This window comes from Argentina silus, assembly GCF_951799395.1.
Source record: "Argentina silus genome assembly, chromosome: 2".
Taxonomy (NCBI): Eukaryota; Metazoa; Chordata; class Actinopteri; order Argentiniformes; family Argentinidae; genus Argentina; species Argentina silus.
Genome location: NC_139656.1, coordinates 24,422,318 through 24,494,406, shown reverse-complemented (window position 1 = coordinate 24,494,406; position 72,089 = coordinate 24,422,318). Strand labels below are relative to the sequence as shown.

Here is a 72,089-nt window from a genome sequence, read left to right as displayed (position 1 = left end):
GAACAGGACTCATCGATTGTTGTCCCGAATGGATATGCCTTGTTTGCTGATTCTACTGCCTCTTTTAACAAGAAAAAAACTGAAAGTTATATTTTTGAGACTACAGTATGCTACAGTATGGTAAGCTGCAGTGAGATGATACAGTATACAGTACAGTATATCAGCAGACGAGGATATTTTTGAAAATTCAAAATGCATGAAAAAAAGCCAAAATGCAACAGATGGAAATTATTATTCACTGACTAAAAGCACTAGTCATCATAAAATTGGCAAGGAATCAAAGTCAGTTCGAGGCTGTGATAGCAGCAATGATAATCAAGTCAAGCTACTTGACTTCTTGAGAAGACGCGTCAACATTGGCATAACAATTTTTATGTCTCTCTAGGTATTGACCTGACATCGTCAGATGTCTGCAAGTCCTTGCAAGTAAGATTGAGATGCTAAAGAAAGTGATGGGCTGAGTAGGAACTGGATGGCAGGACTGGCCTTGATGGGGGCTAATAAGGACTTATCAGGGTCGAGCAACAGGGCTGTTGGCCTTTCATCAGCGTAGCTCACATGCTGCCTGGTGTGGGTTTTTTTGATGTGAACGCGACATAAGTAGAAAGGGAGAGCGGCACTGTCGCCAGTGCAGTTCTCAGTCTGACGATCACACAGTCCCTGATCCTGCAGAGAGAGCCATCGCCTGAGTTCTCCATGAGCACCAATTAGCATGCTCTCCTACTCAGCCGCCATGAATCATATACAGGATCATGATCTCTTAATGGGGACGTTGAGTGACTGTCAGATCAGAGTCGGCTGTATCATGTTCATGTCATGCTTCATTCAGTGATGTAAGAAATAGGCTGAAATGATCAACATTGGTTGAATTTTTTTATTGATGTGATGTTTGATACCATTCCTCCTTCCATTCCATGCATTACAATGAGCCCGTCCTCTGATTTCTGTCTCCACCAGCCTCCCCTGATACACGCATTGTACTGTATGTAGACTCAGGGTTTGATTTCTGGCATATTACGGGAGAAAAGCTGGTGTACATTTTCATAGCCTCACAGGGGTTATCATGCTGTATCTACTTGTTAGATAGATGGGGGATACTCTGTGGTCTGTTCTACAGTGCACTGTACAGTAGGACAAACATCCAGAAAGATCTGCCACTGTTGCCTGAGAAAATAATGCATATGGTGCTAGTCCTGTGATTTTTCATCGGTATGGGAGCATGCCAGGTCCTCACAACAGCTGTGACCTGTCAAGCAACATTTTGCATGTCAAATCTGTCTTTTCGATGCATTACGTAAAGTATTGTAGGTTTTCATGCACCTCTCAACTTCTATTTCAATGCTGCTTAATAATGTAATTTCTAAAGATTTAGCTTGTACGTCAGAGATAAAAATCAATCTTATGAATCAATTGAGGTGTGTTCACAGAGAAGGGTTGCGTTTCTCTCCTCTTGATGTGTGAGTGTGTGGCGTATGTATGCAGACATGCAGTACACCCAGATGAGGTGGAGTGATTGTTTTCCTGTGTGATGTGTTGTGATTGTGTTGTGCGTGGAGTGTCTCCAGCCCTGTGCGTTCTGTGGGGAGCAGATCAGCCTGGAGCTGCCTTGACGAGCTCATCCATCAGCGCAGCGTGCTCAAGTCCCCGTCAGAGTGGCTGTGTGCTGCTCTGTACAGCGGGGGAGGAGAGGTGTCACTCTTAAACAGGATATATGGCCTCTCACTGAGACACAAATTACAGAGTAAATACATTACAGTGGAGCAAGTCTCCTCCAAAGCAACATCTCTGTACTGCCTCTGTGCCAGAATCAACACGGCATACCAAGTTACATTAGGAGAGCCTGCCGACATCGCATACACATTCATATTGCATTACCCAGCACCCCATTCACAATCACATTAGAATAGCCTATAAACATGCTCAAATGCATTAGAATAGCCTATCTGTTATTGCAGCCTCTTCCTTACATGCAATCACATTAGTCTAGCCAACACCTGATATACAATTATGTCCACATACCCATTAACGTTTAAGCACAAATCCCATTAGAGAATACATCAAATCCTTACCCTAGAAACACCATCATAATTCCATTAGAAAGGGAATTAATTTACTTTCTGTGTTATTGTATCATTTCATCAATATAATGTCCATCAGCAGTTAGCAAGCTATTTGCAATTAAACTTATTCATTAAGAAGGGTCAACCATCTGTTTCCCCATTTAGGTCACACACATACCACCAGCATTCCAACAAAACAATGAACTGATCATCTTCATAATCGAATACAGCCCATGCCTTTCCCACAATTAGCTAGAGCCCTGCCGAAAACAACAAAGACTAATAAGCACAATGATAACCACCACCAACACCAATCCAAGGATCACCTTGACCGCACCCTTCCTACATACACAAAACTCCCACTCTTTCCACAAAGACCACATTGGACAAAAATCACACACAGTGTTCACAATTAAATTTGCACTTGCAGTGCCCTCTCTACGGACTACACACGTATTCCTTCACAATCAGTACCCAATTCCCCATCCATAAAATATACTGTTTAACTTGGGAGAGCTGTGACATGAGTAATGGGCCGTTTGTTTGAAGCACAGCTATAATTTTCCTAACTACTCTCACAGATAATAAAGTGCCATGAAAGGCTGTCTGTCACCATGCTGGAAGACACAGACAGATGGCATCTCTCCTGCTCTGCTTCCAGATGTATTCTCCCACTGCCTGCCCCTCTGGCTGCTCAACACAACACCGAAAAACAATAACCCACCCCAGATGTGTCTTTTTCCGCACACATACAGCAATGAGAAATAAGGTCACAGGACATTTGGTGGAGTATTATGTAAGCATAAACATATCTTATCCAGAAACCTATTGATACCATGATATAGAAAGGCTGGTTTCCATGAGCTAATTATTCCATGGTGTGAATGTGTTGTAAATAAAACCGGAGGATCGGCCTTAAAACCATTGAGGATACAGTGAATGGATGAATAATCACATCAACCTCATAGGTCTAAAAATTATAAGGAAAGATAGCAAGGTCTATCCGACAGATCTTATCATTGGAAAGGCAATAAAATGATAAAATGGTCACACCTACACATCCATTGTATAACTTATTATGTGTTTCCCTCTCAGAATTACCTCTTTAAAATGTTTTTTGGAGTGGACTTTTTGGTACTGGGCTGGCTTTTGTCTTGCTCTCTGGAAAGAGTGTTCGCTCATGATATGAATCTCATTTTGGCGGGACGGAAGCATTGCTTTGCATGAGCGGCTGTATCGCTCTACTCTCACACCGCCGCAGGCATGCAGTTGATTTGTCACCAGCATCCAGCGACTCATCGAAACACTGCAAAGACCCTCTGAGTAAACGTTCCTTATCTGTACGCTTCGTCACCACGGGAACGGGCTATGCCACAACAGGGCATTAAAGTCACCTCACCATGAAGGAAGATTAGAGCACACAGAAAAATGAGAAGAAAATCATGTGAAGAGAACTCTCCACAGTAGAGTCATGCTGGCCAATGCATCATTACTTTATGATAACAATACTGTCAAAACATCCATTCAAATTCTTCCTGAAGGGAAAAATGAAGTAAACAGCCAACACTTAAGTAATTGGCTTTAGATGTTATAGCTTTATTCATTTTCATTTCCAGGCTGTATCAGAGGAACCTGACCGCGCCTGTCAGATCTTCTTCACTCTAGCTGTGATGAGAGAGGAGAGAGCTAAAACGTCCTCCATCTCACAAGAGCTGGGAGAAAATACAAGTTTAGTCAAGTGTGAAGGAACAACTCATTATAAAAGTGAAACATGTCAGTTCGGTGGCGGCGGCACAAAAAAAAACGATAATTTAAAAAAGAATTTTGCTTCACATATTCTCTAACAATAGAGCACTTTGTGGATAAATGATTAGAGTTACAGAGAAAAAAGGAATTCATCCTCGAACTCTTAAACTCCTTATAGTATGCAGACAACTCATACCCATGAGAGTACTTTTCCATTCCTCTAGGAAGCTACTGAGAGAGAGTCAGGAGGTTATCAGGGCCTTTTCTCTTTCACTTCCATAAATGTTACAATTTCTCTCCCGTGGCTGAACCCAGAAAAAATTACCGTGCTGTACCGAACAACTGTAATACAACATCGTCTGTGAAGCTATACCATATATATAACCAGCTCCCAGGTTTTAAAATGCCTCCCCAATTCCCATTTCTACTGAAAACATATTTTCATCAAAAAATCGCACAGCCTGTGAAATATAATGGTACTGAAGGAAATACGCCCTAATACCCAATTGGATTTTACGGTGCATTTTTTAAGGAGCATACAGCAAAGAAATAATGGGGTGGGTAGGTGTGATGTTTGTGCCTCCCTAGTTGAACAGACTAAGGCAAGGCCCAAACTGAGCCCACAAAGAGAAACCTCCCGAAAGGGAGCCAAAAGCACCAGCAGTGATACAGAAATCAGATGAGGCGCAGGGAGAGACACAGCGCAACCATTTATGAAAGGAAAAACACCAATTCCGAAAAGGCTTTTTGGAGTTTCAGGGGATAAAGAAGAAAGCAAACAAACAAGGCTGGCTTAGATTGGTTGGGTGGTAAGAGGAGCGATGTATTGTTAGGCCACTGAGAACCCTCAAAGCCCAAGGAGGGAGACAATGATCTTCAATTACCAACAGCTCTCTGTCTAATTTAGTGCAGACACAAACAGAGAGAAAGAGAGAGGAAAGTGAGTGTTATTCAGTTAGGAGCTTCAGGGACAGGAAGAGAGTGATACCTTTTCTTGGAGTAGGAGATGGACACACAGGGGGAGATGAAGAATGAGAGACTTTTAATTAGACAAGATCGACAGAGAGAGAACGTGTGAGGTCTAATTAGATCTGATAGACACCATGAAAGAGAGTTTCGTTCTGAGAATGAGACCACTTGGCTGAGAGAGAGAGAGAGAGAGAGGGAGAGAGAGAGAGAGGAGAGAGAGAGAGAGAGAGAGAGAGAGAGAGAGAGAGAGAGAGAGACACAGAGAGATAGAGAGATAGAGAGAGAGAGAGACAGAGAGAGAGAGAGACAGAGAGACAGAGAGAGAGAGAGAGAGAGAGAGAGACTTGATTAGAGCAGAAAGTCAGCAGAGAAAGTGAGAAAGAGAAACCATTTTTCATCACTGCAACAGGAGGTTTTGGGGATTCTTGTTCATCGCTGACAGCTGACATCAGGGGGTAAACCTGTCATAACACTGTATGAGGAAATTATTGTATTGTTTTATTCATAGGAACATATGTTGGGACTTTACATTTCCATAAAAGACAGATTTGTGTGTTCCAAAAAGATAATTTCTTCCTGAGAAGAAAGTTTTTCCTTGGGAAATCAGGGCACTGTTGCTCACTTGAATTGAGCAAGCAAGCGCTCATGAAGTAAAAAGAGTTGTCTAACTTGTTACAAGTTCCCCAACTTCACAATCAAGTATATCAAGCACCAGTAAGGGGGGGTGGGGCCTGTAGAGAGTTCCAATTACAGCTGCCTACTAGCTCAGGTACGTAGTTTATCAGAAGTGCCACTCCTTTGGATTTCAAATTGGACAGAAGGAGCAGGTCCTCTGGGAGCTTCCCTGTCAGCATTCATCTTATAAATGAGAATCCCTTCTTCACTCCATCATGTAGGCTGTGTATCCTTCTCCAGGAGCTGCCAATTTGTCTTTCTCTGGCACTTACAGCATCCTTAAACCTAACGCAGTATTCTCCATCTGTATCCCAACAAACGTCTTTACAAACCCATCAACCAGGCGCAGCTTCGCTGTTTGAACTCCCCACCTGTCTCCATGCACATAAAGCTAAGAGCTTACACGTTGTTCTCCTCGCTGTCTGTGCAAACACCTCAACAAAGGATGATTCTGTCCAACTGTACCCTTATCCATTCTGGAGTCCAAAGACTACACACACCACTTAACCATCACACTGGGTTCCAGGTAGGAACCTGTCTATACAGTACGTTCACATCAACAAAACACAGTGCTTGTCTTCAATAGCAGAGCCTCCACTTATATGAATTTACAGAACACACTCCTATTATTCCTGCCTAGTCCTCAAGCCAGCAGCAGCAGAACACATTGCTACTCTTTCTTTTACTATGCTGTAGGTAACACAGATCAACTCTCTCTGTTCTAACACATGGTATAGCACGGTACTGTACAGTCCTCCCCCCATTTCTCTCTCTCTCTCTCTCTCTCTCTCTCTCTCTCTCTCTCTCTCTCTCGCTCTCTCTCTTCTGAGCACCTGTTTTCTCACATTTATGCCGGATGCTATTCAGTGCCACTGGGGAGCCACTTCTCACAGAAACACCATGTTTTCAGTGCATTAAATAAGTCCCCTGACGATTATTAAAAGCAACCAGAAAAACGTTTGGCATCGAGATATATTGCACACCACAGGTAGCAGCACAAGCCTCAGTCATGGTCCACAAGACCAGCCTAAAACGACTGACCACAATGCCGGAAATAAATGACTGACTATGAGACCAGAAATAAACGACTGTCCACAGAACCGAAAATAAGCGACTGACCATGAGACCAGAAGTAAGTGATTGGCCACAGAGCTGGAAGTAAACCGTTGACCACAGGAGAGGGAATAGATGACCGACTATCAAGTCAGGAACGGGCACAGCTCTGAGGGCTTGACAGCCATAGGCCCTGCATGCACTCCTTCACAGCGCTCATCTCCTCACTGGCGCTCTGTGAGGACATGATCACTCTGAACTCCTAGTCCAAGCTGGCTGTCCCTGAGGATGTGGGTCAGTCACTCCTAAAGGTTAGAGCCTGTCACTCCAGAGGAGCTAGGTCAGCTGCTTGGAGAGATCACAATCAGTCAGTGCGGAGGTGTAGAGTCTGTGTTGTGTGTGTGAGTGAGAAGAGGTTGTAGGATGTAGCTGTGATGGACGGTGAATCTGTCAGGAGCTATGAACACATGCCACAGGGCTTGGCAATGGCATTATCATGTGAGTCCATATGGCCAAGATAAGATCTAAGGCTCTTTGAAGAGCTCTTAGCTAGAGCATGTGATGGGAGCTCAGTGATGGTACTGTAGATTTTCTCCATGAGTGTACAGTATGAGGATAAGTAGATTGTAAGAGGTGGTGAATAAATAGCACATGAGATGCAGTGACAGTCCGGTATCTCCTGGGCCTCTGTGAGTTACTGGATGCAATACTATTAGACATTGTGAGTGTACAGTGTAAGCCTCTAATGGCAATGAGAGTATGAGGAAGGGGGTGGGGGGGTTAATGCTAATGCAGTTTAGACATCTACATATCAGACATCAAAGGAAAAGGCAAACTGTGTTAATTCCATTTGGACTTGTAGTTGTTGCTAATTAGATTACTGTGGTAAGTGTCATGTTTCTCAGGTTTAGAGATGTAAATGGAGAGCTTTAAGTGTATCCTGCAAGGCGACCGGCAAGGAAGTGGTAAGCGAGCTATCCCTGCTGACACGGAGATCCCGTAGTGTTGAACATGCCTTATGGCTGACTTAATCCCATACGGAGAGCTGCTGGGCCTGCAGGACTTACTGTATATAATACCAAACCTGTAGGACTGTGGAGCCTGATAAAAAAATACATGGTGTAAACATCCTTCATAGACCTCATAATAGGATTTACAGTGCACCATCAGTGTCTGAATCATGGGTTATTGATAGTGTCCAATCAAACACAATAGTTGTATATGTACAGTACTTGTGCTCTATGTATTGTATGTATGTTATGCATACCTTGGGAATTTAACATAGAGGGAGAATGCCTTCAATGCATAATTCACATATGGATTATCTTCTGTTATATACTGGAGGGGCTTAAGTTAGCATTTAACTTGTTAATGAAATGCAGTGGGAAAAACACTTCAAGTGATGGTTTTTTAGATTCTGCACTGCATGTGTGATTATTGAAGGCGACATTCAGTCAATTAAATGGTACAATAACTATGGCTACTTACTTACTTACTAACTTACTAGGGTTTCAGTGAAGTTACAGTCTATTTTTATACACTAAACAGCCATGTAGCTATGACAGATCGTGACTATGGTACTCACAAGGTGATGTTCTCTAATGTGATGTTCTCTGCACAGTAGGACATGTTCGCAATGTCCAGTAATAATAATAGCAATTAATTGCAAATGAGTGTACGGGAAACATGGATCTCAGCTAGCCCCTCCTACATGCACTATTTGCCTGATCCTTTAACGATTAAGCAATACAGACAGAGGTTAAATTGTGGGGAAACAGAGTGGAACAGAGGGGAGACAGCACAGAGTAGGAACTGTGTAGACTACAGTTTAGAATTAGCATGGAAAAGCCAGACATGTTGGGGAGAGTTGCAATTCAACCCCTAACATAGATACAGCTGTGGGCCATCAATTTAATAATCAAATCTAAAGGGTTGGGTGATCAATGAGAGTAAGCATTTCGATTGGTGAATATTTCAATTGTACAATTTAACAACCCTGAGGGTGTGTGTAGGTCAGCCGGAGAATTTCTGAGACTGGGGCTGTGTTCCAATCCATAGGGATAATCCTGATTCCCTACACACTGCACAGGGTGAATCTGCCAAGGGAACTATGTAGTGTACTGAGTAGAAAAATGTATTTGTCAAACTGTGACACAAGTGACATGTATTTTGTGTGTCACCCACAAAACAGAGACTTAAAATCTTCCTAACACTATCCCTAACCCTAGACTTAAAGATGTTTGCCAGACATTTATTCTAAGTAAGTACAGACAGTATTTTTTGTTTGATGTTACACAGCTAGCTGGTATGTTAGCTGCTACTGTACTGATTTAGGACTTGACAAATACCTATATTGTACAAACAATGCACAACTTTATTTTGTAATTTCCCACCATCGTCGCTAAGCTCCACTGAGCCTGATCCTTTGCACTCCTTAGACTGATATTACAAACATATCATTTACCACTTATGATTTATAATTGACTGATTCCACAGGTCATTGCTTATGATGATGATGATGATGATGATGATCAGGGGACTGATCCTAATCTGTTTGGGTCCAGTGCCCATGTTTGTGTATCAAGCATTGAGTATGGTGTGTGAGCTGGGTCTGTCAGAGTGGCCTGTACTGTAGCTCTATTGGAGCAACGTCACTGCTAATGGATGGCCCACAGGTATTTTGGGAATCACAGATGATTGGAAGATTGAGCTCAGGTGGAAGGTAATAGAGTGTTAAATGAGCTTCCATTGCTTTAGGAATGGGCTGTTAAGTGTTTCTTTCCTCTACATAGAGACATTTCTTTGTGTGTGTGTGTGTGTGTGTGTGTGTGTGTGTGTGTGTGTGTGTGTGTGTGTGTGTGTGTGTGTGTGTGTGTGTGTGTGTGTGTGTGTGGTGTGTGTGTAGGACATGCAGTATGGAATCTTCTCAAGTGTAGTTATCGACTTTACACAAAAACTCCTGTAATGATGATGCACTTTAAATTGCTCCATTGATTTTAATGCAGCAATTACATCTTTAGTGTATGAAAGTCAATACACAAGGCAGTAATACAAATGGCTGGCTATGACTACCAGTGATTCTATGGGCTTACGATCCGCAAACCTCCTTGCTCCAATGAAATATTTTCAGATATGAAGAACTGTCATGTATGATAAAATATGGCAGTTGGAAGCAAAAGTGTCATTTTGAAAATAGCTACTGCATGAGTAATGTTTCTTGCAAGGAAAAAAACACACATGTTGTCACATGTGCATTAGCAGGGCACACATGATGATGTATATCTGGATCAATCACCCATAAAGCTTTTTTTTTTCCCAAACGTAAAATTCGATGGTGTTACAAGTTGTTGGAAACATTCCCTTGTTGAACAGAGCCCATATCAGGCTTTTGAAAACATGACATCTTCAACAGAAACATGCTCAAATCAAAACCTGATACATTTCCTAAATGTATTTACTTCATTTGTAAGAAACATGACTTTTGGACACATTCATCTTCCAAAGCAAGCACGATTCAATCATGGCTCTCGGGCACATGGTTTATTATATAGAGGAGCGGATGTAGCTTTGAGAAACATTGCTATTTGACAGTGTTTAATTGGAGACTGCGTTTCAAGGCAGCCAGCCCTGCCGCTGGGTTTATTTCTAATTGCCAGCAGCAGAGCGCTTAACGAAGCGAGTGGAGAAGAGCGTGGGTGAAAGAGAGAGAGAGCGGCCAGGTTTCCACGGCAACGGCAAATCAACAGCAGCAGTAGCCGAGGGGTAGTTTCATCTTGAGGAAGGGCTACAGGAGCACAGTGTTTCCCTGCAGAGACTCCTACAACACAATAATGAATGTCTCTGCATCAGGGGTCCACACTGCATCACCAGTACCCGCTCTACTAGAATTTAGCAACTATGTGTGTCTTCACTTTGAAAATCCTCTCTTTATATGGGATGTGGAGAATGGGACACATTAATGCAGTATACTGCAGGGTGCATACGCGACACCAACTGTGCAACGGACGCATGTATGAACCTCCGCATAACATTGTTCATTGTAAATGATAAGAATGTCATTGATATGCACCCCAGTGCCACACAGTTGTGGAGATGTCACCCTGTAGTCTGGGTAATGTTTTCTATCTTTACATCAGGTTGAAGCGATCAGTGTTTCAGAAAGACCTGTGAGATCTTCGTCTCTCTATTGTCTCTCAACTCCATACGCTTACTGCCTCATCACTGTCTTAGTTTATGCTGCAGATTCAATTGCAGTTTCATCAGCATCCAGAAGGTGTCAGTTTGGACTGCCTTAACCTTGATGGTCAGTAGTGCTTCTCACACTACTGCAATCATCTCTGAGTCTATTGTCTCAAACATTTAAGTTTGATAAACAAAAATGATTAACCCTACCTACCAATTTACAAGACTGATAGTTACTATAATTAGTAACTGATAGTTACTATAATTGGTTGATTTGATGTATGGATTCAATATTACAGTGCCATCTTTCAGGTCTTGTCTTTATTATATTGTCGATTATTGTACATAGATTACTTAGATTATCTAAAGGCCCTCTCACCTTTTAGCCAATAAAACGTTCTGTCACTTCTCTGAATAGCAATGTGAACACTTTCATGAGTCAAAATGCAGGTAATATCCCTAAAGTGAGATGGTCTCCTTCACAGCAGAGTGCAAACACATTAATAATTGATTGATAACCAGTCAGCACTACAGTCTAATTTTGCGAAATGCGATGGTCTTGCCCTTATACAGGGGCAATTTCAACACCAGATCCTGAAGGTGTCAGATAAGTCATCTTTCACCACAATGCTGACATGTAATACCTAACGAGTCCCAGAAGCCATAGATAACAGCAGAGAGCGTCTGCCCCTTTGACAGTATTCAAAGGTGAATATACAAATGAAAGAATGCGAGAATACTCTCAATTTGTGGATCTGACGAATGCCATAGGAATACATGAACAGTCGAGTTTCATCTACTATGCTGAGTACAACAGAATAAATGAGTTTTATAAAAAACATATAATGGAATAAATCACTTCAGTATCCTACTCGACACTCAATAAGTCACTGAAAGCATTTTTTTTTTCCTGAACTCATTTTATTAGAAAGTTATTGAGGACTTATTACAATGGGGATTTCTCAACATGCGAAAACAGAACGAAACAGAACACATGGGAATCAAACAAACAGGTAGGATCCGACAATCCACTGTTCACAATAAACATAAAGTCTGATAAAGCCCTCGGGAGCAGGGAGCCAGTGAATGACTACGGTGCAGGCATAGAACGGCCACATTCACACTGACTCAGCAAAGATCAATCCAACCAAGGCAAGATGTGCACATCTCAAGAAACACATTACAATTTTTATATGCCATCGGCTTTTGTCATACGTTTTAAAAAGCTTCACTTGCATGTACATAAAACTGTACAAAAACATGGCATCACAAGCATTTTTGTCCTATATAAATATAACCAACAATTAGGATAACAACTTGGTACTCTCCTGCAAAGACACACTTTCAAGGCAGCTGTCTTTATTTTAGGTGAACTGTGACAAAGATGAAATGTGCAGTGAATGTCAGTTTGTTTGGGGAGAGGGTTCTGGAACAGGAACCAGCACTAACATCTCAGCAAAAACAGTAAACAATTTCTACCAATTATCTTTGGAATTCATGCTAAACTCATAGCCTGCTTGACAACACACATGGGGATGTGGAGATCTATGTACAGCACACCTTCAGGAGATATTTGTCACAAACAGTTCGCATTGAATTACTATGTATGCAAGGAGTCTTAATTTTAGTTAAAAAAAAACAACCTTTGCCTATTCACCAGTATCTCATCAATTCCATCTGGCCACAGCTACGATCACCATACATTTACATCACAGAGAGGCAGAAGTTACTCAGGTGACCTCAACATGAAATAAATATCAAAATACAAACTAAACATGATTGGACATACTGTTGAGTGTATCAAGGTGTTTCATGCTGTCATCTTTGTTTGATCCAGGGCAACTATGGCCATCAATTCAGCATGAGTTCAAAAGAAGGGTCAAACCCTGTGATTCGGACTGAGTGATGCACTGTAAGTAGGCTGGAACACAGTTATTCAGGCTGGAAAAAAAGCTCACAGATTCAGAGTATATGACTGGTGTCTGACTGAATGACTTAAACTCACGGGTTTGATTTTCATTTGCCAGAGTCAAAACCAGATCAAGCCAGATCAGTCACAGCCTGTCACACTTTGTGAGTCAGACGGTGGCTTGGATAAACCTAGCATTTCATGCCAAATACACTCAGGAGTTGAGGTTAGCTATTCAGGCTGGAACCAGATATGAGTCAAAACCAGAGATTAAGCTGGAGTCAGAAGAGTCAGCATCGGTGAATCTGAATGGAGTCAGAGCGGACACAAAGCCAGCGATTGAGGCTGCGTGACGTTGCCTTTATCACTCACCGCTATCTTTCACACTTATCATTAATTCTAGGTCAGCGATCTCACCCGCTGCTTTCGCTCTGTGAGGCTGCTCTCTGCTGCACCTGGGAGGGGGTTGGGGGGCTTAATCACAGTGTATCATGACTCTCGCTGGATTTTTATTTCAGTTGCTTAATGGCTTTGAAAACAACATAATGTGCTTTTTTCCCCCTCAAGGCAAGATAATCACCCACTTTTTTTTTTGTATAATCATGACCATGTCCAGTCATTTCCATATGTTTTTAGTTTAATTATTCAACATGTGCTGCCAACGGCAGTGCGATGAGGTAAGTGCAGATAAAAACACCCCTTTTGAAATGATTGTAGCTTTGCAGATGGATTTTGGATTATCTGGCTGCTGTGTTGTCCTCCGGGTTTGCTCACATTTGCTCTAGCTCAGGACTCATTACTCAGACTAATTATGGAAATGTGCGTTCAGGGCCCTTCCACCCTCACTCAGATCCACTATCTCTGGGTAGAAATACATTGCGGGCAAGGTCAACAAGAGAGGGGAAGGTAGCCACAAATATAATCGACCAGTGTACAAATCAAAAGCTATGAGTAATGCTACAGTGCTGCAAGGCAGGCTGGTGGCATTATCATCATCCAATTACAGACTAATATCCAATGTCCTTCAGACATCTGCTTCAGAATCACTTGAAAATAAGTCTTTGTCAAAATAGCTGCAGCACATAGTAGCCTCCATCTTCCATTCAAATTGAAGAGTGAGGAATAACAGCTTCACAAAGTCTTATAACAGTTGCCCTCAATACAAGGGAATTTAGAATGGGGAAGAAATGCAATCAATTGAATTCTTGTTTAACTATGATGTTTAGCTACTACCATTGTGTTCCTTTTGTTGAAATGGCACCATTTCGCCATTGTGTAAAACATGCACCAATATTGCAACAGGTCTTAAACAAAATGGTGACAAAGAACAAATGTTTTCTCAGGCATTTCCACATATTTTTGTTCTTCTTCTTGTAAAACCAACGTGTCCCTTAATAGTCCTAGATGATTATTGAACTGTTCTTTGTGAGAACTGAGAACAACAGATGGAAACCGTTTTGTTAGTAGCGGAGCAAGCCTGTGAATGTAAAAAGCAAGTGCAGGGTTTATGAGAGCGGGGAGTTCAGTCACAGCACTCTCTGTCACTTCAGTGGCTCTTAGGGTTGGAGAGTTCTGCGCTGAAACTCATGTGAATACCTCCTTATGCATTCATCAGAACTACTGAAACTCATGTGAATACCTCCTTATGCATTCATCAGAACTACTGAAACTCATGTGAATACCTCCTTATGCATTCATCAGAACTACTGAAACTCATGTGAATACCTCCTTATGCACTCATCAGAACTACTGAAACTCATGTGAATACCTCCTTATGCATTCATCAGAACTACTGAAACTCATGTGAATACCTCCTTATGCATTCATCAGAACTACTGAAACTCATGCAGATCGTGAGGAGGAAACACAACGAGTCTGGAGGCAGGGGTTGACGTTAATGGTGACCTCTACGTGGAGTGGAACTGATTAGCTCAGTGTTGTTCAGTCTCTGGGAGGACTACAGTAGCATCGGAGAGAAGCTTTTCAGACACAACAGTGAATATAGTCTCATATAACCACACTTCTCTGACTCTACTCTGTGTGAGGCTAACCCTATTAGCATGTATGCTAGGTTTGGGGGGGACGCGGGGGGGAGCTGTGGCCTAAGTGGACTGTTTCCACGAGGTGAGATAGGTCACAGTGCTAAGACTCAGTGGAACACACATTGTCAGATTAGATGCTGCCACACATTTCTCCTCACTGGCTGAGGAGCTCTCCAGGGAGCATGAGGTAAAGGCCATGGCTCTCTCATGATTGGGGGTCACAGGTGTGAGTGATTGTGGGTAGCGTATGAGATTCTATCCAAGAGCCTTTCACACTGTCCATCCCAGCTTCTGGAAATGTTTCAATCAAGTTTAAACAGCAGCAGCAAAGAAAAGCTCAAATGCTAAAATTCTGAGGCTATTTTTATCGGCGTGAGCCAGACAGAAATATATACAGTATACACCATTCAAATGTATTTACAGCACTGTACATTAAGAAAGACCATTCCATTTGATTGATAATGTTTTTGATTAAGTCCACCCTCAGGGCTTCAACGCTTCTCTGTTGGATGTTATCTGGTTATGGCACTAAAGCACTGATCACACTTTTGAAGTTCCAGAGAACATTCCATGGGCTTAGTTAAGTAAATCAATAGTTATTCAGGGACTTTCTTCGATATTTATTTGTGATCTTACCTCGACTGTTTATCCAATGCTTCCAATGCTTTCCCAGAAAATATAAATAAATAAATACATTAACTTATAAATGAACTAATAATCATTAAATAAATGAATAAATAAACAAAATAAATACAAATGAAAAAAAAAAACCTCATATTGCACATACCACTGATCCCATGAATCACAGCCTTTCCATTCCAAATTAGCATTTGTGTCCATATTTGGACATTTCAGATCCACTAAGAGCCTGTTTCTCTTTTTTTTAAGTGGGTGTGTCTCTGTGGCCTCTCTATCTGTGCACCAGATATGGAAGGTGTTGGTTTCTCACAGGTATATCTCTCTTTTCGGGGTGTGGCTAGGTGGGGAGGTGGGCTGGAACTCAGAGGCCACGCTCAGGGGCACCTCCTCCAGGGGGGAGTCCTGGTTGGGGGCGTGGCCACCATTGGAATAGGCACTGCGGGAGGGTGGGAGGCGGGCCCGGTGCTCCTCTCCACCCAGCCTGGCGCTCCCATTGGCCAGGCGTCCCAGGCTCCCTCTCTCCTGGTAAGGCACGAAGGTGGAGAGTTTGGGGGGGTTCCTGGTCTTGCGCACTGGGGAGGGCTGCCCAGGCATCCAGCAAGCATCTGAGTGACCCAGCTCACTGCACTCCTGAGTGCAATTCCCTGTCATGGCCACATCAGGAATTGAACGCATATCTGCAGGGGGAAAAAAGAGAGAAAAGAACCATGTTCAACAAGGTTCAAGCATTTATAAACACAAATACTCAAAAATAGGACATTTCACTGCAGGCTTCTTGGTATGAAAAAAAGTTATGCTCATAACTCTAGGTTTGTATCTCATTTACATCTTTTTAGTCATGTAGCATATCTAGAGAAACTTACAACATGTATATTTGCCTAAAGTAAGTGAAACACCTGAACATAACAGTCATCTTACGGTAAAACTAAGAACACTTTCTAGTAGCAGTCATAGTGCTAGAGAAAAGGGAGAAAACATTTTTGGTGTTTGTTTGTTTGTTTGTGCAATGCCCAGCCTACGGTGAAGAAGACCCTACATCTCAGTTCACAATTCAACTTCTTTGCAGTTGTTGCTATGGACTGTGCAGCTGTTGCTATGTAGCGGTTGCTATGCACTGTGCCATGGGTGCAACAGTATGTGCAGTCCAGTGGAAGATACAGTGTGAGATGCAGTGATGTGCCTACGTGTACAGTGTTCTGTACAGTGGTTGCAACGCATTCTGCAATAATTGCTAAGTACTTTGTGATGGTTGCAAGTGCGTGTCATGAAGTGATGGATATATGCAGTGATTTCCCTGTTGTTGTTGTTGTTGTTGTTGTTGTTCTGTTGCGTTCTGTGCAGTCTAGTGATTGCTTTGTGTTGTATGTAGGTTACCACGCAATGTGTCATGGGTGTAAATGGTGTTTCTGAAGAAAAAAAAAAGAGGGGTAACACTCAAACACGCATGCATTATCAGACACACACAAACACACACACACACACACACACACACACACACACACACACACATACACACACACACACACACACACACATACATAGAATGCTTTATGAGGCTCCACAGGGAACCTTGGGCCCTCAGGCCAAACCCATTGTGGTATCCATTGTGGTATGGGTTATTGACTGACAGGTCTAAAATGAGTCCATGTCCCTGATTGTTATCCATTTTCCATTCCACCATTCCTAATTAATTAAATAGGTCCACAACCTAGTGACCTAATTTCACAGCATAGTCGATAGTGTACATATATACCCACGCTAATATTTGGGCCATGCACGTCACAGAAAAATGCATGGTACAGTATGGCCACTAAGACACTGACAACAAACCCCTACTCTAAGCCATTATGTACTGTAGCTTGAAAACAACTATGATCACAAAACACAAACAACAGAAAAACTGTGATTTTAGCCGTCTCTGCTTTACACCGAGAAAGAGGATCATGCAGAGAAACACTTCAATGTGTTTGTCTGAAATCTGCGGATGGCAGGCTTTAGGCCTGCTGAGAAGCCCAGGGGACACCATCCCCACCAGCCCGGTCTGTACACACAGCTAGCTCTAATGCAATCATTAGGAAAGAGTTCAGGGCTTTTTTTACCTGCACAACAGAGTGGATAGAAGCCTTGTATGCTCTTCTACACAAAGCCACTAACGCTGACCCCTTTTACCTACTTACATCTCCCTAAAACACAGCATGCACTGCTGAAACAAACAACCCCCAAAATACAGTACACTGCGGACAGTACATCAAAGGACTCCACAGTAGGTTAAAGGAGCAGCCAAAGACGGAGAAGGGGGATTTTTCTTCTACTCCAAACCTGTTTTCTCCTGGAGTGGAGCCTGGAATAAATCTGCTGGAGGTCTGGAACAAACCCTTTAGAGTTCACAGTCCCATGTGTCACGGATGGGGAGTGCAGCTCCAAGAGGCAGTGAGCAGGCAGCCCAGAGAGACCACATGGACAAACCACAGCACTGGCAGGGGCAGTGGCTTTAACAGGGTAGCTGATTGGATTTAGTGAGCAGGTGATTGAGTTTTGTAAAGAGGTGAGTCCGTGCCATTTTTTTTCCCCCTTTCTGCAGAGCGAGTCCTGGACCCCCAGATCTGGAGACAGTCTGCCCACATGGCCCCTTTATTTAGTTTACTCTTCATTTAACAGTACAACTACCCGTTCCATATGTTTTTTCCGATCTATGTCATCAAAGCACAATTCGAAAATCAGACGCATTAAACCGTGAACAAACCGAGTCCCACCTCAACCACATTCAATCCTCTCTGATTCACTTTGTCTTTGATTCCAAGTGCACTTCCTCCACACTGGTGTACCGTGCTGGCCACAGTAACATTATGGAGTGGGGGGTTCTTGCAGAGCTTAACTCCCCAGCTGACAGACACATGTGAGGAGTGGGTTTGCATGCTGCTTGCATCAGGATGCCAGTAGGAGGTGTTGGGTGTCTGAGGCAGGCTTCCTCTCTGTCTGATCCCCTGCCCACAGGCATGGGCGGGGGGGAAGCTGCTCTTCCTGAGATTTCACACTGCTCCTCTCTGTTTGATTGCAAATGCTGCCTCTCCCCAACGGCTGCTTTCCAGTGTGTGCCACAGTGATCTGATCGATGGGAAGCAGACATGTGAGACCGATAGTTCACAGAGAGAGATGGTGAAAGAAGAAAGCTCAAGAAAGACATTATGGCTATGGAGTGACTCATGTGTAGTCTTAATGATATTAGTTGTGTGGTTAATGCATTTCAAATGTGAATGAAATAATCACTTAAAGGAACCCCCACAGAAAGTGGAGAGCAGAAAATAAAATATTCCTACATATATCTTTACATACTCCAGGCGTTCTAAATATAGAGACGGGGAGCCTGTTATCAAACCACAGTGTGAATACATTTTGACTATCTGTTCATGCATAGTGGGGAAAATGAACAATAATCCTTGGTCTTGTGTTTGTTTGTTTTGACATGATACATTGAGCCTGTTTACTGAAGTATTCATAACAGTTCCCTTCAGTAAGCAGTCTACCTGACACTTTTTCTTGAGGAACCAAGACAAGGAAAAAATGTGGCTACACACACACGCATGCACACACGCTCGCACGCACACACACACACACACACACACACACACACACACACACACACACACACACACACACACACACACACACACACACACACACACGAGACAATCACTTGTTTGTGAGATATGCTATTTAGTTGCATTTTAGGACAAAGTTGTATACTTTCACGTTATATAACAGTTCCAAGAAAAGGCTCTTTGAGTGCCTGAGACACCGGGAGAGAAGCAAAGCAGCATATCCTCCCAGGACTCATCCCGGCTCAGCCTCTTGTCTTTTAGCTTCTTTTCGGAGGAGGCTTTTGTTGAGTAAAGGGAGCGCATCTCAGCCTGAAGTGAGATACTGTAGATTTCAGAGAGAGAAATATCGGATTAATAACTGAAGCCGTGTCTGGTGTGTTTTCTCGTTAATAACTACGGGGTGTAAGTGAGAAGCTCGCTGTCTGCCTCAGTAGAGTTTGTTCCTGTTGGAGGCCAGTCCTCAGCTCCCTCCTCCTGTTTGTTCCCATCTGTGGGCTAATCGCTTTCATTCAGCTCCCGGTGTTTCTGACCCACATTTATATATGAGGAAGAGAGGTCATCGCCAGGGTCCTTCAGAAAATGCCTTGAAATCCTCTCACAAAAATAATCATGAAGCTCAAACAAGTCTGTGCAGTCACACGATTTTCTCAGATGTGGCAGAACTAGGCCAAGTGAGGCGAGACAGAAAAGCTCAGGTGTTCTGCGAGGCCAAATGTTGTGATTAGATGACCTTTCAGGCGTCGAACAGAGCTCCCACCTGCCCTGCACTTGTGTTCTGTCTATGAGTGTCTAACAATGCAAGCAGGTTCCCTACTGTGTTTTTTTTCTTCTAGTTTTATCAGCATGGCATATGTTGGCTGTATTAAAACTGAAATGAGGCTGCAGTAATACTGTAGCTCCAGTATAATCTAGCTACAGTATAATAGGTCAATTATAATACTTGACTGCTGCATGATATAATTCAACTGTATCCTGGCTATAGCAGTGACGTGCAGCCAGGGTAGACAGGGTAGACAGTGCCTACCCTGTGAATATGAATTAAAAAAAAACTGTACTGTAATGAAAAAGAAATAAGAATACATGTTATCAATAGTCATGATCATAATCATGATCAAAAATAAATTTTTCGGCATGATAAAATCAGTGTGAGTGAGAGGAGGATGAGCGTGACCGCGTGGGGTGGCGGTGAAGGGGGGGAAGGCTCAATAGAAATTGTCTACCCGGCCTCAGACCTCACCGCATGTGGGCTATTGGGATGGATATGGTTTATATTTCACTGTAGTATGGTAGCCTACAGTGTGATCTAGTTATGTTTCGCAGATATTTTAAAGAGACCAAGGCATTCTCAAGGGTTTCCTTCAGTAGATGACAGCAAATTCTGTCTGACTGCAATGCTGGTATTCTCCTTGTTGAGGAGGCAGGGGCCATGAACCAGAGTGAATTGTGGGACACCCTCCACTGGCTATGAGAAAGCCTTAAAGGCCAGAGCAGCTCCATTCCTCTGTGACTCGCTGGAAATAAGGAAGTACATGTCAGACCCACACAGTTCCAGTCCCTCAAGTGCCATCCATCATTGGAGGGCAGTGCACTAGTTAGAGAATGCTTCAGCTGCTTTTGGTTCCCGTCGTACTGTGATGGAGAGTTGACCCCCAGGGCCTCTCTCTGATGCCAGCCTGAGCAGCCCAACTGGGGCGGAAGTGGATCTGGCCCGCAGCCACAGCGCGCTACCTGCTCTATGATCCCTGTCCTGTGGTGATAGTGGGCGGATGCCACTGAGACCCACAGAACACTACTCTTCTACTCTCTATTTCTCATCGTCTAATTAGCCTACCCCAACCCCTCCCTAGGACCCCCTGTTGCTGCAGTGAGATTCCCAGTTGGATCGACCCCCCCCCCCCCCACCACCACCACCACCACCCCAGCCCCATGGTTGAGAGCATAGCTAGGCTAATGGAGACATTATTCTCTCCTTCTCATTATAAACTCATACTCTCAGGCCCAAGTTCTCACACATCTCATCACTTCCAAATCTGCAGCTTCAGCTCGCCAGTCACCGCTGACAGAGTGGAGAGCAGGCACAATCCTATCCAAGCTTTTTCTATGGACACAGGAGTGATCTACTCCTCTTAAAGTAATACGTGCACACCTATAGAGCTTAGAGATAGTGGTACACTCATACACTTTGCAAGGCTTAGCGGTAAAATCAGCCATTTACGGTGGAAAGCGTGGGATTAAAATCACTTGTTTAATGTGTAAAGAGAGTAGTTATAAAAGACATGGGGGACTTAATGTGTGGCCATATCCGTGTGCTTTTACAAATAGCTACAATAATTCATAGTGATCATCTATGTTTGAAACTACAGCTCTGAAAAGGCTTATTCCTTCACGTAATTCTCATGAGGACCATTGGGCTTTTGTCAATAGAAGAAGAAAGGATTTTCAAGAACTCGATTATACAAATATTAATAAGCAGCAATGTTTGAGTCTATGATCTCACATATGATTCCCTATTCCTCTTAAACAAATAATACTGTGGCTGAAACCCAAAAGTTTTCTTTGATGAACACACGAATGAAATGGAAATTCAGAGCAATCTTCCTGTCAGGGATTTCAAATGCTACATGGAATGCAGCCAAAATTAATTTACGGTTCTGTCAAAAATGTTCTGTTATCAAGCCTGCTATCAAAGCCTTTCACAGCTAACTGGACCGACCTCACTGAATGATGAAACTTTAGGGAAATAGCTTTTATGTGCGAGAAAAGATAGTATGAAATTGGTAGCAATGGGTAGGACGTGTGTACACAAATAATGGGGGCAGTATGATGATGTGGCCGTTACAGTATGTGGCTGCAATCTGTGTCATGAGCCTTGATGCCAATCCACCATGAAGGACAATGAGCCAATCTCATATATGATACGGTCAATGGTTTGGCTCTAATACCCTGCCCTCGCAGTCCTAATGGTCTCTCTTCTCTACAGGGGGGATCATTTTACAGCCAATGCAGTATGTGGGTCGATGCATGGGATGAGTGTGTGGGATGGGGTCATGTTACCAATGACCACAGAACAGAGACAAGTCATCCAGACTCATACAGGCCAGGATCCAGACACATCCATAAATACGACCTGTGATACATCATGACTCCCATATTCAGCTCGTTGCCCCATAAACTCATCACTAAATGGGATATGGTGAATCATTGTCCGTAGTGTCAAAGCTTGTGCCAGGTTAGAGCATTTCATTCTGCTACAGTAAGGCACTTCCAGCGACCTGCTTGCTCTGCAGTAAAGACACAAAAAATAGGGGCAACAAACAGCCACAGCTGATTTCCACGGAGCACAATGCCTGTGCTAGAATGTGCTCTGTATTAAGGCCAGATTACCCATGACAACAAGCCTCTGGGGGACCCCTTGCATGGGAGCGCATTGTTCACACATTTTCACCCGGCCCCAAAAAAGCTGCCAGTCACATGACCTGTCCCCTCTAGGGTGGTGGCAGTCCCAGGATAGGCTGGCATAGGCCACTGTTCTGGGAGAGCCTGGCACAGGGCACTGCAATCAATTCTACTAACAGGCAGGGACTCTGACAAGGCCCAGCGCCATCTGTCTGAGCAAAACCATGGCCCCGCATCGCCACGCCACACTGGCACCCGGGCAAAAGCCCAAACTGGCACCCGCAAGACAAACAAGCCCCCTCAGACTCACACTCTGTCTCTCAGTCTGTCTCATTCTCTTTCTCCATGTCCCCCTCTTTCTCACCCACTGTCCATTTCCATCTCTCACTCTCTGGTTAATACACACACACACACACACAACACAAATCAGTATGTACATAACGACACCAACACCGACACCGACACATGCACCCACTCACCTGCACGCACGCGCGCACACACACACACACACACACACACACACACACACACACACACACACATACACACACACAGGTGGTAGATTGGTTGATTCCAGGATACACACACACACACACACACACACACACACACACACACACACACACACACACACACATGCACACACACACACACACACACACACACACACAGGTGCTATCTTGATAGATTCCAAGACAGGCACCACACTGAGGTATTAATGACTAACACTAAGCCGTTGGGCAGGATATGCAGAGCTTTGAAACAACCATAGTAAAAAAAATCCCTGACAGGAGTTCAAAAGAACAGATATATATATAAAGCTACATACATCATCTGAGACATCTGAGGGAAAAAAATCACACAGCATCGCTAAAGATCCTCATTATTATGCAAATGCCATTTTATTCCATTTTATCTCTCACTGGCCCATATGTGCAATAAGTCAGGAGACACAGAGAGGGGCCCATGCTGGGCAGCCAGCCACATGGAAATACCTCCATCTGGGGTGCCCAGTGTGTATGTGAGTGTGTGTGTGTGTGTGTGTGTGTGTGTGTGTGTGTGTGTGTGTGTGTGTGTGTGCGTGTGTGTACACCCTGGTACCTGTCTCCAATTCACCAGGGGTCCTCTCAGTGCCAGCCCTCATGCCACAGTCAGTGGGATGAGCACTGATCCCAGCGGGAAGCTTCACTGACCCACGGGAGAGGACATGACTGGAATACTGGCAAGTATTGGTCCGCGCTGACCCAGAGATAGGGGGCAGTGGGCCTACGGAGGGGTCCCAGTCACCCGGATAGAGGGGTCCTGACAGGGCCACTGCGGTGTCAAAGACTCGAGGTCGTGGATAATGGGGCCATGATGGGGCTCATAACTGCTCTTGTTATTGCCTCATTAGTTTGAGGCAAAAATGGGTAAATAAAAGCTGTGATCATTTCCCATAATCACGACATAAAAAAGCTGGAGGCATTTCACACACCGCATGAAACAAAATGAAAACAACACAATTAAGTGTAAAGGGAAGTGAAAGCTGTATGTTGTCACTCTTTGAGTTGACCGTTTTTCCTGATTTTCATCTCTGATTATGTCTAATAGAATAACAGATCGTATCCCTATCTAAAAATGACTAAAGATTGTTGAGAAAAGTTATATTCATGCAACGTTAGATTTTCTGAGAATTATGGCTTTGAAAGCTGTTCTTCAATGGCATTTCATTTGCCAATCTCTTTCAACTCTAGTTATGGTCAGTGTAAACTAGATGGGAATCGTGTTATCCCAGACTTTAAAGGTTTAACTGTATCACACAGTATGTGAAGTTAATTTGAAAGGAAATCAGCACTCTGAACAGTCATAATTAATCAGAATGTTTGGATAAATAATCAAAAGGACTGATGAACACTATAAGCTGTCAAGCCAGCTACTCTTCTATTTCTTAAAGTGATGTTCCACTTCTTTTAAATATGTTCTTGGTTTGGCCCTGACCCCAGCTGTAGTTGATAGCCCAGACAGTTTTTACTTACATATGTTTCTTCCATAGATACTGAGCAGCCTTATTTTGGGCACCATAGAGCCCCATTTATTCTGTAAATATGTACAAAACATCTAAGACAAAGTCTTCAGAGAGGGATTCCGTCATAATAGCAGTGTCTGCAAGGTGTTTGGACACATTTCCAGAATGAATATGACTACTCAGTGTCTATGGAAGCAACATACAGTATTTAACTAGCCTATCTACAGCCAAGGGCAGCACCAAACCAGGAAAACATGTTCAAGAAGTGGAACATCCCATTAAAAGATCTAGCGACCCCCCTCCCCCAACACAGCCTGCAGTAACTGCGTGGGCAGAGACAAGCTCATCCCACACACACACACACACACACACACGCACACGCACACGCACACGCACACGCACACACACACACACACACACACACCCACATATACACCCACATATACACCCACACACACACACACACACACACACACACACACACACACAAACACACACACAAACATACACACCATATGAATAATGCATAAAAAAACAGAGCACACATGATATACTATGGATTCTAGTATCCTTGCACTGTACACAGCACAGTGGAGAATGCACATGGGAAAAAAACCTAATGTAGAGCAACTCAGCCTGGAGTCAAGACTGAAAATAAAAAGGAGGCGGCCTACTGCTCAGGCCTACTGAGAAAGGACCGGAGAAATCAATAGCTGCAGATCATGTAGCATACAAATCAAAAATAACAAATCGTGCGAACGCTGTCTGAACCTGCTCTCCAAAGACAAGGGTCTGGTGTGAGAAGAGAATATGCTTCCATCGTTATCAGTGAATGAGATGAGTCAAAGACCAAGCACTACCTCCTGCACCACACAGTCCTTCTACCACTGGAATAGAAGAAACATTACATCATACTGTATCAAACGAGCCTTGACAAAAGAGACAGAGTGAAGCATTACTAAAGTGGCCAATTAAAAGTGAATCTTCCATACATAATTCATTAGGTCAATTGGCCTAGACTTGACAAGGCATCAACTGCATTCTTCTCGTTTTCCGCAGAGAATGTTTTGCATCTCTGAATAGTCACAGGGCTCTTCTCAAGGAGAGAAATGTTTGAGGGCTTAAGGGAGAAACAGAAGATACAGCTTTGTGCGTTAGCAAAATTAGTTCATCATCTTCTTTCCAGTCACATTTTGTTAAGACCAACCCAACCTGGGGGACAGCAGTGAGTCATTGTAAAGCGGCAAAAGCAGACTGAATATCAGTTCACCAAGCAGAGGCCACGTTGGGACATGAAATAATACACCACTGCCATTTCCACAAACAAATGCAGAAAATCCAGAGTTCACTGAACAGAAGGAGGGTATCATCATATAAACCACCGCTCCTTCTGCTGTGGGCCATAGGCACACTCTGGAAATGTAGATTTCCCATAACAAAAGGCCACCCTGCATCATAAAATCACTTCCCCGTCATTCCATCTGCAGGCCAAAGAAAGAACGCTGAAAGTCTAGGGTTCACATATTACTTTTCATCTCGCTTAAATGTAGTGACACACAGAGTCTTCACCTCCCCACTTCCCACCTGTCAATCATCTCCACAGCAGCAAAATAAAGCCCTGTGCCGGTACAGCCTGTCACCCTGTCACTCAAATTCATTCTAACAAGCAGAGAAGAAGAAAAAAAAGGGAAAAAAAACTCCCCGCCACCATTCAGGTGGAGCTGGGGAGGGCTTCCTCTGTCTCTCCCGATTCCTTTCTCATCCATCATTTTATGTGGGCCTTCTCTGTAATCTCCCTGAAGTGAAAATCACATTTTAATTAGGTCTATCGTTGGTTAGTGGTTCATCTTCCCGTCTCCCAGTGCTACGTGTTCACCCTGTGGGCTTTGCATCCCTGTCAGAGCCTCTCAGCCCCAGTTCTCTGTCAGGATCGAACAGCTCCCTCACCTCTCTCGTCTTTCCACTCTTTAACCGCTTCAGCTCCCATCAGAATCCTGTCCTCCTGCCATTGACAACAAAGCAAACCTGCCTAACAAAGTCCTTGGTTCCATAAAAGGAAGTTTTTGGTTTTTAATGCTCAGTCAATGCTTGAAAAGATCCCCCCCAAAAAAACAACACAACAACAGAAAAAGGAAAAGAGACATGCATGCATAATAGATCACACGTGAGGGAAGTGCACCAGCATATGAATGCACAAACAGGAGCCGGGCTCCACCTGTTAGCCTATCACTCATTTTCTTCCCCAACGCAGAGCGTTCCCGGGTGGAGCTGACATTTGAGTCCCTAACGCTCTTTCTCTTTCCCCCTGTCTGCTGCTGTGCTGCTGACAGCCACTCCCTACATGGGGCGAGCGAGTCTAAGGATGAGATCCACGGGAAGCCATGTTTTATTGAGATAAAAAGAAAGCAAGAGCCTCCGTATTCAGGATCACAAAGATGAAATGGAATGTTACACATGAAACCGATATAATGAGTGAAAGGCAGATTGTGTGGAGGGAAAAAGTACGGCCCAGCCAAATTCACGAAAGCAGCGCTGTCTGTATGCTGGCTCGATACGCACCCATGATTTACAGTAGTGTGGTCCAGGACTAGCAATGCTTTATGTTCAGTAGCTTAAGGACCTACAGTTCTTATTATAGGTGCATGGATCATCGTAATGGGGGTTATGGCTCTTATAGCTTTTTAAGTCTTGTTTTTTTCTTTTTCTTCCCAGTGGACTTAGACTTCAGTCTATTCGAATATTGCTTGGCTTAAGGATGTATGATTGTGGATTGGGTACTGTACATAGCTATGGGAGTGCATGGCTCTTGCACACCTAAGCTGCAATATGCCTTGGCTGCAGAGAGGAGGAAAATGTTTATGGCAACACACACTGGTGTCTGCACAGATGTCACTGTGCAGATTTATTCGGAGGCCAAATGCTCCATTAGTTGGGGGTTTTTAATTAGTGCACTTGTGTGAGAGGGTCATTAAGAATGACTTAGAGCTCCAACAGAGACACTGCTGACTCCTCCCCTGTCAACACGCACGCACACACGCGCACACACACACACACACACACACACACACACACACACACACACACACACACACACACACACACACACACACAAACAGTGTGCTGCTCCAGCCACAACACAATACAGCAAAACAACACAGCAAACATGTCAACATAATGTCTGCAACTACAACACATGTCAATGTCACAAACACTGCAGCATTTCCACCCTCAAACAAACACACAGCACAAACAAATCTCCCACTCATGTCACCGTCTCCTACATCACACACACAACGACAAGCAAGACATATTCACAGAATGCTGGAGCCTCCTACCGTTTTCAGGGTGCTCCATCTCACCGATGCTGCCATCCGGGGTGGTCCTCTCGTAATGGTCCTCGGGCAGGGTCAGGGGCCCGATACGGGGGCCGGACGATGACTTGCTGCTGGGGGTCTCCGACTCCTCCAAACCGCTGTCATAGTAACTGTGCTGAGAGGCATCCTGCAGATCCTGCACCGGATTGGCTGTGGAGAAGGTCACTCGCCGATGGGGATGCTGAAACCATGAAAGAACTCCATTAGCAGAGTGCCATCAACATAACAGTCTCACAAAGGCATTATGAATAGAGGAGCATATGGTCAATGATTTCAGAGCATAAACCCCTAAATAAAGAGTTGACTGTATTGGCTGTAATAGAGATGAGAGCAGGGGGGAATTTCCCCTACTAGATATCAGTTTACTAATGGCTCCTCGCCATCTATAACAATGGAAAAATGACTGCTCATGGCTCACACACAATCACACACTCTGCCGTCGCCCTGTTCCCGCCACACACACGCACACACACACACACACACACACACACACACACACACACACACACACACACACACACACACACACACACGCACCCCTCGTAAACTGTAGGAAACCACTGATACAGCAGAAAAGGCCTTATTCCCTATTCTCTGCTGCTGAGAGAAGAAGGAGATCGATAACAGAGGTCTGTCCACTCTCTGGCAACAGATCCATTCTAGCTGGGATTGGAACCATTATCACAGCCATTTTAGCACATGTACACAAGCCATTCCAAGATGCTTTTAGAGCACACATTAGAGCCATCAACATTGTGTCGTTAATAATCGGGCCTATTTGGACCACTAATGCTGACAGGATGCGTATGTATTCATCTCTTAGCATTAATTTACTCTTTCTCAGCTCTGTTTCATCGTTCTGTCCTTCACTCACTTACAATCAGCACTTCCTATGCACATTTGTACTTTTAGTGAGTCTCATCCATCAATTCAAAGGAGTCTTTGTACATATAAAAGCCCCCCCCCCCCCCCTCTCTCTCTCTCTCTCTGTGGGTGAGTGTTTGCGGGGGTGTGGTAGTGTGTGAGAGAGCATGTCTGTCTTAGGGCGCAATCAATCTTTAATGCGTTCCCTCCGTTAATTACACTCTTTGATCTGTAATAGGAACATGCTCACCGTATTTCTCCTGGAACATAAATGTAAATGTAAGTGGCATTGTTTTATCTACTGTAAGAAATGTGCTCACCAGCCTTTGAGAAGAATTCTAAGTGCAATTGCTTGATCTGCTGTAAGGAAGAATACAATGTTTACTCAATACCCAATGAAGAATGCAAATTGCATTGTTTGATCTCTGTTGAGTCCCAGTGTGCTATACGTGTCATGTACGCTGGGACTCAGCAGACAATGCACTTAGTATAAAGCCCTTTTTATTTGGGCCAAGAGTTAGCATCGCTATTGTGATATTTCAATCAAGCAGGTTATTGCTTTACATGGACAGTCCAGTAATGGTATTCTCAAGGAGAGCTCTGAGAATATGATTAAAGGTCTCCAAGGCAGACACATTACTATTTAAATGTAAGGGGGCATTTAGTTGTTTAAATATGGATTCTTGCTTAAACTGCTCCTCTAGGCATGGCTCCAGAGAGTCAGCATTTTGCCTCAATATGGGAGCTGAGGCTGCGCAGATGGGAAATATATTCCCTTTTTAGTCAGAACACAACTCCATCAGGCCTTCAGGGGATGAATGGGGGAGTTGGGGGGGGTTGTGTGGGGTTCAGCAGGAGAGGGGGCATTGGGCTGGCAGATAGGGTCAAAGCTGGAGGCTAGAGGGGGCGAGGAAGAAAATAGATTCTGGGGGAGAGAACTGGACTCTGGGCTGGAAGCTCTTGAGTTAGAGCTGGGGGCGGGGCAGAAACACATTGAGAAAGGACTACATACTGATCTGCATTCCTGATAGATCTGATCAATGTCAAACGCAATGATGATGTAAATGCAAGAGAACATATGCAGATTGGATGATTCGTAATGAGATATGAAGTCTGGGAAGGCATGTCTGGTATTGGATGTGAGTGTAACATCTTGAGCACACCATTCTATTCAATGTCACTTGTATGCAGTCCCTAGACTTATTAAAGGGATGTTCCACTTTTTTCAACATTCTTTCCTGGTTTGGCCCTGACCTTGGCTGTAGTTGATTAGCACAGACAGTTATTAGTTGCATATGTTGCTTCATAAGATTAGTCATGAGTAGTCATATTATGTGCCCCACAGGGCCCCATTTATTCCGGAAATGTGTCCAAAACATTTTGCTGACACTTCAGACTAATATTATGACAGAATCCTGCTCTGAAGACTTTGTATTTGTGTGTCTGCATTACATTTTTTAAGTCACTTTACTACACTGTAATCCACTTTAGCAATTTTTTTTACCGTGACATTGAAATGCAAAAGGGTATTACAGCATAACAAAGTGACTTTTCAGAATAATAATGCAGACAAAGTCTTCAGAGAGGGACTCTGTCAAAATATGAGTTAGATTGGTGGTGTTTTGAACATATTTCTAGGATGAATGGAGCCCTATTACTGCTCAGTATGTAAGGAAGCATCATATGTAACTAAAAACTGTCTGGGTTAATCAACTACAGTCAACGTCTGGGCCAAACCAGGAAAATGTTTTCAAGAAGTGGAACATCCATTTAAAGTGCACACGAGTGTAGACCAGGTCTAAGAATAGGCAAATGGGTATAGGGGTGGAGACCATAATGGTGGTTGCCTGATCAGGCACGGTTCACTTTCAATGATGCCCTGGAGCCAGTAACCAGTGCCCTGGAGCCAGCTACCTAGAATCAGACTGTTCTTCCCCACTTGAGGTGTGGTTTGTGGTGAGAAGTGCTCCCTTAATGGAAAGGAGAAAGATTCCTAGTTCAGAGTAAGGCAGAGAGGCCACCGGGAGAGCTTTTTTTGGTCTGAGAGTGATTCATTCACACCATTACTCCTGCATCCTGTCATATGAAACGGTGTGAACAGTGAGATTCGTCATTTGATGTGGCAGCTACATTCACACTCACTGGGCCTTGCTGCAGTAATGCATGGTTTCACTGTGACAACATTATGGCATTTCAAGGCCACTGCACCCGTTGTTAAGTGCATGATTTCCTGGGTATAAAAGGCGACTATCCCGTAGCCACAGACACAGTGAAGAGCATGTATTCACAGTGGGCCAGCAAAACACACTATGTAATGGTTTATTTATCGGCATAGACTGTAGATCTATTTTCTCCCTTTCTTTTCAAACATCATGTGAAGAAACACTTCTCTCCTACTCTCTCCTTCCAACGTCTAATCACTTCATCCTCTTCCAAACTCAAGCTGACCCCTGTACACTCTATCCCGGTCCCCGCCTGCTTGCCCATGTCGCCCCTCCACCCTCCCTCCTCCCCATCTTGTCCCCCAGTTTTCTGGTAGCTGTGTCTCTTTGATAAACCAAGACACTTTGAAGACTCTAGTTCCACACTGCTTGCCTCCAAGCTATTGCACCTAGGAAAAACAACTGGAAAGGAAAGGGGGAGGACAGAAAGAGAGAGAGAGAAGGAGGGGGGTGAGTGGAATGGAGGAGACGAGAGTGAAATGGAAAATAAAAACAGATCCGTATGCAATTCTTTTGCTTCTGCTTCACTTTCTATGATTTTATGCTTGCTGCATCTCCTCAGAGGTGCACTCCTTCATTGTCATATTTGTTCGTGTAGCTCATTTTTCCTGGGCTCTACATGCCTTCAGAGGAAGCGGCTCATTGATCCCCACGTACACGCCCAGAGTGCCGGAGCCAGAGCGTACTCACAAACGCTGTAACTAACTGTGAATGCAAGGGTTTACATAAAGGACCTATAACAAACTTGCAGAGAAAGTGTTTCTATACAGGGCCTCTAACTGCTGGAGTTTGAGTTAACAAGTATACACTATGGGGTGGTTTCCTGGTCATCCCGTCCTGGACTAAACCATGCATTGAATGGAGAATCTCAATTGTAGATGCTTTTTAGGCTAGGAGTATGGCTTAATCTAAGTTCTGGGAAACTGGCCCAACACATTTATCTGTAGGACACGAGTTAACAGTGTGTTTAACCTTAAAGGCCCACATTAGTCATTTTGACATGTTTTAGCTGATATATGACATCCTGGTGCTGAACGTTATTGAGCAATGATTCGTGTCCGGAAATTGTATATACTGTATATCTTGCTGTACCTGGCATTACTTTAAACATGCTGGTGTTGTGTGAGATGCAGAGTGACACCCAGCGCCAGTCTCCCCTTTAGCTACTGTAAAAGAAAATAGTTCATCAAATTAATCTCCAGTCCACCTGCCTCAGCAGGTCCTTGACCCTCTGGTGTGTGATCAGAACTACAATATGTCCCAAGCATCTCACAGATTTGAAAGTTGCAGTTTTGATAGGTGGTGAATCAGTTTGAAAATGGACAAATTGGGTAAACTAGGCCTCTCTCTATAACGCTAGACTAAAAGATAAATTTCCTGCCGGTGCAAAAAGGATGTAAGTTTGGCAATTTGTGTCAGCTGTAACAGGTGAAATTACCACTGTCTCAACTGCACTCAGTTGGGTGGAGTAGTGGTAAAATAGGTGTGTTCACGACAATAAGCAAGTCAAGTGCCATCAGTTCTGGCCTTGAAAAAAGCACAAATATTTCAGACACACCCCCTAGTGCCACCGCCGGTGCCCCTGCCATTGGCCCCTGCCATTGGCCCCGTCAGTGTTTGCGCTAAGACTGGTTTTCATGCCGTTGAAGTAGAAACCTTACTCTTATTGATTGTTGCTGCTAGACCATTTGCCCCTATATCTTTCTAAAATCCCAAACTCTGTTTGTCATTACTACCCCCCATCACCCCCCCCCCCCCCCCACGCCCTTTCTCTCTCTGTCTCTGCAATGCTCCTTGAATTTCTCTCTACCTCTCTGCAAAATCCTACTTTCTCTCCATCTCTCTGTGCCTCGCCATCTCTATCTCCCCTTTGTCTCGGTCTCAATCTCCTCCTGCACTGCTCTCTCTCCCTCCATCTTGCTCCATGTATCTCCCCTTCTGTCTCTGTCTCTCTGTCACTCTCCCTCTCTTTGGCAGAGTAGCTTGCCATTGGGATTTAGAGGAAATTGAATTGAATTATGAAGGAATTTCTCTGCAGTACGATTGGCATCATTTCCCCCCTCACAATAGAACATCATTCTCATATCTCTCGGTGTGGGGAAATGAAAATAGGCCGTGCACCATTCTTTCTCTCATCCTTTTAAATTGAATTTTTCATATCACAGGGCCACTGAGACATCTGCCGTTTTCTTTAAGATGAGCAGAAAACCCATTTCATAACATCCGAAAGGCGCATAACTGTGATTCAATGGGAAAAGTCTGACTTCCAGCTCCATTGTATGGATTTCTTAACTCAGAGTGATAAAAGGGGCAACATAGATTCACTGCAACTTAAACAGGTGAGTGCATTCCACTGGTATGCACTGTATGTGTTTGGATTCACAGCTTATTCGGAGCACTCCATTATAACCTTAGTAGAGCTGAGTGTCTTGCTCCTGACCTCACTGCTCTCTCTCTCCCTCTCACCTTCCCGCCCTCTCTCTCTGGGGCTTATCGTCATCTGTGTCTTTGTATTATTTTGTACTGTACTGTGTGTACAAATAACAAAAGGCATAGGGTCACTTTCAATTTCCATTCCTTTTTACTTTAGGAGACCTACGGCTGCATTTACAAACAGGGGAGGCTTGTACAGCTGGAATAAATAATATCAGCATACTAATCACAATGAACAGCTACCTTAGTATAAAAAGCTGAACAATGATTCACATTATCTAAAATATCAGTGCCATGCCAAGAACTACAGCGCAAAACATGAAAAATAGTTCACGGCTCTAGGCATGCAAATATCAGCCAGCTAGGAGAGAGAGAGAGAGAGAGAGAGACCGAGAGAGAGAATGAGAGAGAGAGAGAGAGAATGAGAGAATGAGAGAACAAAAGAGAGAACGAGAGAGAATGAGAGAGAGAAGAGAGTAGAGGAATGACAGAGAGTGAGGAGGAGGAAGACAGAGAGAGAGAGAGAGAGAAAGAGAGAGAGAGAGAGAGGGGTGGGGGCTTGGGAAGAGAGAGATGGGGAGGGAGGGGGGGGGGCTGTGAATGAGAGAGCCAGACACAAGTGAGATTAATCCTCAATATTCTCTCCCTAGTGTGTACCTTATTCCCTCTCAAACTTCCCTTTTTCAGAGTTAATATCTCTATTCCTACAGCATCTGGCTGGGAGGCATGCATGGAGCTCCAATTGCTTAAAAGAAGTGGAACATAATGGGATTGTGGAGTGAGATGACAAAGCCTTCAAGCATGCTTAAGACTTTTTTTCCACGCTTCCTCGGGTATTGTCTTTTTTTCTCTTTTGGGTATCTCTATTAATAGCCTCTCATGGTCTTGCTCATCTCCATCGGTTAGCCTGCATCCACAATGTTCTGATTGACGAGTCGTTCCATGAGCCAGAGGATCTTGGAAATGCATCTGCATCTAATTCCTGCACTCTAAGTAATCCTTTAGATGCAACTTGATGGGCATCCCACATGTCCCTTCATCTTATCAAATCAAGGAACTGATGACATTAAAAAATCATGCTTAATTGGATTCGGAGCTGGCTTTTTCATCTCTAGCTACAAGCACCCTGCCGCTGCCAAAGCAGTGGGACATGGTACTCTTCATTGATCTATCTCAGCAGACCTAGCGATTCAGCAGGCCCCTAACACAGTGCAACGAGGCAGAAAAACGACATACCAAAAATCATCAGATCAAGAGATTATTCTATCTGTGCGAGCTGTTCTGTGTGACTCTGGCCTCTCAATCACCAGGCTAGGCAGACGTTGAATCTAGTTTGAGAGGAGTATCAAAGGTATATCAAAGGCTAAAACGTATCAAAGCTTTGAAAATGAAAAGCCAGATTGCCCATATTCCACCAACGTTTATCCAGCGAGACACAGGTTCTGAGAAAGATGCCAAGCTAATGAATCTGCAACTCTCTCCACTTAATGGAGGCTGATTAGTGATCGATGGTGAGAGACATGGCTGCAGACAGGGACGGTAGGCTACATCGTGAAGGAAGAGGTTTGGTGAGGAAAAACACAGGTCAACGCTGAAAACCACTGTCGTAAGTGAGAATCAAACTATCTTGTGAAGCCTGGTAATCAGAATGCATTGATCCGGCATTTCCAATTAAGTGGGAATGCATGTCGGGGTGAAAAGTTTGGGGGAGAGCTCACTCATGTGCTTGGGTGTGTAGTGTCCATTAAAGCTATTGAGTTGAGGGCTTTGTAATTACTGAAGGAAACCATGCTTTCTCTCTCTAATCAGAGGTGAAGAGGAGTCCTCCCTGATCATGGCGACAGGCTGAAACGCGTTGGTTTAACAAGAAGCATGTTCATCATGCTCCATTGTCCTCCCACAGCTGCTGAATTTTCTCATCACCTCAGTTTGCTGCTCAATTCAAGCACCTTGGTTGGAGGGCAAGGTAGCAGCAGAGTTCCTTTCCCATTCTCTCTAATCATAAAACAGATACCGTATGCTTTTCTTCGAGCAAAATCTTCAAGATAGGAAACTAAAAACTAAACAGATACAGTTCCTTGTATGAAAACAAAGGGAGCAATACTTTAAGCAATATCCTGACATCCTGGCAAGGTTACAGTATGTTTGTCACAATAACGAAGAAGAGTTCAGGATAATGCTGTAAAATAAAGACTTGATAGCATTGACATAGATCTAGCATGAAACTGATGGCAGATATGATTCAATTAGAGCTGAAATAATTATAGCGTGCTCTACACTGGACCAAGTCCCACAGCACAATAGCTGGCATAAATATTCTTGCCCAATGTCCCTTCAGAGCTCATTTGAGTCATATTTGACATATTCATGGCTCATCATATCAAAAATCGGTCATCACAGGACGAGCACCATGAACCCTATAAGTACTGTGGGCAATTCTGTCAACTCCTGTTATAAAAACCCAGCTGACGCATTTGGAAGAGGAGAAACATTCACTTTTTGACATCCGTACTGTTATATTTGTGGGAAGCCAGGTTCTTCAGTCTGAGTGTTTAGTGGGGTCAAGTCGTGACAGTGTGAGACTTGAGCGAGTGCTTCTGAGAGCTGAAAACCTGCCACAGTATCGAGGAGAGTTGAAGCTCACAGGGGCAATCAGAAGTCAAAAGTGGTGTTCTTGAGGTAAATGTGCTCTGGAAGAAAACAACATAGGACATTCTCTCGTACGTCGGGACATTTATCCACCCAATTGTTATCCACCCAAGGTCGATGTAGATTTACAAGTGTGAGATAAGGTTGCAGTGCAAATTACCACTATCATGTCCAATTATCCGCACCTTTAAATAAACATTAGGGACACGATCACTTGATTGTAAAACTGTGAAAATATAGTCCCCTAACTCTAGACATTGGAGGGCATTTGGCACCTTCTTAAAGAGACATTATCATTGTGGTTATCAGTGAAGTTATCATTGTGCTTGTTCCTCAATAGAGCTGCACTGCAACAACAGCGGTACAATGGTTTTACAGTGTCAAAGTAAAACATCCCTGTAACCCACAGGCTACATGGATTTAATGTTACACTGCGGGAGTGCGTTGCAGTCAAGGCTTTAAATAATAACTATGGTGGGGGACAAGACTTAGGTAGAAAAAAATACTCTATTTTCTGCATGTTAATTACTGTCTTAGCAAAGCAAAATCTTTGCTGATACAGTCAGTAGAAGCAATTAGACAAAACAAGTAATTGTAACTATTTTTCCGTAATTTGTTTGCTGCAAAAGCTAGTGTGCCATCATGGTTATTTATCGGTCATCGTACTGTAGGATCTTATGAGATAACAGATACTGTATCATATGGGGGATGTAGAGATGGAGACATGTGATAGCATATGGCTGGTGTCCCTCCTTGCTTCTGAATTATTAATCAAGTCGTACTTACAGTTAAAACACATTCTATTTCTGTATATGTGACCACTAATGGCTTGGGTGATGAATTACACATCAAAAAAGGGCCCCCACATGTATACACACACATATATACACACACACACACACACACACACACACACACACACACACACACACACACACACACACACACACACACACACACACACACACACACACACACCTGTCTTATAGCCCTGTTTACTTCACACAGAACAATACAAAGTGTTTACTCAAAGTACCCAAATGAGACATTGATTGAAGATGGATTCATCTTCAGTGCCCAACCAACTCAACAGAGCTTCTCAATCACACAAATGCATGATTAATACATCAAACAGCATCAGCTCCCCCCTCCCCCTCTCACTCATTCACACACACAGACACACAGACACACACACAAACACACACACACACACACAAACACACACACACACACACACACACACACACACTCACACACACCCACACACACACACACACACACACACACTCACTGTAACCCACATGCACACGGGGATAAACATGGACACACACATACTGTACACTCTGCCCCCTCCCTCATGGTTAATACATCAAACAGCATTAGCTTCCTGGATTGCTAAAGCTTAGACAGACAGGATTCTGACAGCCTATGATTCCTCACTCACTGCCTCCGCCTCCAGCCTCACCAGCTTCTCTATTCCCTATGAAGTCTGTCTGGGTGGTTACAGAACACGCTGCCAGAGTAGATTCACTTACGTATTACCTTTTCTTTTGTAAGCTTGTATAATGTCATGTTAGAAAGCAATCCCTACAACAAGATGACAGTGGTGAAAAGCTTTATGTACTGTACGCTCAGAAGACACAACAATCAATAAACACAAACATTGATCAACACCTCTTTATCTCTAAGAATACTACAGTAGGTCCTTTTTTTGGATATTTTGATATTTATAACCATGTATGAACACCCTGAGGTGGTGTCGTACCATCAAGTCTTGGGAATGAAAATCAACAACCCGTCAAAACACCCTTACCAACAAATAACAAAAGCCTGCCCTCCACAATTAGAGCGCTGTTTTATTCGTTAACCATTTGTATAGAGCGCTGATGAATAAGGTCTCCTCTGAAAACAGACCAGTGAATGGATAGAGCAGGTGGCCCATTGGATCCCGTCCTAATAAATTGGACACTCATTAGTTTATCAAGAGAATAAAATGCTTTATAATTACCAAGGGTACTCCACAGCCTGTTTTCCATATGAAAAAAAATGCTGGCCTAAGTGGCTCTCCATTGAATGTTATAATGCTTTCATTACGCTATTGAATTAAACTATTGGATTTTAAACAGTGGTGTTGTACACTTTATATGGCCGCATGTATTAAGCAACAAAAAGACGCTGCCTTTAGTCTTCGCTTTGATGCATGTCAACCCCATAGCGAAGTATAATTGTGTCTGTGTTCATACTGCTCACAAATCATCAGTGCCGATGAACGCTTTTCCACATCAAATGGAGGAATAAAAAGCGCCAAGTCTCCATCTGGCTGCTTTCCCTCATGTGTATTAGAAAAGAGTACCTGGATACTATGAAGTCCTAAATGCGCTTTGACAATCTGAAGCCCAATTATTATGCCAACTTAACATTAGCATTGACACGCCACTATCTGGAGACTGGAGTGGTGCTATCTTCAATTACCTGATCATTTTCAGAGTGAGCAGGTAATCCGTGAAATAGCCTGTGAGGCAGCAAGGACAGAGATGCAACGTCTGTCTCATCTTTTTTTTTTACTCTAAGGACATTTCATTAACTTAAACCCCCAGTTCAGAAGTTGCAACGCTAAGACACTTAGCCGATGGATTTACGTTTGTTTGAAAGGTATCCTAGGAGCATTACGCCGGTCCAAGTGATGTCAGAGTGAAAGGAGGGAGAGCTGCCTATGTTAAAGGTAGATTCCGATACCTTAAGCCAAGGCTGGCGGTGGCTATGGGCAGGGGTGGGCTGAGCCCACCCAAACGGGCGTCTTGCCCCGGCGGTGCCTATGGGCAGAGCCCACCCATTGAAAAGTTAAGAAATTTTTTTGTCTCTGAATTGTTGATATTCCGGGGGCGTGTTTGAATGTTTAATCTCATATTTGTATTCACAAATTCACAGGCCCATACACAATGTCAATCTATTTAGCACTGCCCATAGCCACCGCCGGCCTTGCTACCCCCCACCTAACACCCCCCCCCCCCCCCCCCCCCCCCCCCCAAACCAAGGTGTTGGTTCTGGCGCCGGGCCTGCCTTAAGCGTGGAAAGACTAAAATGGATGTGATCTGCTATACTGCAAATCCTAAAAAAGAGGATGGAGAAGCTTTAAAATCCCATTTACAGCGCAGGAGCAGCAGCTTTCCACTGCAGAGGATGCACGTAAATAAAGATCATGGTGTCGGACCACCCGGTGCATCAGCACATTGAGAAGACTAGGTTTCCAAGCAGTCGGCGGCAACCATGCCGATGGATGTCTTTACTGCGTAAGTCATTCACACTGTGTCACTGCAAACTAAAAGGGCTTGGTTCACATCAGCTTGCATTGCACTCACTCTTAATAACAGGACAATTTTTGAAAACAACGAGGGCCAATTTAACTGAACTCCGGCTACTTGAATTCCACAGAAATCTCCCCAGTCATTTAGCCTGCCATTGTCTCTTTATGGGGAAGGAAATAGAGGCTAGGATATCACTCTGGGACGATTTGGAATCCACTCAACTGACACAAAAGTGGCTCAAAATGTGCGAATGTATGGATTTCTGGAAGTGATAGTGTGTCGGTGTGTGTGTGTGCGTGCGTGTGTGTATGCATGCATGTTCAGTTTATCCGACTGTATATGTAACAATGTTTGATTTACTCTTAGAGCTATGTCTAGATGAACAATTTAGCAAACTGCGTACATATGAGCACATACAGAAATAAGATGTGTATATATATATATATATATATATATTGTTTGAATATAATACTTAACTCAACTTCAGCTACATTAAAACTGACATTATACCCCATTTTCTGGTAGAAACACAAAGAGACAAATTGGACATTCAAACACAGCAGGATGTTCCTAACAGCCTGCAGTACAGTAACTGCGTGGGCAGAGACAAGCTCATCGCACACACACACACACGTACACATGCACACACGTACACATGCACACACACACACACACACACACACACACACACACACACGACACAATGCACACACACCGACACAAGACACACAATACACACACAGACACAAACACGACACACACGCACACGCAGACACACACACACGCACACGCAGACACACACACACAATAACTGCTGAGGTTATAGGAAGGTTGCTTGGTTTTATTGACTCTTGTTTGAAAACTAGAGACCTTTTTTCACAGTCCCAAGATATTCTCCCAGAGGCCTCTACAAGAAACACTTTAAAACATATAGAACAACTTAAATAGGATGTTGTCGATTAGCACAGTTGGCTTATTCCAGTATTTACAGCAGCTTCCTTTTAGCATAGCATCTCCTTTCGTTTTCTTAGCAAACTACCACTTTAAGAAAGGAGGCTCTATGACATTTTTGGAGCTGTTTTTCCCAATCACCCTGACATCTGCCTTCACCATAAACACATAAGAAAGACATGTGAGACACAACTCCTAACACGCTGCAAGAGTTCATATCAAAGAGCCCCACATTAACTTGTCAGAAGGAAAATAAATAATAAAATGAAGTCAAGAAACACATCCCACATCAGCTAGCGTGGCTCAGCTTTGATCCACTTCATCAAATATAGAGCATGTTGTTCCTACTATTGAAATAAAGTTTCAGCTAACTCCATTATATGGATGACAATTCTGAAAATACCACAAACAACCAACTGCTTTTAAATAATTTCTTTTGAATCTAATTTTGATTTACTGCCATTGTAATTTGAACATTTCTAAACAAATAAACTGCCATGGTTCGGTGGAGAGCTGCCATATTTGCTCGAGATAATGAAGAACCACTTGAGAAATGCTGCCAATGTGTTCTTCTTTTTTCAAACATTGGTGGAGTGAAAAATGCCTCTATTTCCCTGCTGGCATTTTACTGGCATTTTGATGTGAGGGTGTCTGGAGTGTCCCCAGGAGGGTCTGCAGAAACTCAATATAGACATTACAAGTAACGATTTCCCTGCACCAGATAACCATCCCATCCCTAACATCTCAGATCAATACCTACATCCAAATCCAGGTGACCATCTTGAATCAATAGGAAGAAATGAAATGTATGTACTTTACCATGTCATTATACTAACTCCTGCTCCTTTCATAAATAAGGAGAGCATTTCACTTCATTTCATGGTGCTGGCAGACACAGTGTGAATACTCCCATGTGGACTGAATCAGTGGGAGAGAGGTTCATTTTTGGACCTAATGCAGTGGTGGCAAGTTTTTCCTGGTCTATGCGGTAGGTTTGCAGGCTTTCTTCCCCACACCAGTGTGCTGGGTGACTCAGTGGCAGACGCTAGCAGCTTCCTGCTTTATTTATGAGAGCTGGTGGTTTTCTCCTGCGTCTCTCCCGGACCCAATGATTCATGAATGGGCTGGACAGGCCCAGCCGTGCAATAGTGTGGAGGTGCCACAATAGTATTCTACACAAGACTCAAACATTGACTCCCTCCCTTTTCTCTCATAACTTCCCTATGATACGAATGCCATTCCCAAACTGGTTAAACTCACCAACCTCTTAAATGGTACAGTTTTCAACGTTTCTTTGGGGGGAGATATGGCTTATCTTGAAAGCTATTTTCATGTGGTAATCCTCACTGGGAATGTACCAGCACCTATCTAGTGTTTTATTACAGGACTGCTCGGCCATGGCGGCCATGGTTGCTCTGCAGGGACAGAAGAGAGGATGGGGGGGGGGAAACACTAGACCTAATGGTGCTGCTGTATAATAGCCTTTGGGGGTTAAGATGAGAGCAGAAAAGGCAATAGACTGCTGCAGAGCTTTTAACAGTGGCTTTATCATTAAGATGAAAATTGAAGAAAAGGGGTGGAATAAGCCAAGCCAGCTAGACAGCAGAGCAACGTGGTTCCAGCTCCTTCTCATCATGACATCTTCATTTACAAAGCACACAGAATAATAAGAGTGTCTTTTCTTTCTTCTCCATCTGTCTCTCTCTCCATCTCTCTCTCTCTCCATCTCCATCTCTCTCTCCATCTCCATCTCTCCCTCTCTCTCTCTCTCTCTCTCTCTCTCTCTCTCTCTCTCTCTCTCTCTCTCTCTCTCTCTCCCTTCGCTCTCTCTGTCTAGCTCTCTAGCTCTCTGTCAATCACTGTCTGCTGGGTGGAAGACCATGTCCGACACGCTTCCATTAGTGGGGAGACTGTTCAATTACCTCAGCTCAAGATGTTTAAACCCTGCCAATTACTGATACATCTTCCCTTTAAATTATGCATACACAGAGCTGGTAAGGTTGTGTATAATGATTTTCTCCTTCTGACACCACAGTGTGTTCTACTGTGTCGGGATCAGTTCAAATGTAAGAAGGAGAAGTTCATGGATAGCTGCTGTCTGTTTCAGCTCACATGATGCACCAGTCCGATCTCTCAACCCCTGTGCCCCACTATGGACATATTTGACATACAATCCTGTACTTAAGCATCCAGCAGGCGTTGGCACTGGTTTGCTTGACATCACATTCAGTCTACACTTTCCTTCTGTGTGCTCTGAGAAAGCACCCCATCTCTTGCTCCCTGTATCCTAGCAACTCCCTCCATTTCAGACACCACTGAGGCATCTCTGATTCCTACTCACAAAGTTTGAGCAATTCTCTCTCTGGCCTCCGCTCCCCTTACCTATGAAGGTCAATTTGAGCCAATAATCTAAAAAAAAAAACACATCTGGCTCAGTACTCAAGCTAGCTGTGCTCTAAAGCCCATTGACTGTGTTTTGCATTGGCTAAAAAAGGTGAAGTGAAGTTGTGATTTTGCCTAGACAATCATATGAGGTGTCAAATGTGGTGAGGCATCATATTGTCCGATGCAAAACACTGTCAATGGGCTTTAGTGCACAGCTAGCTCTAGTACTGAGCCAAACATCACATCTGCTCCCCATCGAAACGTTGTAAATTTGCCTTCCTCTTATCCGACCTGTTAGGAATGTGCCGAAACTCGAAACCAATGAAAAGAGATACACAAACAAAGATTCGGACATGAAAGCAAAGGGGGAAAATGCAGCCAATATCTATTCTGATTAGATATTAGAATATATTAGATACTATTCAAACGATTTAAAAAAATGTACAGAGTTAATCACATGGTTTGCTGTGATTAATTACAAGTTAATCGGTCAAATTTAGCTCAAATTAAAGATGTTTTTTTTTATTGAAAAACAACATTACAGTGTAGATGTCATATACTGTAATGGGGGGGTGGGGGGGAACACAATCATCTTCATCAGATGTTTTTCATTAGCATCTTCTGAACCAATAACAAGTCAGCCAGATGTGATCAAATGATCTGTTCCTCTGTAACTGGTAAAATAAATCTACTCCCGTATATCCATGGTAACATAACATGACAAGCTACAATGGGGATGGGATGCATGGATCTTCTGAGCTTGGAGCTACAACAACAACAACAACAACAACAACACAAATCCAAAGGGAATAATGTTTCTGATTGAATTACTGTCCTATAGGAACTTGACTAACTGTCAAATCCATTCAGCCTATAAACATAACTAGGCCTATGTCCAAATGTAAGTAGTGGGACAAGTTAACCACGCTGGGCACAGACAGCGCACGCAATGTGTTTTCTGCTGCAAGACTACTGCCCTTTGACCATCTGCCCTGACCCACGCACAGCTTGTAAAGGTCTGTTTCCCTCCGAGACAGCCTCCCTGTTTGATGGTCGGTTTGAACAAGGTGCTGCAGAGAATCAGTGATCTACAAATCACCTGCTGCAGAAATAACCACAGATAGGTGATCAATATCAGCTAATCTGTGCAGTGCCTCGCTTAAAATCCATGCGCATGATCAGCAAAATTAAAACAGTGGTACTATGCAAGGTTCAAACAAGGAAAAAAAACAAAAAAAAAACGTTACGGAATTGTTTCAATCGCTTTCACTTTGACGGCCCTAATTCTGATACAGTATATAGAAATCGGATTATTTTATTCTCCAAAAATGTGTTGTTAACTAAAGCATTAGTTGATTAATTGTTTGATGAATCGATTAATCTGCACAGCCCTACTTACAATATTGTTTTCTTTGGCTACAATAGTTTATTTTTTGCTATTTTACTTGATATGATTGGCACAAATCTAACTCCATACCTAACCCGACCCGACCCTCTGATGAAGAGCGAGCTCTACTGTTCAACATGGGACCGTCTGTGCCGGTGTCTTTCTTCACCCTCCGCCCACTCACCAGTCCTTTGACTCTCCTCTTACACACATACACCTCTGGTGTTTACATACAGTATGCCTCTCTCTCTCTCTCTCTCTCTCTCTCTCTCTCTCTCTCTCTCTATGTGCTCTCAATACTGATTCCTTGGATCAACCCATAGCAAGATTTTCTCTTCTGTTTCTTCATAGATACAGTTGCTCTTGCTCTCATGCTCTGTACTTTCACTGTCTGCAGGTGAGATAGAGGTGAGGTGGTCTTAAAAAATGAAAAGGAAGTACAGTGCCATGTACTGAGTTCTCTGAAGGTAGCTTTTCTAAGCTGCCATAAACCACACTGCTGTCTGGTAAGCATTATTACTGGTGAAATCAAGGAGAATTAATTGAATTATGTTCAAGTCATCAGGGTCCCCCATAGGTAATTGTTTCTGAGTCAGTGATCGTGGCCAAAAGCGAGGCATGCAAGCTGAGATACAAACAAGCCCTCAGCTGGAGAAATAAATGCACATCGTCACAGAACCGTAATCAAGCAATGCACAAATAGCTATAATCAAATATGCCGGCTGTATCAAATGCACACACAGCTCTAGTGTGTGCACACTGAGCCATTATCAGATTCACAGATTGTTATCAAAAACACAAACCTAATGAAATAAACCAAATGCTATTATCAGATTCAGAGGTCTTGTAGGCTCATGCAGCCAGTCTACAATTTAACTTTGTCCAATACAAATTCACAAAGAAGAACCAAAACCAAACCAACAGGCAAACTCAACATGCAGGGCCATGATAACAGACACACTCTTTCCACGAAAGACAACGACATGCCCTAATACATAGGCTTTACCACATTTACTCAGAGTGAGGATCAAATACACACAGTTTAAACAAATTCACAGGGAACATTGATCAAAGACGCAGGCTTTATGAAGAGCAATAATCAAAAGCACAGGCTTATCACACACTCACAGGGCTATGATTAAAGACATGGGCTTATCAAGCACACATAGAAACCTCATCAAATGCACAGACTGTCAAACACAATCTGATACTTGACATCTGTGTGGCATTCTAATATGTTCCGTTTAGGTTTCTCAGCAGAGTTGCACTGTATGCTGTAACAATCAAAGAACAAAGAAAATGTGTTTATTCAGTTCCAGAATGTTCTAGATAAGAATAAATGAGACACCAATATCAGGGAGGAGTGGGATGGGCTTATCTAAATTCCTCTCATACTTTCCTTCACGGTTAGAGTACAACATCAATATTAAAGTTCAACATCAATATTATATGACCTATGTAAACAATAATTTTCACCATAGGGAGAAGCTATTGAAAACGATGAGATTGGCTTTGCTGGATGAAAATATCTCAGAACTTGTCAAAGAGATCACAGGCTTGCATATGGGGATAGGGGTGTCAAGTATGCATGTTTTGTTTAATTATGTGACAATTGTGTGCTAAATAAATCTCTACAGAAACAACAGGGATTCAACTGTCTGATTGATATGAACCGATAACACAGAAATGAAACCTGATATTTGGATTTTCTCTTTTCAAATAAGTAGTTCAAGGCTTTATTGACTAAATCATGTGTTGGGTATCTCTGAAAGAGCAGGTTCAAACTACTTGAAGTTGTATTATCAAGTGTGCAGTGGCAGATGTTTCACAAATAATCTCCTTAAAACAAGCATGCCCTGTTTTCTGAAAAGAGTTGCTTATTGTATTGGATGCTTGGCAAGTGTACACATGCTTCAGGATATATTTGAGGTCAGTAGGTCGGTCAGCTTCACAGATAAGTATTACTAGTGATTGCATCAGAGACACGGGGCTGGTAAACAGGTCTGGTAAACAGATCTTGAGAAGAATCTGGACACCACTAAGTGCTGCTGTATTTCTGACACCGTTTTTAAACACAACATATTTAATACTACACAATGAAGCAGCTGCAGTGCAGAGTCCATTCTCTGAAGCACAGTGGAAGAAGGGCAGCCGCCCTACCATAAGATGCCTCGCAGCTCAAGCGGTGTAGCCGTGGTGATGGCAGCGTGCAGGACAGGAGGCCTTAGAAACATCAGTGCTCCAGCTGTGATACGGATCCTTGAAGCGGCTGGAATCCAGGACAAGGGCTGTGCAGGCCCATTTGATCCCCAGCTGTGCTGCCATGGCAATGGCGGAATGCAGGACATGGGAAGTGCGCATGCATTTGAACCCCAGCTGTGCTGCCATGACAATACCGGAATTAAAGGAAGGCAAACACAGTTCTCCTTCAGCCCCAGCTGTGATGCTTTGTTGATACCAATATCGACATATAGAGTAGATAGGACACTTCTGGATGCAGCAGTGCTTCTAGCATCGGTAATAAGATGTAACATGGCCCACATACACTCACTGAACACTTTATTAGGACACCTGTACACCTTCTCATGGTGGAAGTGGTGGAATGGTGTGGGGAATGTTTTCTTGGCACACCGTTAATACCAATCAATCATCGCTTGAATGCCACAGCCTATTTGAGTATTGTTGCTGACCATGTGCATCCCTTCATGGCCACAATTTACCCATCCTCTAATGGCTACTTCCAGCATGATAATGCACCATGTCACAAACCAAAAGCCGTTTCAAACTGGTTTCATGAACATGACAATGAGTTCAGTGTTCTTCAGTGGCCTTCCCCAGTCACTGGATCTGAATCCAATAGAACACCTTTGGGATGTGGTAAAACGATAGATTCGCAGCTTGAAAGTGCACCTGAAAAATCTGCAGGAATTGCATGATGCAATCATGTCATCATGGACCAGAATCTCAAAGGATTGTTTCCAACATCTTGTGGAATCAATGCCATGAAGAATTGAGGCTTTAAAAGCAAAGGGAGGCCTTACCCAGTATTAGTATAGTGTTCCTAATAAAATGTATCTTATCGTGAAAGTGTCACATACAGTATAGCATCCTTCAAATACAATTTCGTTGAGTTAATGTGAAGTTTGGATGGGATATCATTCAAATGCTGCTAATCTAGATGATGGAACTCTGCAAGCACTTGGGTACAGAACAAAAGAAGTACAGCAATACTTGTCTCCTTCTGCATTTTCCTATCCTTGCTGGTTTTAAGATAACACTATAATAATAACTTTATTTGCCAAGTAAGAGCATCTTTATTCACTGATTTTGCAATTTTGATACCAACACTGCATCTATATGCTCTCCCCTGTGGCAAGTACAAGCACAATCGACCGAAAACAAAACACAAAACAAAACCCCAATTCTTTGGTTTTACTCATCGGGATGAAAATGTGCGGTGGTAAATATAACCCCTGAACCATCCAATCTGTTTGAATGAGTGATATGAACCCTGTCGGCATGTTGCACATTTTCTCCACCGACGGCTAAATGGTGTAATATGGCCTCCAGTCATGTATCAACAGAGGCAGACAATCATCTCAGTGGCTAATAATTAGCTTTATCACACAATGACATGGGTCACCCAGAAGGGCGCGATTCTATCTGTAGAACAATAGCAGACAATATGTTGCAGCTCAGTGAAAATCTCCAAAGGGGATTGGCTGCTTCATATAATATTTGTCAAATCCCAGGTGACATTTCATATGGCTGCAAATCAGAGACAATCCTTCCCAGGGTGAGCTCCTGCAGCTTCTGATAATCATTCTGTTGAGAACCCAAATCCCACAGTGCAATGCCTCAGTCTTCACGCTGTGCTTTGTTTACAATGACATTTATCAAAAAGGGAGGGGAGAGAGATACAAATCAGATTTCCTAATCAGAGTAGTAGTAGCTATGTAGTAATCTTAGCTAGTGGTAGCTAAGATTATGCTTTATATTCAGATGGGGCTGCAAATTGCCACCAAAAAAACAGAGTCCGAGGAAATTAGTGAATGGAGCGCTGTATGGTATTGACTGTTAACTGTAGAGAGAGGGAAGCAAATGCTTATTATGTTTTACTCCAGAGGTCTGAGGGAAGCAAAAATATTTGTCTGTACTGCAACTGTCTGGACAGTTGTACCTTGCTAAATTGCTCCAGAATGGATTAACAATGCGTGTGATATTTGTATTATTTGTCATACCTCTCATTACCCACAATGACACTCCATACTGTACAAGCACAGAGGAAGTGGTCCGTTAAATATACACATTTAATGTTTGTATAATCAGTAGTGGCTGTATTGAACATATGTTAAGTACACTACTTGTTATTCCAATTTCATTCTGGTTACAATATGTTTGTCCCCGTCTGATGGATTTGCATTAATCTTGTATGCACTGTATACCATTTCTTTATGCCCCCACGATTTGCATCACAATAAATTGTCCGTTGTGTGTGTATTTTGTTGCATTTATGAACTGGGTTGGTTGTGGAGCTCTTTTGCATGGTACAGTACAGTATACTTTAACTGCTCCACATGATCATTGTATTCTGAGCAATGAGAATTGAGTTGTGTAGGCCTCTTGCTATTGTATTGTGTAAGAATGTGTAGTGTTCAGCAGAATAGGCTAGCCTATTAGCAAGGGCATGGCGAGCGTGGGTGTGGGTGTGGGCTGACTAAGAGAGACAGCCTCACAGGGTATGAGGGTGGCCCTGGCCTGCTCCTCTCTCCCATATCAGGCTTCAGTCCAATACACAAAATAACAGGAGAGGAGGGGGGGGGGGGGGGGGGGGGGGGGGACAACAGCAAAGGAAGCCAAGCAATTAATTGTCTTCTCTGCCTGGCATCCCATTTCAACAGTCAAGTAAATAAAGTCTATTAGAGAAGCAGGACGATCATTAAACCTCAACAATAATCACAGATGAAATATCCCCTCATCCTCCCTTCAACTACTCTCTGTCCCTCCTGTTAAATGGCATTAGACTGTGACCATGCTATTGAATAACAATATAAGTTTTGATGTATCCCAAGCCAATCCTTACAGTTCTAATGTTACTGGCTCTGGGTATAAGGCTGAGCAAGCTGAAATCAGGAGCATGTTTTGTGCTGAAATAAATGCCTAATAAATTATATAATGTGCAGGGACCTTTTCCAAGACAAAAGCTCCTTGTGCTTAGACAGCAAGGAAGGAAATTAGAATGAGAGCAAGATAGAGGAGCAAGAGAGAGAGAGAGAGAGGTGGTAAAGAGGGGGGAGAATGTAGGACAGAGGGAAGTTAGAGGCAGCGAAAGAGCCGGGGAGGTGAGAATAAGGGAGACGGGGGCTGAGGTTGGGAGAGGAGAAGAGAGGAGAGAAAGAGAAGAGAGTAAGGGTGAGATTTGAGTTTGAGGGGGATGAAGCTGGCAGTTGGGGGAGAGGAGATGGTTCATTTGTCACTGTCAGATCGGTTTGCTTCTCCTTCATAACTGCGGAGGACAGGCTCTGCCCCGCGACCCCCCTCCTCCCCACTCCCCACCCACCCACCCACCCAGCACCACTACCACCACCACCCCACCGCCTGCCCCCTCTCCTTCCAAAACGGGAGATAAGGACCCCACCCCGAGCTACAGTACACTCTGCACGCACTGAATTCTCTCTGCATGCATGGATATACTGTACTCACACAGCGTAAACAGAATGTTATGCCCTGACAATAGCAAGGATGCAATAGTGTCGTTCCATGTGCAAAACATTCCTATCCCGAAAACATGTTAAAAGCTATTGGGATTTCATTTATAATATCAATTAAATATGTCATTTGCAAAATGATCAAACCGTGCTGTGTTTGTGTGTATTGTGTGTAAAGTATGTGCATATAATCTCATTATCCTATACAAAGCCCTCACTCCCTAATGGAAAAAGACAGACCCAGTTGCAGTGAATGTGAATGAGTGGACATTTTGCTTTGGTAGAGAGCGGTAATATGCTGTAAAAACTTGTGCGTGTTGCGTTTGCCCAGTGCACCCCTATGGCCCCCTTCCCTCCTCCCCATATGTATCTCTTGTCCAGGAGCAGAGTGGACGCTGATGTAGCACTCCTGGATGCATCGCAGGCAGAATTGGACAAACTCATTTATTGGCTGTGTGTCCACTGCGACCACCTCTATGTAATGAATGGTGTACGCTGCTTCCTCAGTGAAAAGCGCTCTGTCGAAGCAGAAAAAAAGACCTATTTGGCTCAGGAAGCATGGCGTAGCAGCAACCAGACTTATGACCTGAAGGCTGCAGGTCCATTCCCCAGTTGGGGACACTGCTGCATATCCTTGGGCTTGTGTAATTAACCTGAATTGTCTGCAGTATGCAGTCGACCATGTAATATGTAGAACTGTGAGATATCTCAGCTGCTTGGGATAAACTGCCCTGGATTAAGGAATGATAAGGATTCCATTGCTGAGCAATTAAACAATACGCAGTATTATTATGATCTTCATCATCATCATCAGCAGCAACAGCAGCATCTTCCTCATCCTCCTCCTCCTCCGCCACAGGGTAAATTTACAATAGAGGTTGTGGTGTTTCATTGTTATACTTTAGTGGTTAGGCTTTGAGCATGCCGTACAGCAAGGAGATCTCACTTCCAACAGATACTAAAAATTACCCCTCAACTTACCCCTGTCTCCTCATCACCTCACATGTTATTTATCCAATGTTCTCGCTTGTTTTAAACCATTTTAATTGAATTCCATAATGACAAGTGCTTTTAGACAGATCATTATCACTGGTATGCTTCTTCCATCTCTCTTTCAGAAGCAGAACACTCACTCTCTCTCTCTCTCTCTCTCTCTCTCTCTCTATCTATCTTTCACACTCACACTCACACACACACACTCTCTGTTTGCCCTGGTGTGTTTAAACACCCTAAAATCAGAGATACAACATCCTCTCAACATTCCTCAACAAATTTTTTGGATATGTCAATATGGTAGAGAAAGCTCCATATTGTGGAGATCATTTGTATTAACAATACAAACATTTTGCGAACTGCATCAAAAAACATTTCTAAACATGGCATACAAATAAGACTGAATCATTGAAAAATATTTTTGATTATGAAGAATTGAGGCAATGGCTATGATATCTAGGCTCAGTATTCTCGATAGATTTGAAGCCTGGCGCATACCAATTTGCAACAGTTTGCTTCAGATGGTTAATTAAGACTATGGTGGAACACATCCAAGACACCTGCATGCCTTGTGTGGACTTGTCTAAGAAATATTTGGTCTAAACCTTCGGGAAGAAGAAAGAATCATTCAGTTTCACCGTAGGCTAAACCAATTCAGAACCACACACATGCATCGTAAACCTGAAGAGATTGAAGCACATTAATATTCCTCAGCAGCAGCATTCAGCATGCACAATAAACTCTCCTTCACACTAAGAAACACAATTAAAAGCCTGGTCACATAGGCCATTAAAGCACACAATGCAAGGTTTTGTCTTCATCTATTCAGAGAATTTGTTTAATCTGTCATGCAGGAACATATTGAGTTCAACAAAGCTGCGTATGACTCTGATATAGGCAGAGCCATCGGAAACAATTCCCATTGTCATAGATGCCGAGTTCTCCCTCTCATCCCATTTTCGGAGATTTATGCAATTAAGCAATGTTCTTCTTCAGCGCCAACATGAAACAGCAGTGAACATCTTTTTGCAGCAACCCAAGAGCCAGCCGGGTTCAATATTCATGAAATATTCTAATATCCTTGGTCCCTAGTGGGACAAAGTCACAGAGAGAAATAATGATCACTTCTCATGTCAGCCAGCATTGGTCAGCAGGGGAAATGGAATTATGCAATAACTTATTTCAGGGCTTTTGGGGGATTTTGGAAAGTGGATTATTATCCAAAGCATTGCACTACATAGTCTCCTAATTAAGTCGTGTACCTATACACGATAGTACACATTCCCAATTGCGTGTCCTGGTTAGCGCTTTAGAGACATTTTTGGACATTACGTAAAAAACATCACACGATGGTAAGTGAATTTGCGTGAGTCACGTAAGACGTTAATCTTTATTAACTCTGAATTGCATGCCGGTAAGGCAGTATTAGGCATTAACTTCAGTGAGGTAATGGTAAGTTATCTGGGGAAGGCATTAGCAAACATTAGCATTGGCAACAATAATTAGCAAATATTGTTGTCTATTGCGTGATTCAAAATCAGCAACGTGTGGGTTGCAAGGCAAGCTATTAATACATCCACCATCCAGCCAGCCTCGTTATACGGTGATTCGCCTTTCGTATTCACTTACCAGTAAATATTATAAAAAGCATCAACCAGGACACGCAATTGGGAACGTATACTTTCTTGTATAGGTACACGATTTGAGTAGGAGATCAGCCTGCCATTGCACCAGGAAACAATCATTCATGGCAGGGAAGTCAGGGAATCAGCTATGACTTTATTTAGGATTTAAAAATTCCCATGCTCTGCCTAAAACACGTCTGCCTCTCAAAGATTTGGGTCAAACTCATCAAACGTAATTACCATTGCACTAATCACATGAGCGGCAGTATGCAGAATCCTCCATATGAGCTGGAATTTGTTGGAGAGCAGTTTAGTAGGATAAACCTCAAGGACAGGCACAATCAACTATTTCTGCTAAGATCTGTTTTAAATCAGAACAAATTATATTATTCATATCATTCATGTTTAATGTTGGGTATAGTTTGAGCATTCGTCTCGGTAGCGTGATGTTTAGTTACCATGTGTAAATATACAAAGTGCTTAGATTGCTTTGTGCATCGTGCAGACCTTTCATTTACACAAACAGCCATTCATAAATCATAGGTATAAGATACAAGCAACTTCATAGATTTCACAGACATACTGCAAACACATAGAAAAACAACACAGTGTGTGTCCCTAAGGATACTAAGAAAAACAGGATAAGAAAAACACAGATTTCCAAATCCAAGGTCTTCATTCATGTCTTGGAATATTGAATACACTGTCGATGTCACCATACCGACAATGATGTAGTAAAAGGATATATTAATATAATCAGATACCGAAGATACCGTCAAATGTAACGAAACCGTGGAATCGATTGCGTTCTCATTGGTATAAGATACACGCAACTTCACAGACATACTGCAAACACATAAGAAAACAACAGGGACGTCCCTCAGGATTAGAGAAACACGGATTTCCAAATTCATGTGGAATGGAATGTGTTCTTGGAATTATGCAAAACATGCTATTTTAATCTAGAATTAAATACATAATCTTGATTCAATGTGTAACTGTGCACCTCTGTCTGGCTGACCTTAAAGGTGTCTGTGTGACTGCATACTTTCCTAATGGATCCTAATGGATTTGCAAATGCACTACTGGACTTCTAATGGGGTTACAAGTCTGGTTGGTCTCTCTTGGGCTCTGACTGGGTTCCTAATCTGACCTGTAGACAAAAACTCTCTCTCTCTCTCTCTCTGCACAGGGGAAACGACAGCTCTGCCATGCTAAACACTATGGACATTATTTACATTTCCATTGGCATGCACCTTCCATCTGGTTAGAGATCTGGTGTAGACTGAGGTTTTCTTTTCTTTTTGTTTACCACACCGGGGAGATTGAGGTGATGTCTCAGAGAGAATCGATATGATCATTATCTAAAATGAAAGAAGGTTCATTTTGACAATCAACTCTGCCAAGCGAATATATGGGCATATTCACAATACTCCAAGTTACAGACGAGGGGCGGGTTAGCAACATTCAGAATTAGAAAAAATGAGGAATAGAGAGGGAATGCAAAAAGAGAGAGAGAGAGAGAGAGAGAGAGAGAGAGGAGCCTAGGAGTTAAAGCAGCAGGAGAGAAAATACCGTGGCACATTATTGAGGGACGCTTTGGCGCTAAGCTGCTTATTGATAAAAGCACTAATCTGCCTGGCAGAAGGTAAGGAGGATGGGATGTGTGGCGATAAAATATCTGAGCTAAAGGCAATGCCATCAGGGAGCTGAGCCCCCCCACAGCTTTTCCTAAAGGAGCTTCTCATTTTATTTTTACATAAAAGTGAGAATCTGACCATGGGCAGCTTGCAAAAAGCATATGTGCCTGCAGAGAAATGAAAACAGAACAAATACTGTAAGACCTACGGCTCAGCCTTTCATCGCTGTAGATAGATGGTGTGAGTGTGTCACTTTCGAAAACTGCACCTCCATTATTTATGGTCTGCATCAACAAGCAAGTCAGCATTTGCCAGGTGATTTGATACAATCAAGAAAGGTTATGGTTGGGGCATAGAGAGGGAATAGAATTATCCTGAGTCACAGAAATGGAAACCTTAGAGGGTATCTTCAGAATCCTATTATTGGGTAAGACAGTTGATTCAAGATAACTGTGGTCATTATCATCACCATCATATTTCACATACAGGTGCCACATGTATGTGTTGCTATGGCAACAGGTCAGCGTTGGGAGTATCGGGTTGGTCGCTGCAAATAGAATCAAGCTTCACTTGGTCTCCAGCTGTAATCTCTCTTAACAGGTAATCAGGGGAAAGTTAGCTCTGAATTGCCCACTTCAGCACAGTGGCAGTGCTGAGGGCACTGTGATTTCACTTTACATTCCCATTCTCACCGTTTCACCCACACACACACTCCAAGATTTCCAGACGTGCCAAGTAAATCCCAGAACGCTCACCTCCACCTGTCTATCCCTTAATGCGAGGCCAGGCCAACCACTCTTCAGATGGCCAGCCCAAACTCTTCGGTCCAAGAGTGCCAAGCCAATGAAATCAATCCCTGTGTCCCGGTTCAAAGACCCCCTCTTTCATTATAGCAGGTCTGCTAATTGAAGTCGTTTGCCTCTCTGCTGTCTCTCCTGCCCTCACTGTGTTGACTCGATCACCCCAGTGGGAGGCTTTTCTGTTGCTCCAGGTGTATTAGAATTACTCATTACCTTGTGCATTCCTCACAGTGGGAAATCTCTGAGTAGTTTATACGAACAAAATATTTGCTGATAATTGCTCTGTCGTTTTCCATCAGGGTAGACGGTCTCAGTACTGCAAGTTCTTGCTGCAGTGTTCTCTAACACTGATTGTCGATGACTTGAGTGTGAAGCGTCTGTTAGTGTTCAAATCAACAGCATGTGCACTCTATTCTATTTTTTAATCAAGATGGATTGAGAGAGGGAAACTTCAGTCAACTGCATTCTGTGCGACAAATGTGCTCTGATCTCCAGGTTGCATTGGTTTCAGAATGAGCAAAAAGAGAGGAACAGTCTTAGGTGTCACAGTGATGTACACCTAACAGGAGATGAAGTGGAGATTTTGTCTTTTGGCCTCGGACCTGAAATGCACCTCTGCTTAGTTCAGATAGCAGAACCAAAACTGGGGTAATCCCAGCTCAAAGGCATGCCTAAAGTTCACACTGTGTATGCCCAGTTTTAACAATGAGGTGGGTTAATTAAGGCTAGACCCGACTCCCATCTCTCCTGGAATCCTTCAGGTTGACTGTAGTTAGCCGCAGCTCAGAGATGAAGGCGTAGCCCACAGGGGGACAACACTCAGCTATCTCTGACTAATAAGGCATTTTAATTGTGTGGATTTAATTTAAGTACAGATTTACGGCTTCACAAGCACTCATCACGCCCACTTAAAAATGAACTGGGAAGGCCTTTCCCTTGATCTGTCTCTGTGTGCTAATATCTCATACTGTTTTTCCTCCTAAGGAGGAGGGACACATCATTAAAATGCTGTGTGAGAGAAGGTGTCAGATCTTTGGCCCAACCGGGCTAATTATCAACACTCTGGGCCCAATGTGGGCCAGTGGTCTCCCGGCAACCATCACACGATATCACACATTTGGAGAGAGAGAGAGGAAGAGCGCGTTGGGAAAACCCATACTGTAGATATGCCAGAACCCAACCCATGACCTGCCCTCAGAATCAACAAACACACACGCGCGCACACACACACACACACACACACACACACACACACAGACACACACACACACACACCTGTAGGCATCAGATCACATTACTGTGAATTGAGCATTGACTGTGTATTTAACCAACAGATCGGTTTTATCTCACAAACAAAATGTGACGTAATTAGAGTAAGAGCAGCTAAAAAGAAAGGGGAGACAGACAGCGATATGAATATGCGCTGGCAGTAAATGGTACCAGTGTGTTTACATCCAACACTGCCAAGAAACGTTGAGAAGCTCAGTTCTAGTCACGGACACCTGAGCACATCCCCAGTGAAAATGTGAGTCATTGTTGAGCGTAGCATGGTTGACTAGAGTAAGCTCTCCACTCCACATCTGTCACTCCACGAGGCAGCGGCTTTATTATTTATTTTGGTCAATCTGTTCTTCCTGATGTGAGAGGGGATGCCATACATGAGGTAACATCTGCCGAGGTTTGTCATATGAGTTTTCACATCTGTCCATGTTTTGCACCGCCTGTCAATCAACTCACACATGTCTCAACCACTTTACACGCTCATGCGGAGAAACCCAAACATAGAGATGTGCAGAGGCTAACGTGATAAATAGCCAGGTTACAGCACGGTGAATAGACTGAACCGACTGAATAGACTGAACACATACCTGGGGTGTAGACACAAATATGGAATAAAAACACTCCAAAAACAAAACCCACAAACCTATCACACATAGACCTACTCACATTATACACAAACACACAAACACACTCCGGGGCTGCAGTCCATTGTCACTTTGGTCCCATATGCTGTCCATCACTGAGACAGTGGTGACTGTGGGTGACTGTTCTCTCTACTGACTTTACCCACAGGGGCCTCCAGACACCCAAGCTGTCAGCCAACATCTGCTGAAATTACCCACCAGCCAACTGGTGTTGACTGACTGTGTTGCAAGCTAGATATTCCTAAAGTGTGTCACACACACACATATTCAAGACCAATCACCCATTTCCCCTCAAGAATGGGATCCATCACCTTAGAGATTTGGGTAGACTAACAGACACTAGCACAACACACACGCCCACACACACGCACAAGTGCAACACACATGCACATGCACACACACGCACACATGCACGCACGCACAGAGACATGCACAAAGACACAGTCAAAAGACATAATAGACCCACTTGCTTTCTGTCCCCAGACTCAGACTTTTTTTAAAAACATTTTTGCATTCCTAATCCTCTCTGAGCCTATTAATATTTCTGTTTCCATGGCAATTGCAGAAGCTCCCAAACTAGTGGAGTGCATTGGGAGAATTAGTGCAAGTGACCTGCATGGTCACTGGGCTAGAGGTCAGACACCAGTGTGAAAGGAAGTCACATAAACATGGACCACCCTTTCCCCCCTCACTTCCCCCACTCATATTAATGAACCCAGTGGAACAGAGGAAGGAGGGGTGGTAGACTCGTCTCAACCCCCCATATTAGAGGGCACCAAAAGCTTTTTCTCAAAACTCCCATGTGCCCTTTCTCTGTGCAATTGGATGTAAGTTATCCTAATTACTAAAGCCTCTTTTTAATTACTCATTGTGGGTGTAAATCAGGTGGCCAAAAGCAAGCAGCCAAGAGCATTCTGAAATGGTTGATTATTCTTCCTGGTGGCATTTTCAACCGTATAATAGCCTTCAACATCACTGTCTCTCCACTGTGTGTCTCCAGCCACCACCTCCTACAACTGTCACAGACAATTTGAAAAATAGTTAGCTAAGCTTTCTAAGCTCTCCTCTTACCTGTTTGCTGTTGTATTTTGGCTGGTTGGCCTTGTAGCTATAATCCGAGTATTGGTCAGATCCGGTGGAGTTGTCGTCTCCTCCAGTTCCCACAAAGGTGTTGGTGGCAGGTAGGTCTTGGACTGCCTGGTGCTTCTGGGAAGCAGAGGGGGACTGGGCCTGCAGCTGGATGGAGGGGAGGGGGGAGTTAGAGCGGTAGTGTCTACCCAGGTCCGGGCTGCCTGGGGGGTATGTAAGGGGCAGGTGGATCCGAGGGCTGTCGTTGACCCCGTCTAGGTTGAACTTGAGACTCTTCTGCAGGCTGACCTCCTCTTCTTCTCCGAGGGGCTTGGGTGACTTGGGGGGCTTTCCCTTCCTGCCTCTCTTTCCTTTGCCATTCTTGGGTCCCTGTTTGGGGGCATAGAGGTCTTTGGTCTCCTTCTTGCCGGCCTGGTAGCCACTCTTTGTCTCCTTCTGAAAGCGGTGTCGGATAAACACCACCACCACGATCACCATGACAACGCCTGCCACTCCAGCCAGGCTGCCATACAGGATGTTACTGCGCTGGGCAGCCAACCCATTGTCAGGGTCACCAGCGATGTCAGTGTCCAGAGGGGTGTAGAGACTGTGCCCCACCAGCGCCTCCACCAGGCTGACATTACCGATGGTTTCATTGACGTAGATGTGCACCAGGGCGGTGGCGTGGCGTGGGGGCTTTCCCCTGTCACTCACCCTCACCACTAGACGATGGAGCCCGCCATGTTTCCGGGTCAGCTCCTTGGCCAGTGTGATCTCTCCATTGGACGGGGAGATGCGGAAGAGCTCATAAGGGTTGCCTCCAGCGATGGTGAAGACCAACTCTGCGTTGGGCCCAGTATCCAAGTCTTCAGCCTCCACAAGCTCCACACGGCTGTCTGGGGCGGCCAGGGGGGACAGTGGTTTGAAGGAGGAGTTGGAGGGTTTGGTGACCACAGGATTATTGTCATTTTCATCCAAGACGTTGATGGTGACGCCCACATACGATGACCTGGGTGGCTCTCCCGCATCCACTGCCTTCAGTCTGAAGGTGTAGCTGCTCTCCTTCTCCCTGTCAAAGGAGATGCTGGACAGGATTGTGCCTGTTCCATTCTGAACCATAAACTTCCCTACATCTGGCTCAACAGAGAGGAGCACATGAGCGTTCTCACCCTGATCCATATCCAGGACGGTCACCATGCCAACGGGGCTGAGCGGGGGCATGTTCTCAAGGACAGAGAAGCTATAGCCACTCAGCATGAACTTGGGGTCATTGTCATTACGGTCAAGCACCTTGACCACGACTGTTGCTGTTCCCCTGTGACTGGGGGAGCCTTTATCAGCTGCAGTGACCCTGAACTCATAGCGCTCCTTGTGTTCTCGATCTAGTGGACTCCGTGCCCTCACCTCTCCTGAGGCAGGGTCAATCTCAAATAGGCCCCTAGTAGAAGAGTCCGCCACAATGCTGTAGATGAGCTCTGCATTGGTGCCACTGTCAGCGTCTGTGGCTACCACATCCACAACCCTGTCCCCTGGCTGGTTCTCCTCTGCAAAGTCAACCTCAAACTGGGTCGGGGAAAAGACTGGGGAGTTGTCGTTCACATCTGTCACTTGCACCTTTAGTGAGTTTGTACTGGAGAGGGCTGGGTTGCCAGAGTCAACAGCTACAATCTCCACACGGTAATCCTTGACCCTCTCAAAGTCCAGAGGTGTGGTGGTCTGCAGGAAGTACTTCCTCTTGTTGTCGCTGGATGAATCACTGGCTGGGCGCAGCTGGAAGGGTACATCTCCTGCCACCACACAGGTGACCACAGCATTCTCCCCCTCGTCCCTGTCGGATACCTGGACTAACGCCACCGCAGTCCCCACTGGCATGTCCTCTGATATGTTGGCCATCCCATCAATGTGAGTCACCAGGCCAATTCCACGGATCTCCACAGCAGGTGCATTGTCATTCTGGTCAGTCACCTCGATGGTCACAAATGTCTTGGAGCTTTTGGGTTGGGGACCTTTGTCTCTCGCCACCACATAGAATGACAAACTGCTGATTTCCTCCCGATCCAAGGCCCCTTTGACAGAGATGATACCAGTGGAGCGATCGATTCGCAGGAGTTTTGGCACTGGGTCTAACGCCTGGTGCAGTGTATACTCAATTTCACCGTTAGGGCCCATGTCAGAGTCATTTGCTCTCACCTACAATCAAAGAGAACGGATATGGTTAGAGTTTGGGATCAGGGTTAGAATTCAGGGATTAGGTTAGCATAAGGAGCGAATATGAGTGAAAGGGCTTAGTTTTTGGACTGTATGTCATTTGAATTAGCTTACAGCAGCCACAAAGATAAGCACAAGAGTCGAAATGTGCATATTACACACACACACATTTTGAAAACATCAAATCCCAATTTCAGTTAATTTGTTCAATAAAATAAATAAATAAATAAAAGTGGAAACTAAAACAAACACTATTTGTATTATTGCTATTTGTTCAAGCTTTGGCAGGTGTTCACTTAGTGACTTAGAAATGTTTGTGATTCATTAACTTCATTTAAGCAATGAGAGGAGAAAATACATTTAATCATGGTAACACACACTGCTCAACTCCATAGACTACTGTGCAATTACAAAGCAGTTTCCTGATGTACTATGCAACATCATGTTAATGCAATGTTGTTACTGCAGTATTCACAGAGTAACTACACAGCTACAGTATAGAGGGAATTGTGAGCCTGTATTGTATTAAAAAAAAAAAAACGCACTTACCTGCAACACCGAGTGTCCCTCAGGGCTGTTCTCTGACATTTCTGCCTCGTAAGTGGACTTCTCAAACTTCGGTGCATTGTCGTTAGCATCAGCGACCACCACTCTCAACAAGGCACTGCTATAGCGCTGTGGGTTTCCTCCGTCAACTGCTTTGATGGTTAGGTCATAAGAGTCCTTGAGCTCCCGGTCCAGGCTCCCTAGGACTATGAGCTGGGGCAGCTTCTCGCCCCTGTCCTCAGCCACCTGCAGGCCAAAGAGTGTAGCTGCATCTTGGCCTGCGGTCAAGGCGTAGTCGGCCACCCCATTCCTCTCAGAGTCCCTGTCTGTGGCCAAGGGGATGGAGAAGAGGGCTCCCATGTGGGTGTTTTCAGGGACAGAGATAGTGAGAACAGGTGAGGGGAACTGCGGGGTGTTGTCGTTGATGTCCTGGACCTCAATGCGGCCCTCGATAAGCCGAGGGCTCTGGTTCTGGATCAGGTCTGTGACTGACACTTCAAACTCCAGGAAGCAGGGTCTGCCTCTGACCAGAGTCCGACAGTCCCTCAGTGTCTCCCTGTCTATGGGGATTTCTGTGGTGAAGATCTCCCCCGTCTTCCCATCCACACGTAGATAGGGGGCGCCCACCTCCAACTTGTACAGGTGTCCTGAATCTGGGAGGCCCTGGTCTGCTGCCAGGCTCCCAATCAGGGTGCTGGGGGGCTGTTCCTCCTGGACCCGGTAGAGGATACCCGCCTGGACCCAACTGCATGAGTCCAACACCAGGACCCACAACAGAACCACTCCCAAATGCAGTTCCATCAGGTCCGTCACCAGATTATCTGCCTGCAAACAACAAACATAATTTCATGAAAAACATCAGCAATGTAATTGGAGGATTTATCAATACCCAATTAAAAGGTTCTATAAATCAACATAAAAATTGTTACACTCATTCAAATAAAAGTCACATTCTGTACTTAATGTTCTCTGAAATTAAATGGACATTACTTAGTCATGATTATACACTCGCTATTTCCATATCTCCATCAGGCTGTAACATATTGCTTTAGTGGTCATATTTCAGTATAAAATCTTTACTCAGTAATATAAAAAGCATTTTCATCTGCAATGTCAATGCAGGGAACTATTCATCATATATGGCATATTTTCCAAAAACAAGCTCCCCAGAGCAAGCTCCCCTCTTAACATATTTTTGTTAAGAGAGCAAGGATTATCTTTCCCATGTCTACATTACAAAACAGAGGAAACATGAGCAATTGAACACATGTTCCTCCGAAGCACCATCGGCACTGCTACAATTTATGACTGAAATTAAATGTTTCTATAATATGGGCTTTTGTATATGATTTATGCAGTGCCTCAAATATATGTGGATCTCTTGTTTTGTTGTGGAGTGGAGTGGAGTGCAGCATAGGGAACTCATAATTAGCACCCACATTCTTTAATAATAATAACAAACAGGGATCATTGTCATTCATCAAGAAATTTTAAATCGAGTAATAACAGAAGCATGAGGTTAAACCCAATTGAAAATGTAGATTTTGCAGCAGTTCAATAATGTTTACTACAAGAAAGCACAATGTCTCTTTTTTAAATAATTGATTTGCAGACGATGATGTTATGGAGATCTAAAACCCCACAGATTCAATGTTACAGAACCTCTTAGACATCATTAAATGGGTAAATAAGGTTGCCGACAGACACCACAGAAGTAATCCAACACATCCTAAAAAGATACAGAGTTATAAAACCTCCAAGATATCTTCTAAGGACAGATCCAAACCTTCTAGACCCAAATCTCACTGATCTGATACCAGAGAGGTATCTGACACCCAAGGCTCCAGTGCCCAGAGTCTCCCAGAGGCAGCACAACAGTATTTGCCTTCATGTGGAACGTGTTGCATCTGGAGGCCTATGCCTTATCATCAAATACAGCTTTACTTTGGCACTGATGAGATCTCCATCCCTGCTCTGCTGTTATGGGCTAATTTACACACTGTAATGTTCATGTTTGATTTCTAACCTGCTATGCCTCCTCATTAATCACTACCCGCTATTTTAGCTTCTGCTTTGATCCATATTCCCCAAGCTAAAGAATTCTGTCTTTCTTCTTAGTGCAAATTTTAGACTTTAATTATTTCCTGCATAAGAAGAGCTCGTGCTGTAACTTACAAGAAGAGTAGACAGTTCATTGTGGTGAAACATCAAGTTCTAGTGCTCTAAAAAACCGTTTTGATAGCCTTTGCCATGTGAGTAAGTGTGCGTGTGTGTGTGTGTGTGTGTGTGTGCGTGTGCGTGTGCGTGTGTGCGTGTGTGTGTGTGTGCGTGTGCGTGTGCGTGTGTGTGTGTTGTGTGTGTGGGCGTGTGTGTGTGTGTGTGTGTGTGTGTTGTGTGTGTGTGTGTTGTGTGTGTGGGCAGTGTTCTTGCACAAAGTTTGAGCATAATTTGGGACCTCAATCAATATTTTTCTGTCTCTCCTTGTGTGACACAATGTTCCAAAGCTGGGCAAAGCAAATACGTGTTAAACTAAACAGCAAAACACAAGCACGTATAGAAATCCTATTAGAAATCCAATTCCTCTGAATCCGTTAAGATTGGAATTGCAGGTTATTGATGCACTAATTGCTTGGTTATTGATGTGTCCCTTTTTACACTTGCAGGGCAGCCTCTAGTCGATGTCGCTTGAATGATAGCGTGTGGGGTTAAAGGATGATCAGAGAGTACAATCTAACGCACAGTTTCTGAAACCCCTGATTACAACTGCCAATAAACAGACAAAAGTTGCAGAGCTAAATGAAGAAGAAGATCAATGAAGACATTATCCGCCAGCTTGATCTGGACATATTGGTATGGTGGGCATGTTGCTGTTACAAGTGTAAGGTCATGACACATAACAATGACAGGCAACAATGAGCATATCACCCCCATCTTCTATTTCAGTTCGCAGATAGAAATGTATCAACTGCAACGGTAATGAACCGTTACAGTACAATGTTACAATGTTTCCTTTGAAATAGTTACTTCAGAGAGGAAGAGCATAATAACCAGTCACTAATCATAAACAAGCCTCATCCTCCTCCCTTTACTGCAAAGCAGGTAACCCATCTCCAAACATAGCTACTTACTAGCATGCCAAATCATGGTACTGTATCAAATACATAAAGGATTTTTCAGATGACTAGTCTGAAGATCCCAAGAGATCAGATCTTAGACATATCCTAGAAAGATCCTAAGGAATAAATACCACCCACTCAATTTGACTGAATTAGAAACCATACTCACTATTAGTGTCAAAGACATTAGTGTCTCTATGGGGAAGATGAATGTCTCTCAGAGTTTCCTTTAAATGTCTCCTTAATAAAGCTCCAACCACACTGTCCTTGAGATAAGAGACTCTCCAAACACTCATTAGAAGTGATCACATTCAGTTCCAATGAGATAATTATGACAATATTCGCTCAGCAGTCTTTTCTCCTGATCAGGTATACACATTCTATTCCGTATCAGCATGTGGTGCATCTCTTCTCCAGCTGGTGCACACATACTCTGTCAGATAAGAGTCAAAGAACGCTTCCATTCTAGATTACACTAAATACACAGTAAGTAAAGACAGTTCTGTACAACGTGATGTCTATGAGCGGACTGAACTCCAAGTGAAGAGTCTCAGCTAGTTCTCCATTTCAGATAAGAGTCCATGCCCTTTAATATCTAATAGGAGTGGATGCATTATACAATTCCAACTCAACAGGGACTGCTGATGAGGTGTAAGTGCAAACTGTGAGTATCTCCTCAATGGAGGGTGAGTTCAACAGCACTGGAGTTTTGGGAGAGCCACACTTAATGTGGGCAATGACTTTTGCCATATTCTTCACAAATGGAAACAAGGTTTTAAATTCAATTGAAATACCAAATTATTCATGCATTTCCAGCCTATTTTCCAAGTAATTGTTACTAGAACACTATTTAGAACACTCTTTCAAAGTGAATCTGCATCAAATTGAATTGCTCTGGTATTGAGTGAAACCGAATATTTAAAATTATCAAAACAAACATCAAATATGCTGTCCATATAGAATCATTTAAACCATGGCATTGACTATTGCTGAGTCAAAATTGAAAAAGCATAAAATGAGTTATGTCCAGTGTTGTATGGTATAAAGACTCTACATGTACAGTATCATAATGCCAAAGAAAGTATAACCTTTGATAGACGTTAGAATGATCTAATCCTCAAATTTGTCAGCCATTTAATAGCTATTCATAGCAATTATCATCTGCAGTGTGAGCAGCTTTTATCAACAGCTTTTACAAGGCATCCTGGTGATATCAGTCTTTTTCTGCGTGGCTGTGACCTTTTCTCTTTTCTCTACAGCCTGATCCCTGACAGGTCATGGTCATCAGCAGAGCAACAGGTTCCGATGTGAGCTTCAGCAACCTTACCTCTTTATATTAGTCATCAGTCCTGTGTTTTCTTTATAATTTAATTTCAAATACAATCACTTGCACTACATGTAATGGTTTCCAATCCTTGATTGTATGCTGTAGCAACAAATGTAATCTGAGACAGAATCCCGACTTTGAGCAATATGAATGGGAATGGGAATTGTGCATTGGTATTGAGAGGTTTTAGTGAGGTTTTGATCTTGAGTCAACCCCTAGTAACTGCATTGCATACAGAAGGCCTTTATCCTGCCTAGTGTTTCAATACTAACAGTACATGTATCCAAATGTACCTCAAATGAGTAAGGATGTTGGAAATGATGGTTGGAATTACTGTAATTAAACAAATAATTGTCTGAAGTGTGTATATACGGGTCTTAGGAGGCTGGTAGAGTCAAACAATGTGAACATCTCATAACAACTAACTCTACCCAACATTGGCCCTGAGTACAAACCAGGTCCAAACCTCACAAGTCAACGATGTTGGTCTACCACCTGAAAGCCAATAGCTAAACACCTTCCTGTATCAACAAGCTCATCCGACTCACTCCAGACAAACCAAATGCAGCTCACCCATAACGAAAGAATGAATAAGCATAAAGCATAGTGCTTATGCAAGTCCATAATGTCAAGGCGGCCATTGACCCAGACTAAACTCTCTCCAGAATCTGTTCACTTCCACTTTTCATTTGAGAAGGAACAATAGCCTACATAAAATGCTGCTCCCCTGCCTCTCAAAAAACGTACAAAGACAATATCTTGTTTTATAATCTGAAGTTAGCATTGCAATTTTGCTACACGGCAATCTTTGGATGCTGCTGATCGTATGACCAAGAGTATCACCAAGAAACATGTAACCAAGGATAGCCCATGACAACTACTGTATAGGGTACAGAAATGTGTTTTTTTCTGAGCCACTGTCAATTTTAATGGGATTAAATGCAGACACTGAAGAGCAGTGTCTTGGTTGGTGAAAACGATCATTTAATTGTTAGGATAAAATAACTTTTAATAAAATAGACGGTGCTATACATATATGACTGGTCAGTATTTGTAGAGACCAGGTCGATACAAGCGCATCTATTTTCTCATCTCCTCACTGCGGAGAGAGACGACAGTGATGACTACAAACGTTTAAGGGCTTTAGTCAAACAAGTGTCCGATTCAAGCTCTTGCACCTGCTTAATCGGATTCTCGCAAAACGAACTCAAGGGGAGTGATGTAATATCAATCTTTTAAAATCGTTTATTTAGGCTACATTTTCTATTACAGGTCGTTGTTGAACGAAAACCGGATTGCCATAGGATATTCTGGATGTTATCCTGTAAAAACCGTCGCACATGTTGTGAAATCAAAAGATGCGGAGCTGATAAAGAATACATTATTGGCAATATGTCTACAGCAACAAATGAGCTCATCTGACTAGGCTAATTCATCCATTTTAAAACACACCCTATATCTTCAAATTGCACTCGTTGACTTTTAAACATATTGCATATGCATTTATCGAAAACAAAAGTATATTTTTTTCTGGGTAGAATTATGTCATTGCATTAATTACCTTTTCCAGAGACTTCTAATTGTTCGCTTGCCCCGCGATCCTTCGCCCGAGACACAATTCTTGCCTGGGTTTAGGACTGATGTTCTTCCTCGGGTGATCCCAGAGGCAGGTATTTAACCCTCAAACCTCCGCCTCAAAGAAATTACGATGACAATTCCTCAGTTGAGAGCAAATCCATAAGGACCATTTGTAACTTTCGCTTCAAATTCGAGGAATCCATGCCCATGTCATTCTGTAGCCATCCATAATACCACTGGAAAAAAACCGCTATATTTCTGACCATGAAAAATGATACCAATAAAGCTATAATTTATTTTAGACAGCAAACAATGGGCATTGACTTAAGGCAACCGGCCGCAACGTCCAATGTAATCTACTCTGAAGCACCTTTGAGAAGATATGCACTCATTTTTCACGTATCCCTATCGTCCAAGTTTCTCAAGCGTTGCGAATGTCGTGTGTGAAGCGCGCACTCTACCAAATACAGATTAAACGACAGGCTACTTTGCGTTTTAAATGTCACTAAATCTTTTTCCACCACAAAACGGAATGCATCGCCACGCAGGGTTCAGCAAGCACGTATTTGCTCTGAGAAAGCAAGTGAGGAGAGATTTTCGGCACTTGCTCCGCTCTCTAGTCCGCGCATCAGAGCATAAGAGGAGGTGGGGCTCCACGGAACTCCGCTCTCAGCCTCACATCAGCAAGTAGCAACTTCTCATCCACATCACTTCACGCCACAGGCTGAACACCGTTCAATGACTTGGGATCATGTTTTGGGGGGGGGGGGGGGGTTTACCCACCAGCATGAACATAATATCTGACTTTGTCTTTATGTTGTAGGGATGCCGACGAATTTAACATTTAGAGGCACTTGCCTGATTTAATCTCAGATGGGCGTTTCTAGATGGCTAAGTGCCAGACCAAGTTGGTTTTATATGTCAGGAGCAATCTCTTGCTGAATCTTTCATAAAAAATCTGCAAAACATCTAATCACGTCTCCCTAAACAATCTGGCCTTCGCTGATTGCGTACTTGTTGATGTGGATTCAATTTGGCATAACTTGGCTTGACTTTCAGTGTAGTGGGATCCCATTCACTAGAAGTGATGCGGGCCACTATTTGCTCTTCTGGCGCCATCCTCAGGCGACTGGTTAAAGGAGATAACACAGTCTTGCAATTGATGGTATTAATGCTAGCCACCTCTTGCAAAAAAGGCAGTGCGTGAAATAATTGTTTTATGTAATGATTTGTTTGGCCACTATATCTGTAGGTCTGTATTGCCTAGCCTCCAATCGCCATTATCACTCTCAGTTGATGAGTGGGAGGGACCTCTGTGGTCTCTTTGAACAGTCATGGTTATAGGTCCTTGACCAAGGCATTGCAGTGCTTCAACTCTGAAGAGCAAAAGTGTCATAAATTAAAATGAGATGAGTATGTTCAGTGTGAATACATTTCCTTGGGCTATAAATCATCATCACTCAACAGGGAACAACTTACCCCACCCCATGCTTCCACCTCTCCCTTCACTCCTTCCCACTGACAACAGTGATCATAGCTGCTGAGCATAAGCAATGACCCATGTGCTATGACTCAAACACACTGTTCTGTCACAAAGGACAGCCCTGAGAATCTTTCTCTGGAGGAAACATTCTTTCCCATCTTTACAGCCTTATCAGAGAGTTCTACTGTGTGATCCTCACTCCTCCTCCAGTCTTGCATTAGCTGCAAACAAACAGCTGTCGGGTTACCTCTCCAGGGTTCTCATTAAGCGCTGCCACTCAAACTCACACTAGCCTGGATCCAATCACAGTGGAGCTCCCGCCCACACAGACCAGAGGGAAGTGACATGTGAGAAATAAGTGGGAGTTACACAAATGTATATGTTTTTGACACATGGCTCCATACTGCCTGATGGTGAGGACCTCGAGAGGAGAAAAGACCCTGTTGAGTACTAATAACTTTGGGTGAAAATGCCTAAAGCATGTCCTTCCCCAGGACCACTCACCCTTCATAGAAAATTGCACATTGTCTTCATGGGATGGTGAGGGTGTTTTGCTCTCAAAGGTCAAAATGAAGGAGTAGGACCCATTCCAGCATCCCATGTCTGAATTGAGACTGGAACGTCAACAGTTTATCTCCATCCATCTTTCGTCTTACAGTACAATGATTATATTCCTGAGTAAAATATGATATGCTTGATTCACAGACTCTGAGGGTTAGGGTAAGCTGACCCTATATATGATATCTCCAGATAAGTGAGCAACCATTCAATAGATGGATCCTGGGCTGTGATAATGTCTGTTAGAAAAATACCTGCTCCAACGCATCGTGAGACTCCCTTAGAATGAGCAGAGCTTTTGTCTCCTGATTGTGAAACACTGGTGAGTCATTCTCAGAACAATGTGTGTTAATGGCAGTCAACCCTTCTGTCAATCACTTGTAATCATGTAATGGATCTTGATAATGCTTTCATAGAACATAGAAAGAGAGAGAGAGAGAGAGAGAGAGTCTGTGTGTGTGTGTGTACGCGTGCATGTTTGTGCACATGTGTGGGTGAGGGTGTAAGATAGAGAGAGAGAGTATATGGCTCTGTGTATCACAAACAAAGAAGTTTGATTATTCTTTTGTTCAGAGAGAGAAGATGGATTTGACATTTCAACATCTTCTTCACAAAGATAGGGATAGAAAGATGAGTTCCTGCATGAAAAAAATCACATGTTCCATCAGCAAAGGTTTATGTTATGCAAATCTCTCTCTATTGTACATTTGTTTGAAATGTACCTGTACTGTAGGCCTACCTCAAACCTCAGGGAAATCAAGAGTTTGCCCAGGTCTCAAAGACTTTAAAAAATGATTTATCCCAGAAATTAGAGGGGCAATCTGGGATTCAAACAACAACAAAGTGTCCCTGTCACTTTTTTTGGGATGGGGCAGCTGAGGGATGGGGCTGAAGAAAAGTAACCACTCTCAATTTCATAGACAGCTATGGATGCCAGAACTGACCATCCATGAGATCAAAATGATTGCTCTCGCTCTGTCACCTAGCATTGTTGAGTTTAGCCGCGCTTTGAGTGTGTTCCCCAAAAAATTAGATTTGGATTGTTGACACTACACCTGTAAGGTAGTTAACCGTGATTGCTTTGTTAAATCCATCAGGCGTTTAACTGATTTGCAGAAAATCCGTCTGGAGATGTGATTAGCTCCTCGTCACTATTGACTGCAAGTCTAATATGCATATTGCCTATTGCGTATTACATAAAGCCCTCAAGAAATGATTTGCAAGCATGAAATAAATTATGTTTCTGTTCCACTGCTTGTTGACTTCCTCTCCCACACAATCATCAACACACATGTATTAATTATTATTTAATTGGTCTTGGCAAGTTATTTTTCCACTAGTTTCCTCTAGTTAAAACCGATGAAACTACCCTGTCTTTATTCCACAGTATTTTTTTTCCTTGGCTACGTGATGATGATAAATCAGTGTAAAACATGTGTATGTAAAATGATTGTATTTATTCCACAAAGGAATAAAGAACATTAAAGTATGACACAAGGCAAAAGAAAGCAAGTGAGTTTGGGAAACAAGGGGCTTAGAAAGGACCATTACTCCGACAAGACACAAAACATCTAAACAGTGACGTTAGACACAAATTGGTTCTTAAAATAGATCATTGACTAATTATGTAGTATAGCCTCGTAGTCTGTAAAGTTTGCCACTCTCGCCAAAATTCACCTATTGTCACAGGTACAGGAGATAGGCTCCTGCCCTATGGGCCATTCTGGCTCGTACATTCCAGCAAACACAGCTACTTACTTATAGCACACTATAGCTAGCTGTGGTCCAGGCAGTATTGAGGCTAACAGGATGGAGGCTGAGCCACTGACTGATTTGATCTCTTGATTAGCCACTTGAAAGAGTACGGTGCTGTTTTGATTCCCCATACAGCACTCCCGATGGCCCGCTGTGCATATAAGAGGAGCCAGAGATAAGGGCAACACATTAGAACAGAGGCGGCAAGAATGCCTTTAAGGTCTCATTGCACTTAGATGACAGAAACTGTGATTCTCTAAATGAGTCTGCCCACAGCATACCACCAGCCCACACTCCTGAGCTATGCCATGAATACGGAAATTCACTTCCATGTGCTTTGATAATGAAGCTCAAATGTTAACAATTACTTTCCTGCAATGGTTTGGGGGTGAGAATTTCAAAAGGTACTGGAGCTGGCGTGGCGTGGCTGGGGTGGGTGGGGGTGGGGGTGGGGGTGGGAGTGGGGGGTGGGAGTGGGGGGTCTATGTTTGAGTTATTAGTGTTTGTGTTTACCTCCGAACATGTGTCGTAAGGTTTTGTTGCTATGCTTGCTCCTAGCAGTGTGCCATAATGCCTGCCTAAACAAACAGGGTTGTTGAAACAGGAGAAGATGAAAGAGAGAGAGAGAGAGAGAGAGAGAGAGAGAGAGAGAGAGAGAGAGAGAGAGAGAGAGAGAGGGAGAGAGAGATATTATCACTGGAAATTACACACATCATTTACAGTACACATGCCAGTCTGGAATACTCATTGATTCTGGCAGAGATGCGAAGAGACATCAGACACCAACTATTTTCTAATCAGCTCCCATTCTATTGGGATTACAACAAGATGCACTGTGCATAGTTCTAATGTCACAACACTCCATCAGTGAAGCAGATATCAATTACAAAACAAACTTATCAGTGTCATCAAGAACACTGCTCTAAGAGTAGGGGGGAGGCAAATGTAGAACATGATTATGAAGAGATGCCATTAGATCAGAACCTATTGTTATGCAACCACCATAAGTCAGTAAAAATCAATAGCATCATTAGATGCGTAGTCTGCCGGCACACTGAATATGAAATGCATTACATGCCAATCATGCTTATGGATCAGGCAAGTACAATTGTTATTATGAATGTAGGAGATACGGTACTGCTGGTAAACATATTCCCAATGTTTTCATGAACTAATAAATAGAGTGTGTGAATGTTGTATTGATTTCGCTTCCTTATGACACACTATTATCTGATTCCATCTAGAGATTCCAAGGTTAGATCATGCCATTGGGCAGTGCTATAGACAATTACAATTCTAAACAGTATTTCTCACTTACTTCGCACCATGGGCAGCAAGATGTGTGTCTGTCTGTGTGTGTGTGTGTGTGTGTGTGTGTGTGTGTGTGTGTGTGTGTGTGTGTGTGTGTGTGCGTGTGTGTGTGTGCATATTCGCATGCACGTGTGTGTGTGTGTGTGTGTGTATGCATGTTCATGTGCGGGTGTGTGTGTGTGTGTGTGTGTGTGTGTGTGTGTGTGTGTGTGTGTGTGTGTGTGTGTGTGTGTGTGTGTGATTGACAGCAACAAGGGTTGAACGATTTACCCACCAATCATTAACAGATGTCAATTCGATTACCACCTTTCTTCACACGCGCTCCTCCCTTCTTCAAACAAAACCATGGGAGAGCCTGATGTGAAGCTTAGCAGGGAAGAGACATAATGCGATGAAGGATGGAGGGAGGAGTAGAGAAAAGAAGAGAAGAGGAGAGGAGGAGGCACAAACACACTCTCAGTGAGGGTGAGTTAGTTTATAGCAGGGAGACAGATGTGGGTGGACTTTTTCCTGTAATATCTATTAAACAGGCTTTCCTTGTCTGGGGGTGATACCTTTACCAGCAGGCAGCAGCCCCTGACCATTACTCTTCCTGAGAAACGT

General features: G+C 43.4%; 1 protein-coding gene across 1 annotated transcript; it reads right to left on the bottom strand.

The window, feature by feature from the left end:
• Window positions 1-15,581: 15,581 nt before the first annotated feature.
• Window positions 15,582-61,159, bottom strand: pcdh1a (protocadherin 1a; the record flags this gene model as incomplete). The annotated part of the gene is made up of 4 exons (XM_083665121.1): window positions 15,582-15,952; window positions 27,611-27,830; window positions 57,608-59,794; window positions 60,362-61,159. 4 exons carry the CDS (start codon window positions 61,157-61,159, stop codon window positions 15,582-15,584), a joined length of 3,576 nt encoding a protein of 1,191 aa, XP_083521247.1.
• Between the last annotated feature and the right edge of the window lie 10,930 nt (window positions 61,160-72,089).